This window comes from Achroia grisella, unplaced genomic scaffold (genome assembly GCF_030625045.1).
Source record: "Achroia grisella isolate CSIRO2021 unplaced genomic scaffold, CSIRO_AGI_Agris_v1 utg874, whole genome shotgun sequence".
Taxonomy (NCBI): Eukaryota; Metazoa; Arthropoda; class Insecta; order Lepidoptera; family Pyralidae; genus Achroia; species Achroia grisella.
Window position 1 is genome coordinate 2,774,079 of NW_026713051.1, and position 72,089 is coordinate 2,846,167.

Here is a 72,089-nt window from a genome sequence, read left to right on the forward strand (position 1 = left end):
CATCTATATCCAAATTAAGCCAGCTAAAGCTCGTTATATTAACATCACGTATGTAGTCTCAATGTATACTTCACTCCATACTTCGCTGTATGTAGGTGCTTACAGTGGCTTAGAATTGTATTTCTTTTCTTGAAAGTATTTTGCAGCTTTTCAATGAACTTTCAGCTAGTTTGTCAGTTAAACTATCGTTACATAGTACCTGTTATAATAGGTACTATATTTAGTTTATACTACATGTATGAAAGGGATGAGAGGAAGACAAAACATATGACATCACCCCTAAATAAATGGCATAAGGAAGAAGCAGATGATGATTTAGTTTTCGCTACGTAGCACCGTATACAAACTTTTACTTTCATTATACTCTGTTTCACCTTATCGATTCAGCTGCGTATAGCTATTATAAGAGTATGTTATCTGGAAGTGCATTGCAGACATCTATTATTTTATGAAATCCTGATTCCGATCTTCCCGCAATTGCATATGTGCATAGTGTTATGGTACTTTTAATTTCGTCTATGAATTTTTTGTGTGCATATGGTCTTTATTTGAATGATGTCTTAGATTTTTTGTCAAGATATGTTATTTATATTATTAACTAGGATTAATTATAATACTCGTATTATGTCAAACACTGCTTCCTCAATAAAACTGTTTACTTTTTGGTTGATAAATAATGCCATGTAAGATTTTTTTTTAATTATTGATATTTTTTAATAGTATCAAATAATATTGTATATTTTACGTGTTGTTACGAACTGACGTTACTGAATGACGGAGTAGTATGAAATTTCGCTCATTTATATTTTACTAACTGTACACGCGGCTTCGTCCGCGTAATCTAACCTAGTACAAAAGTTTCATCGTTCTTACTTCAAAAATGAAAATTTTCATACAGAATTTTAAACAACTCAATCAACAGCCTAAAAATAAGTTTCAAACTTCAAGCTTTAAAAATGGGAAGACGATGTTCAAAATGCTTATATTTCTTATTAATTATCCATTAAAAATACACTAAATAAGAAATATGTGTGTCAAATTACTTAAGTATTTGACACACACGCATATATACTCTTTTGTTTATTGTTAAAGTCTTTGTTTAAATTGAGACTACTGAGTAACACGTGTATGTATTAAAGTTTCTATCATCAGTCATTTTCATTTACTAGATATTTTACGTAGCCATCGTACCATAATAGGTACCTGAAAGTGCAACGCATATCTCTGTTATTTGATGAAGTCCTAGTGCTACCTTTTCACAGAACACCATCGCTTTCAAAGATAAAAGATGCTACATGTATGAATGAAACTCATTGATAAAACCTATTCTGCATATCTCTATCAAGTGATGTTATCCTAGTTACAAGGGTACACGGAAGTGTATATATGGTGTATGTTATGTAATATGTAATTGGAATTACTAACGAACTGAGGTGCAACATCAGCCATCCTTCTCCTTCCTTCCATGAAGTGTGATGCATGGAAGAGAAGGAAGAGGCTGATGTTGCTTAATTACTTTTTAGTCATTGTTGTACAGGGTTGTTTAATTTAAACAAAACCCTAAAGGGTTTTGCTAATTCATAATACGTAGTATCGATGACCTTGGGCCCTTGTTTGTAATACTACAAGTTTTTTGCGATTTATATTAAGAGCTAAGTACCTACACTTAAAGTTTCGGTCATAAAAAGTTTTTATTTCTTATTTTGTTGTTCAATTTTATGCAATTCTCTATACAAAACAAAAAATAAATACCATATGTTTTCGTAAATGCAATGTATAGGTACCTCTTTTATTTGATGAAATCCTGATGTCAAAGATTCATGAAAAAGCATCGATGTACTTGCGTATATATCAAAACTGAATTAAAAAATGAACACACACATTCTTAAGGTTTTTTTCAATAATTTGAGGAGACCTTTGAAGAGATACCTTTTCACTTTTTTTCTTGTAATGAACGATTTTTAAAACTATACTATATAATATATAAAACATTATCAAAAAAATTAATAGTACTATGTCCTTACTAACAATTTTGTTTCCTTTCAGGATTCTTCCCATTTTCATCTTTTGTTGACATGTTACGTAGATACCTTATGTTATTATTGCACATTCAGATAAATAGATCAATATTGTTAATGTGCATAATAACAAACAAACAATTAATGCAATGTAAGATACATTGCTAATTTATGAAATCCTGGTATAAAAGGTTGAATGTAATGTCAAGCGCAATGCTTAGTCAACTAGATTAACTGTGTTAATTACGCTCTATGCCTTTAATAAACACCTAATCAACTAATCTTGTCTTTTTGTAGCTACTACAATCATTTATTTCCGATTGAAAACTTGATTTTTGCATAGATCAGATTTGTGGCCAAATTAATGATCAAATTATCCCAGAATACCTGGGCATTTATTTTTTTATTCTTCTGTTAGATTGTCAATTATTAAAAGAACAACTCATAAATAAAACTTTACAGATCTTACAATCAGAAATTCATGTTATCGGAGATAATAATTATTTTTTCTAATTCCGGAACACGGTTTGTATGTTTTTTGAGTAGGTAACATCGTTTATTTTTATCGTTTCTAGCGCTATCATGTGTTCTGAGGTACCCTCATGTTTATAATGTTATACCTACCTGTATTTTTATTCGTGAGATTATGAGCCAAATACTTAAAGAATCTTTAATTATTCGGAAAGTATTTCACATCTTCTCTTGCTGGTAAATCTACTTGATAAATACCTGTTGTAAAATAATCACTATTTCGCACACACTATCACTAAAATTACATTTTTTAGAAAATCCACTCTAATGGTTTAACATTAAAGTCAAATTCCATAAATTTGATATTTTTGAGTTGATCCATTATTCCATCAGGTATGCGATATGCTACATGAAAGTGCAACGTATACCTCTGCTATTTGATGAAATCCTGGTGTCAGTTGTTTACGGAAAAGACACTATAAATTAAAATTTATATATATATTATTTTATACTATAATATAATAATAATACTTTGGGCACTTCGGAATGCCCATATGTTTTTCAATCCAAAAACTATCTTCTATGCTTTTTTTAGGCTTTTGAAGCTTTGAAGTACGCTAACTTTCTAGATATAGTTTATATCAGAACTTTTTATTATAATTTGATAAGTTGATAATATTTATATGCCACATTTCGTAAATATTATTGATTTATTATAATAAAATATTTATTTGTAACAACAGTTTATTTGCTTGTAATGACAAAGTTGATTAAACATTTTTCTATTGTAACACATCAGCAATGTGGCAAAGGTTAGGATTGCAATTCTGGAGTCTATTGTTATTTGCAAAATACCTACTACTGGTACACAATATTCAACACGTGTGTCCTAAATAGTCGTTGTTAACAAGAAATTAATATCACTGCTCTTGCGTCTCTTTATTCCTTCTCAATTGAAAATAAGAAAGTTAAAATTAAATAAGTTCACAACATAAATTGGTAAGTGGTTGATATTTACTCAGATGAGTCACAAAAACTATTCACATACTGTTTCTCTATGACTAATTGATTAGTAATGTTTTAACATAATCTAAAAATTAATATTTAAATCTTTTATCATTTATAATCCAGTAATCGCCATACCCTTAAACCGCCAGGCGTGCAATTAAGTAATTTTATGTTTCCATGGCTAGATTAACTTCAGCTTTATTTGTAACAATCAACTTACAAAAATCGTATGAGAAGTTTTTTTCTTTATACATAGTATATATACGAATTGTATTATTAGATGTTTTGAAATTCAAATTACATGTTTATATTTATAAAGTCTTTGTAATTATAATATTTTCCTAGTTTATTTACGTTTATCTAAATATTGAAAACATGATCTAAAAAACATCTTTAGTAAATCTATCTCGTCAGTCATGTCAAAACGATTTAAAGCGAAGTTCTTATCGCACTTCTGTTGCCAGATGGCGCTTCACTGTGACTTGAGACTACGACACTACACACTCCAAAAGATAAGGTAATTGTCTAAGGTGCGCAAGTGTTGAAATTAAAAAAAATCTGTCTGCACGGAAGCTAGTCCTCGTTTACAACCGTAATTTTTTTATGTTGAAAAGTCGTGACAACAAACATGTTTCGCTGATACAGAGATAATACTATTATTAGTTTTTGGAGGTCCAAGGGAATAACAGTTTGTTCCCATGTACTCTAAAATACACACAGTGGTCATATTTTCATAAAAATCCTCTGCCATGAATATTCTGGTTTCTGTAAATGAGAGGATCATTATCTCGGGATGGATTGGATCAGAGGATCAGATCTTCATCCTCCATTAATAATCGCGAAATGAAGAAGACTACGCTACCAGGTAGACTGTGCGCAATGTACTTTAATTTATAACTATGTCGATAAGATATAATAAAATACAGCAATAAATAAAAGATAATTTATTTAAAACAGCTTATAAAGTAAGTAATATTTAGGACCTAAACGAAAATAAATTGTAATTGAAGTACCTATTAGAATAATAATTATCTTAATGATTATAATTGATAGATACCTTTTTATATTACAATTTTCGCTATAGTATCTATTCTATTCCTATTAATTACCCAATACTGTAGTATTTATTACCTATTAAATACTAAGTTCAATCAATAGTCCAGAGTTATAAAAAGGTAGGATATTATAAAAAGAAATATTTAAAACAATTGTGCCACTAACTTATCCATTCTGAATGACATACGTATAGTTATCTTAGTTGTCCCCCTGACTACATTTCGACCTATGTGTTAAATAATTTATAAACTTGGAATTAGATAGAAAATATTAGGTATATTAATTTAAATTTGTTATTTCGAGGTACTAACCAACTTGTAGGTACGTGGTACCTATTCTGTCTATGGAATATACAAATATTAAAACTAAGAATTAATGCCATAATTTTGGAAAACAGTGTTTTGGTTTTTATGACTAAAAATAGTTACACATATTACTTAAGTTAGTCATATTCTTTGGCAAGTAGTTCACAGTGAGAATGGGTTCACTGACCGGAGGATTCTGCGATGACTCACTCGTAAACTGAAAATCTACTTTAATCTTTGGATATTGGATTTGGAATCCCTTAAATTCTATTTAGCTTATATTCACAGGGCACAACAGAAAAGGTAAAATAAATCAACTTAACCTATTAGACATTTAACAAAGACATACCTAATGAATACCTAAGAATGTGAACACCTTTTCCAGAATGTTCAACGGCTAGGATATAAACATAATTATTTTTTTAAATTATACTGTCTCAAAATAGATATAAGTAGCTATTGAAAGATGTGAACACTTTTCACACTGCGGTACCAAACCTACAGATTATTCCGACTACATACTGTTATGTATGTAAAAATGGCGTGCAATAACGTGGAAAATCGGATATATTTACCCATTTAGTTACCTTGTTTTACTGTATTAGAACGGGGAGATGGGTATTGTTAGTAATGTGGACTCGTGACCCAATATATGGTACATTGAGTCAGGAGTCCACATTACTAGTCAGGTTGATCTCCACGCGGTTCCTCCTGGAAACCATCATAATAAATTATTTGTGAATTTGTCACGATGGGCTAATTGACCTGACCTTCATATTCATCTTATCATCCTCCACTGGTGCCCCGCCAGCGTAAACCATTAACGCAGTCGGATGCATCATTCCATTATCATCCATAAAAAAAACTGTATTAGAACTCTATATAAAGAATTCTCTATTCTTTATGCACCAGATTTCTTACTGTAAGCTAATGTCACATAGTTATACGATGCATAATAATTTATACAAAATAGATAATAATTTTTCATATTTCTAATTTTAAACTGAGGAATAAAATATTTACTAACGTATTACTTAATGTTAAAGGCCTCAGTATTAAATTCTGTTCCTCTTCTATATTTTGGTTTGTAGATTAGGTTAAATATATAAATGGTAAACATATAATATAAATATATTTTTTATGTCTACTTAAAGTCAATCTACATTCTAAACTAATTGATCTGCCTTTTATGAAAACGTTAATAGGTTACGAAGCAGGTACAGAGAATTTCTTGTCATTAATAAAAAATGAGACAAAAGAGATATTATGTTTAGTATAGCAGAGCCCAGTGACAGAAGTGTACATAAAAACAATAGTCTAGAAGAAAAGGCTTCTATTTAAAAAAGATATAAAAAAATACATAAACTGCCAGTGAATCCCAAACCTAAAGGTCTACCCTATTTATTTGAAATTAACACATTAAGAAAAGCACTAGTTTAAAATAAGACTAAATATTTGTTTTTTTTATACAAAATATAAATAGAAAACTAGTACTAAAACACTTCGTGATTGTACGAAGATAACGAAAAAAAGGTTAATTTTATTAGGTAATTCGTAGTAGTAGGTATGTAAACTAAAGCCAATACCATTCTCTCGTAATATGAACATATTGCGCCGACCTCATACAAATGGGATAAGGAAGAAGATGATTAGTAGCATTTACTTCTTAACTGCTTCCTATATTCTGTTGTTTCGATTCTGTAAAGGCGCATGTTCAAAAATACATTTCATCCTATATATTTCCACAAGAATCTCTATACTCTATTACAGCCTCTAACCTATATCATGACAACCTATAACAATTTATGGCTTGTCACTCCAAAAAATACGACTAACTGAAAGTTTTTTTTGTAATTAATAATTGATTATACGAAAAAACAAAAAAATAAATTTTACTCAATTTAGGAACCTCATGACAATGTCATCATCGACAGATTGGAAGAATGTTTTTGAAACTCATAACATATTCTAAATTCTTAAAAGCGTCTGCACACGGCCCTAAAATCAGATCCTTTCTCAAATCATCTCGTGTGTAGACAATCCGTAATCACATTGTTATAACTCTACTTGAGGATTACCCCTACCTATGCTAATACAGACAAGATATACGTAAAATGTAGCAATGTAATAATTATTTATATTGTTTCACGATTTCAATATGCAAATATAGAATTTAGTAACATCAACACCTTGTGAATCAATTAGGTTCTAAATTACAATGACAAAAGCGCGATAGAGGCTACAAAACAAAGAAGGAGAACTGTATTATAACTCTGTAACGCCTGATCATTTCTGGTAGGGAGAAACTCTCTATGATAAGATATTCGTACCCAGCAGCACGTGGACATGTATCGATTATACACTTGTATAACCAATTCTTTGGCTCCTAATATTTCATATGATCATAATAACTGTGAACAGATGCGGATGTTGTAGATGGTACTGGTGTAGTTGTGAGGGATGCTGGCGATGGTAACGTCGGCAGCGGGGTGGGTGGTGGCGTGGTGTACACCTTGCGCTCCGGTGGCAGCGTTGAGAGCGATGAAGACAGACTAAAGCTCCCAAGGCCGCTGATGGACGATCCACCCAACGCACTCCCGGAGAGCATTTGACCATGCACACCCCGCATACCCGCGAACATAGGCGCAGTACCTGGAATAAGTCGATTAAATAAATTAAATTTATTTTTGTCGTGGAAAACTACGCAATACTCGACTTCTCATCGCTATTTAATTCATTTAATTTCAGTATTTAATTTCTACAGTTTTGGGAGTGGTATCTGAATTCTAAAGGAAATAGAACCCATAAAAATAAAATGACGGTCCTGAGTATCTAATAATTATTATGGATAGCTATCGGAATTCGGGTACATTTATAATTTGCAATATTTAATAAACAATCCTGTATTTTTTAAACTTTAATGTTAATAATGCTTTATTTCTAATAATATAAAATATAATTTAATAAAACTTCAATTTTCTTAAAATGTAAATGATACATTTTTAACGAACATTATATACCAAATTTAAAATTACTTCCAAAACATTTAAAATTAATCAATCGGTTTAAAATTAATATGAAATGAACAAAACTATTAAACTTAAAACTTAAATTCAATTCAACAAAGGAATTATTCAAATGTACATACATATAATTGTAGAATCTTACTAACTAAAGATATAATACAGATACAAGAATACTCGCAAACCTCCTTCTATTTGAAGTCAGATGAAAATTATCATTATGTTACTCCTCTAAGATCCTCGATATTCAATATACGCTGTAACGATCGTAATAATGTAGCCGGCTAACCAGTAATCGCTCCAGATAAAATTGTAATTTGTTAGGCTATAATTGCACGCTAGTTCCCATCGATCTGCTCGCCTGCTGATTGTCTGTTGTCGACCACATGCACGCTCTGGTACCTAATAGCTTTAATTTAAACAAACCTCACAAATGCTCCCATTCGGGCGGTTTTAGGAATAAAATTCTGTTGCCAGTTTCTATTTTCTAAGAATTTAACACATGTTACCGTGCTAGATACAGCTCACTGTTTGTGTTTTCGCGCTTCTTCTTATGTACCTACTTAGTGCATAAGACGTTGTAAATAGTGAACATATGGTTGTCTTCACTTTAATATTCGCTATTATTCCAACACTGAATTATTGGTAGTCATGTTTTAAATATTAACAATTTATAATCCCATGTATTACAGTGTAATCTTATTGATCATGGTAGCGTGAATGTAATTCACTCTTCAATAACTGCAGTGTACATGGGCTATTATTTATCCAAGGTTTACATTCAAACAAATATCCGACTCATAGTAATTAAGTTTAGCATTTTTAATAAAACTCAATACAGCTAAGTCGAATAACAAATTTATTTCAAAAATGTGCACTTGTGATACCTGTATTATAACTACAAAAAAATAATATTATTTATAACTAATTTTCCTTAGTTATCTAATCACTCGTGTCTTATATCTAATGACATAACTGAAAATCCACATGGTGGTATATACATTTGATATGCTACGTATATGTACTGAGAGCGAGTCACTTACGTTGTACCATGGTAGATTTTAGTTTAGTAATTGGGCCTGACAAAAATATAGTATCTATTCTTAAACCTATATACAAAGTAATGCTAAATAAATTCTTATATTCTTATAAAATTTAAGTAGGTACGTACATAACGGCTTAGATTCTTATTGCATTGGTTCACTATATTGGAGCACTCTCAAACTATCATTAATATATTATCTAATTCATTAATAAGTTGTCTATGGGACTCGCTTCGAACTGGTATAGTACAATATATTGTTTCTATGCATGTTTAGGTACTGTAGTACAATCTGTTGTCAGTTAGGGAGTCAGCATTTTGTAACAAACATTTTACGAACATTGCTACCAGTGCTTTATAAATGGTATAGAATATATACCAACCCACTACCTATATGTTCAGTGGTTCACAGTAAAATCTTGATCTCTAATAGAGTACAAAATAAAAATACTCTGGTGTCTGTGAACTCTCCGTACGCGTTTCATAAGCCATACTCTTGCGGTTGTCATCACTTCTCACAGCTCGTAGATCACGCGTACGGCTCGCCGTCGATGGGATAAATTGCTCTCAAGTTGTACCGCGACGAGAGACATGCGCCGGCGCAGCGGTGCTGTTACCAAATTACTTTAACCATTCAACTATTGATTTATTGGTATTTAAGTGGCTCAGGTATTATAGAAGGCACTTATACAGCTTACGGTCACTCAGTTAGAACACAAACGTTAAGGAGAAAAAGGGATTGTTAGTAATGTGGACTGATGATCTTAATGCTAGCAATGTCCTCCTCCACGCGGTTCCCCCTGGAAACCACCGTGATAAATTCTTGGTGAATTTGTCACGATCCAGCCTGGTGGAGGGTGCACCATTCCATTCTCATCCATAAAAAAAACACAAACGTTATGTCATCTATATGGCATTCGCAGAAATCGCGCAGCAAATTGGATACAATAATTATTACACATAGACCTGTGAATTATGTGAATCCTGAATGCCGGAAATTTGCGGTGCGTTTTGTAATAAAAACATTTTTATGTCACTGCGGCAGTAAATTTGTATCATTCGTTTTATATTCGGTAACTGTGCGGTACTGTTTACCTAATAATATTAATTTACGATGTCCATATGTATTTAATGAAATAAAATTGGAATTCGGAACTTTTTATTGCTTAATTAAGTTATTTAAATTATGCGGTGGGTGGGACTGTGCATTAAGGATTCACGAGGACGCAATACAACGAACTGGCTGAACAGTTTTATAGAATATATTTATATATAAAATGACAACATCAAAAACAATATGAATAAAGTTCGCATAATTGCCTCTTTATTAATTTTAATATTAAATCGGCTTTGCAAAATAATTGTAAATATTTTTTTATTAAATTCGCGGTAGGCATCAAATTATTGAAATTTAATACCTAATCTTCAGGTAGCGATGTTGACCTTTTCAACTCACAAAAGGCATATGAGAACGTTGATATTCTGGTATTGCGCCTCCGATCCTCCCTAAATGAAGCAAAATGTAATTATTTAATGAAACCAAAATAAGTTATCGAATTTTAAGGTTTTGTATTTAATAGTACATATAAATTAAAAAAATAAACTACTTACGTAAGGGAAATAAGTCATAATCTAAAATATACATATATATTATATAGTACTAATATTATTATAATATAAATAACTACTAACCGAACCGCGCTACTTCGTCTGTATTATACTTACTGAACATTGAACATTACTGAATATTTCGCCAAATTATATAATTAAAATCTTTGTAAATTGCAGCCTATGTGTTATTCCGATGTATAAGTTATATAAAGTCTCGTCTAAATCCGTTCCGTAGGAACGTTTTTGCGTGAAAGAGTTACAAACATCCATACTTGTGCGTTTATAATATTACTAAGATTAATAAGAAGTAAGATTATAATATTACTAAGATAAATTTATACTGGACGATTTAGAATTACTTAATTTTCAAACCAAAAATAGTTGTTTCTATCTATGAAGGGTGACAAAGTTATCTATAGATTCAAGTACGCTATATTGATTATTTATTTATTATATATATTACTATAAAATATTTATTAGTAACAGCAGTTTATTAGATACAGAGTTCTGATATCATCAGTCACTGTTCCTAAGAAGCTAATGTCAGTTGACAGAGAAAAATGAATAAATATTTTTACACTGAATTAAAAAAAAATCCTACAATTTGACAGCAGTTAGAGAGTTTTTCCATTTCAGAAAAATTTCGTTTATTTATAATAACTAAATTGTAAAATGGTCTTCTAATTCTATAATGTTATTTTTTTATAGTTTCCTAATAATACTACGTTTTAGTTAGATGTAATTCCAATTATCTAAATCTGATTATTTAGTGATTGAACAAAGTGATGTCGATCACGTAATGTTTCATTTAACAATGCAATGAAAACCCCTAATACTTAGTCAAGTCGATTATTTTTAAGACAACTGCTATTTTAATAAACTTATCAATAAATTGTGAACATATTTTTATCTTCTGCGTGCGTTTTAAATTATATGTCAATAATACAATATTCGTACTACATACGGTAGCTATTTAAAGTTACGCTTTGTCAGCCATTGTGTTTTGCTGGATGTATCAAATAACCTAGCTAGCTATACAAATACTAAGTCAAAGTGCAACGGAAACCTCCTTTATTTTATAATACCTTGGTGCTGGACGATCACGTAATCGCACAGTTGCTAGCTGCGTGTTTACAAAAATAAAAAAGGTCAAAGTGTATGGGAAACCTTCGTTATTTTATGAAATCGTGGTGCAAGACGATCAACAAATCGCACCGTAGCTACCGCTAATGTATGATGCACATATTTTTCGTCGGTAACGCGGTATCATTTTTGAAGAATTTAAACAACTAGTCTAGTTTTTTTGTAGCAAACTTTACTTTTACTACAATAATTTGGTTTTTGCATAGATCAGATTTGTAGTCTCCTTAATATTTTGTAAGTACAAACCAGAAGAAATGTAAAACTAATTATCTAAATTTCAAAATTAGTTTCTGGATATTTATTTAGTTTTTCATTTGTTTGACCATTATCAAAAAATTAACTCATACATGGGCCTTTTGAAAACTTCCAACTAGATATTTACATTAACTGAAATAATTATAAATTCTCCTCATTTCGGAAAGATACCTCCTCTGGTAACACGTGCTTTATATGTTTCTTGAGTAGGTAAGGTGGTTTTTATCATCACAATGTATTCTATAGTATTCAGGGATATCTTTTAATATCTATGGGCAATGTACGATGTCCATGGCCTCGTGTTCACAATACTATACCTGTATTTAGTTAGATTCGTGAGACTGTGAGTCATGTACTTAGTTTCACTTCCTGAAAGCTTTTTCTCTTCTTCACTTATATACTTACCAAATGAAACAAATAGCTATTTGTCAAGTAGTCACGAAATTGCACACACACCTAATGCAGTACTGGATGACACATAAGTTACAAATTGTGGACAATCGACTCTAATTGTTTAAATTTAAAGTTCAATTTCACAATTTTTATATTGTTGAGTTAATCCAGTATTGCATTAGGTGGCAATATGTTACACGAAAGTGCAGCCTATCTCTCTCTCTCTAGCAGTATACCTCTCTTATTTTATGATTTCCTGGTGCCAGAGGTTACGTAAAGGACGTTAAATTATACATTTAATACCAGCTGACCCGTTCAACTTGGTCTGCGTCACACTTACTTGAGACATTTATCATTTCGGCCAATGATATCTTTAAAATAGTATGTTTTTAAACTATAGTCTATGAATTATTTTGAGATATAAGCTATATTTACTACTATATGGTTTCATCAAAATCCGTTCAGTAGTTTTTGCGTGAACAGTAACAATCATCCATCCATGCTCACAAACTTTCGCGTTTATAATATTAATTCGAAATGGTAGAAGGTCTTAATGAATAACAGTCATTATAACAAACTTAAATATTTAAGTAATGTTGGCGGAACTAAAAAAATAAAAAATAATAGTCACAGTATACGTTTTTATATTTGGAAGTTCACACATTTTTTATAATGCACACCGAGTTAAATTTAAAAAAAGTTAAGCAAACAAGGGTCAACGATTGGCATCTGAAAGGGTGAAGTTTTTTGTGTTGTTCCGGCTAAGACGCTGATATAGATTGCATTAATGTTTTTTTTTTTTCAAAACAGTGTACCAGAGTTTTTTTATAAAACACTATTCTGAATTTACCGCATGCGGACCCCACACATCGACTGAGCCGATCCCAGTGTCAATTACTACGGCTGTCTATAACTAGTTTAAAATGGATCGTCTTCTATATCGGTATCGAAGTTTCAGTTGCTGATGTAATGTGTTAATGCATTATCTAAAATATTGGTCTTAACGCAAGGCATTAGAATAATGCTATATTAGAAAGCCGAAATACTGAGTAAACAAAAGTTTCAGTTGTGTAAATGGAATAATACAATTTTAAATAATTGTAGAGGTATTTGTATTAATGTGGATTAAATTAATTACAAGATTTGTATATTCATGAACTTATATTGACATACACAAATAACAACTATTAGGTATATGTGTATGAGGGGGAGGCCTACGTCCAGTAGTGGACGTCTTCCGGGCTGCGATATATGTATGTATGTATATACTCGTAAGTAAAAAGATTAGGTAGGAAGGATGAGGTCTCCTTTATATGTATCCCTCCCGGATATATAACGGAGACTTATCCCGTCATTAGTAATGTAGTGTAGCAGTATGTAGCCTCCTTGCTTGTTAACTCTTTGTGAATTTGCTACTAGGAACTAGGTTCATAGTAGCAAATTCACAAAGAGTTAACAAGAGATGGATGAATGACTCAGGTTATATAAGAACCTGAGCCATTCATCCATCTGTAGTACCCCTCATTTACACAATTCTAACTATTTATCTTTTCAATTTCATTTTATCGCTCCATCTCAATGAAGCTTATGGCAATTATTGCAGGATCGTGAATATCTAAGAATCTCATTATAAAGAATATGTAAAGAGATCAGCAGCCTACATAAATAACCGGTGCATTTCAATTTTACTGACTGAATTAAAAAAAAATCAAACAGACGTCAGTTAACTCAAAAAATGTTCATAAACGGAGCACCTATAGCCGAGAATAAACAGAGCATCAAGGTTGTCGTTCTTAAAAATCATTCTCCATTTTTTTATTAAAGCGAACGTGAAGTTCCGTCGACGATATTCCTGAAAATACCTATTGCATTTATAAAGATCAAACGCGATGAACAAACGGGCGTTCATGTAAACATATCATACCTAGAGCGTAGTGTTCACGGCAAGGCACGGGGCGCGGGCCGACGCGGACGGCGCGGGCGACGGCGCGCGCGCTTTACACAGAACACACTAACATACGCCATTATCTGTATGTAAACTGAAATACATCATGCTTTCGTGCTAGTACTTGCTTATATTTTCGTTTAAGAGCTTTTTGGAGATACGATCTACAGATTCTACATATTTAACAAAAAGTAAATGGTAGAAATTCAGCATACAGATACCGTTATGAAATAATTTCTCTGACATACCTATTCTCGACATTCAAATGGAAGAAAGTAACAGTAATGTTTTATAAATGACTATCAAACGTCGTGCTCAAGGACTAACAACAGACATTTCTCTGAATACGTTTATAATGTGACTCGTAATAATCTTTCTGGCTTCGACTGTACGCTTTGAAATAATATTTTTTTATACATACACTGCAGAAAAATAGCACACCTCGTTTGCGGATGGTCTGATAGAAATCGGTCAACACTTAGAGACTTGAATGATTTAGGTCAGAGGCAGGACAGGTCTTCAAAGGTCTAAAGCTAAAGTATCATACACCGCATGTATGACAGTGTAATTGGCTGCTTATTGTTTTTATTATAGGTGTAGACTCGATCGAGTACCAAAAGAGGCGTAGTAAAAGTGCCTCGCCTAAGGATAGGCGGGCAGTGAGGTCTATTCTCTTATTCTCTTCTTCTAACAGACTTAATAGCATAGATTGTTTTTCACCTCGCTTCACAAAGAACCGTGAATCAAGTAAACAAAAAAAAATTACTCTTAACTGTTATTGTTTAATTAATTTTTTTTTATTTCCATTTTAACACATAAGATTCTTGCTCATTCTTCTTGTAATGAGTCTGCGTTCCGAATGAGTGGTAGAATTAAAAAAATATGACTATTCAAAAGCGCTTGTATTGAGTTTATTTGAATAAAGGTTATTTATATTTCTATTTCCAAAATAAATTACTAGCGATAAATATGTAGACTTGGTACAATGAGATTCTGTATGATACGTTTAATAATATAAATAAATTATAGCTAATATTATATTAGTAAATTGTAACATCTTTTCGTTCGTGACCTATTTTATTAATGTAGTATTCATTCCTACTACAGTATACTAATCATATTATCTCTATTTAGGTTACATACAATACGTAACGCATATAAAATTAATTATCATGAGTAATAACGTGTTAATTGACCATAAAAATGTTTCTCATAATCATTATGTTTGTTCTATGGTTCATTGCGGGAAAATAGTATTCCAGCATATTAAGTGCAAGGTATACGAGTATCATTAGAAGTTTATAAGTAGGGGTGATCTTACTTCTTTTTTAACATCAAGTCGTTTCAAGGGAGCCACCAAATATAAACTTGAAATATTTTTTTTTAATTTGTATAATACATTTTTTTTTGTATAATAAAAAATTGAAATATCTACCAGCGCGATTATATTTACAGTGAAATAATTGTATGGTGAACTGCGAAACAAACGTTAGTTCCGGCATCAGTAAATCTTCTTTCAACACAACAGAGACATGAAGCCATAAAAAGAGCGAGAAATAAGTGGAACAGAGAGGAATGAGTAATTGAATATTTTCTTAATATTTTGGCTGCAGATGTCTATAAAAAAATACACGCAATTCAAGTTGAATGATAAAGTTATTATAACCTAAACCTCATCTTAATTAAATATACGAATAAAGTGGCTCAGAGTGCTTTGATTGTACCAAATTATCCAGTTATTATAATTTATATTGGAAACATATGTAATTATATTTCTTATACATCTAGAGAGGTCATTGCCCACATCCTGACAACAGAGAGAGTTCTTTTATTAGTCAATGATTCTGCGAATAAGTCTATATAAATAGACTTAATATATATTAATATGTTTATTTATTTTTATTCATGTTCACACCATTCTTCTCATTAACTACTCACAACCTCTTTACCTTCTTACGTAAATTATGTACATTTATCGTGCAACAATGAGTTATTAAAATCTTAAATTATATTATTATTTTATTTTAGCACAAATCAGACCATACATACACAAGAAATAATATTTAACCAATTGTTAATCAAAAAGACCAAACAACGGCTTAGAAACTTAATAACAATTAAAACACAATAAACAAATAATAATTAATTATTGCATAACTTGTTCATAAGATATAAATATGTAAATCTGAGTATAAAGTCTCAATAATACTGTTTAATGCCGTTTGATTGTTTCAATCGCTTTCAGAAGATGGTACACATCACGCCTCTTTCAAGGCCCAACTTCCAAACAGAGTGAGGCATCACAAGAGAACAGCAGGCCGATGCAGGCACTGGCACTGCCATTGCACATGTTACCACAGGTTTTACGACGTCGTGAGGGAGTGTTCGAGCTTCTCAGAAACGCGTTGCGCACACGCACATGGGCGGCTATAAACTCAGATTATCCGGCCCTGCTCGCCGATCAGTATTTATTATCTCTATAGACTACGACTTTTCAAGCATTCGCGAGTTATTTGGAAACGAGGACAAGATGCAGCATTTGATTTTTTTTAAATAATTTATCAAAACTATGGTGAATAGATATGTTCTGGGTAACCGCGCTACATCCTAGGTGATCATTTCCCATCAGATGATATAAAACCAAGCGAAAACCCATTATTAATAAAAACAAATATTAGGATAATTCACACATTGCCGTCTAGACCCAAGTTAAGCAAGCTAAAGCTTTTGTTACGGGTACTAGATGACTGATATCAGATACATAGTTATATTTTTTTCGTAAATATATACATACATATTATTCATAGGAAACACCCACACGGATACAAATAATTATACTCATAAATACGACTGTACTGGTACCGTGCGAGGAATCGAATCCGCGACTATCGCAAGTAAAACGATCTGCTAAACTGCTGGACCACAGTGGCCGTCGTTGTTTAATTAAAAAAAAAAGTATAAGTTTATGTGTACTATAAAAATGTAGTTTATTAGAATAAAATATTGCGCGTTATGTTAATTAGTCTCCCAAAAGGAATTAGTGCTTAAAGAGGATAACTTGCATTTTATCCCATACTTTTATAATTTTAAAAAGAACAATTAAACTTTATAATAGCTTTCAAATTCAGGTATTGAGATCGGAAGTTCGTTAAAGTTATAATAGTGTTCTTAAACTAATGTAAATAGAACAATATGTTAAATTTGTGTCGTAATAAATCCGTGATATCAATGAATAAAATCATCTGTTCGAAGTGTAGGTATGTATTATTATTATACTTTTTAAAAGTTGACCCTTTGCTTAGGGGTTCGAGTTTAAACACACTACGGACATTACAAAATACACACATTGACGCCGAAACACTCCGCCCCTACCGGTCTGTTCATTAATTACATCTCTGTAGACCTATGATACTGGGATACTAAATGATCTGAATTACTAGGATAGCAGAAGCTTGTTTTGCCTAGACTAGACAAAATCGCGCTAGATCGAAATTTCCGTAGTTTTGCTTGACTACTAACTAGACTTTTCACTAACTAATTGTTAACTTTCTGCCTGTTAGTACTACTCCTGTGATAACTATCGGCACTATTAAAATGTTAGTTTAGGTTTCCTAGACTGAAATCTAGGCATTTCTCATATTTTACAGACTTTAACTAGTTTCTGTTACTAGGAGCGCATAACTACAAAGAGGTAGCGTAGAATGCACCCCATTCGTCATATGCGTATTTATCGTGTTAGGTATTATTTGATATGACCTGACTAGATGAGACTGGATAAGATTTTGTAACATTTACTTTTCCTCTATGGAATTAAATATTAATGCATGAATTTGGATATTTATAAAATGAAAATATTGTCGTCACACATAACAGATATTTAGGATTTCTATTAAATTTTTTTCATAAACCTATACTGTTGTATCACATTCTAGGTAACCGATCTAGATTACCTTGAATAAAATGTCATATTATATGCAGAGAAAAGTAGTGAAATTATGGGATAAGAGGTATGGTTACTTAGTTCTTTGGAATTAGACCATGTGCGTTGTATAATTTGTTGTGAAAACCATTGTCCTGTTAATTTATATAGGTGACCTTTATCGCTTACATTCAGGAGGGTTAGCGCTCATCGTCAGCTTATTTGCTATTATAATTCACTTTGCACTTCTCTTATATCTCAAACGTGACTTATTTTATTAGTATATACAACAATCAAAATGAAAACAGGAATATGAACTTTTTGAATTCAAAATTAAAGCGGGATGGATTTTGAACTCATAATTATCAAACTCTATACCTCCAATTACGATGGATACTCTGCCTAAAGTATCATATCATATACTAGTGTTGTATATCATATATTTTACAAGACAAATTGTATAGTTCTGCTGCATTTTATTCACCCTCGTATAAATATATAACAGTGAATTAAAAAAAATTAAATAATATCTAGCGCTTCTAGAAAACAAGTATTAATGATTGGGGCGGAAACCTAGCGTCACCATGGAAGCACTGGGAAATGGAAACTGCGCAGTGGATCGTTGAAAAGCGAAAGTACACATCGCCTGCAACTTTATGCACTCCTGGTACAACGTGTGCAATAAATTTAAGGCCTAACCAGTCTGTGACAATTTTTTTTGTAAATCAAAAGAGTTTTTTAAATTTTATTTTACTAAACAGTGAATTTGTAGATTTGTCAATTTCAATACACTCATGATTTTTTTATCTTAGTAATTCCCACGAAATGGAAACAGCAAGTATAAATAGTTCTATTATACAACACGATTACGAATATTAAAAAAACGAATACGCAAGTCATCAATGTAAAGACTACATAGTAGAAACTATCATATCTATTGATATCCGGTTAACATGTCAAAAATTGCATTAATATAATTATCGCCGAAATATGACCAATATTAAAGCGAAAAAGATTTAAAATAGTGTCAACAAAATAAACAAGAATAATAAAATGCAGGTAAAAACAGTTATATCCAAAATGCGCTTATAAAATGGTTCAAAATTAACAAAAGTTATTAACATGAATTGGGAATTGTGTGATATTTCGATAATTTATAAAAATCCTAGAATCTAATCAAAGAATATAAAAATCCTAAATCAAAGAATATTTAATGTAAGTAATCTTATTTACTTATTGTCTAATAAGAACTTAAATTTGATGTTGTTCTTATCGACTGTAACAATATATCATTATCATAATTTCAGGACTCTCGGACGTCCGGACGTCCACTGCTAAACAAAAGCCTCGCCCAAAAATCTCCACGATGATCGGTCCGGGCCTGCTTGCAAACAACGCCTTCCAGCGATCTTGACCAGAGCGTCAGTCGACAACGGTAACAATATATATGTTTCCGAAAAATTGTGTGGTTATATCCTGAGTTCAATTTAATAAAGTTAGTAAAAAAACTCGTTCGTCTTGAACTATTTTTATAATTTTTTGTGTATGTTTTGACATACTCCTAAGTAATAAGGGTGGTTCAGTCGATTTTCAGTGTTTTAATCATGTTTCGGCATTAAAAATACATACAACCCTAAATTTACATGTTCCAACCCCTATTTTTTATAGCGACATTAGGGTGCTTTAATTTATAAGGCAAAAGAGCGTTACCTTGGCCTGCTGGTATACTTTAAAATAATATCATAAAAATCTACCATAATTTTCTTGAATGCAGGGAAAAATAATATTTTCATCACAACTATGAATAGTTGTGATGAAAATAATAGTTGTGATGAAAATATTATTTTTCCCTAAAATTATTCTTGCGTCACCAGAAGTACATGAAATTACAGAGGTAGGTATGCGTTGCACCTTCCCTTAATATAACTATAATTTGTACATGATTAGGTATCACGGTTTCATTGAGAGAGGTAAAATGCAAAATCGGTCTTAAGGACGAACTAAAAGTGTACCTATACAATTCCTAGAACCTGTATCACCAGGATTTCATCAAATGACAGATATATGCGGTGATCTTTCATTTAATATATAAACTAAAACTATTATAAATATAAAATAAATAAATATACGGGAGGTGCAGGAATCGATTTGGAAAAGAACTGAAAGTACATAGGTCATCTGGATTTCATCAAGTGACACACACAAGTGAACACATATTTGATTCATTGATAGGTCAAAATCGATCTGAAGACGAACTAAAAGTGTACACCGATGGAATTCCACGAACCTGTGTCGCCAGGATATCATCAAGTGACAGAGATATGCGTTTCACATCAATTTAATATAACTACTATAATTATACGATAGCTTGATTCATTGAATGATGCAAAATCGATCTGAAAGCGATCGGTGTACACCGATAAAGTTCCATGAACCTGTGTGACCAGGATTTCATCATATGACATGATGCACTTCCTTTTATTTATTTTTGTTTATCGAGAGGTGCAGATATTGATTTGAACTGAAAGTGTTTCAGCAGGATTTCATAAAATGACAGAGACACTTTCCCCACTTTCCACTATAAATAATTTGTAAACGACATTTGTTTCATTGAGTGGTGCAAAATCGATCCGAATAACCTGAAGAAAGTGTACGCCTATAGATTTTCTAGAACCTGTATCACCAGGATTGCATAAAATAATAGATATATACTTTGCACTTTCATTCATCAAAAACTACTTACTACTAACAAACATCAAACGATAAGAAAACGAACTGAAAGTTGTCAGCAGGATTTCATAAAATTACAGAGATATGCGGTGTACTTTCCTTTAATATAGTTGTACAGGATAGCTATCTGTTTCATTGAGAGGTGCAAAATCGATCCGAACGAACTGAAAGTGTATGCCTATAGATTTCCTAGAACCTGTATCACCAGGATTGCATCAAATAATAGATATTATTATGCTTTGCACTTTCATTCGATAAAAACTAATACGGGCCCAGCCCCGGCCCGCGCCTTCAATCAATAAGAAAACGAACTGAAAGTGTATCAGCAGGATTTCATAAAATTACAGAGATATGTGGTGCACTTTCCTTTCATTGAGAGGTGCAAAATCGATCCCGAACGAACTGAAATTGTACGCCTATATAATTCGTAGAACCTGTGTCACCAGGATTGCATGAAATAATAGATGTATGTTCCCTTTCATAACTACTAAGTAGTGCAAAATCGTTCTGAAGACGAACTGTAAGTGTTCACCGATACAATCTGACGAACCTGTACCACCAGGATTTCATCATATGATATATACGTTGCACTTTCATTTCATATATAAAAAAAACTATCAAATGTGTAGAAAATCGATTTGAAAAGTGTGAAAAGTGAAAGTGTTTCACCAGGATTTCATCAAATTACAGAGATATGCATTGCATTTTCATTTAATATAATGATGTCCATAATAATAGCTGTGCGAAGGTAAACTGAACAAAACTTTAATCAGCTATGTTATTTATGAATCTGAATATAAATATTATCCATACTGTTTTTGTATGTATTCAATAAGAGATAATTTCCTTCGATAGAGATCATCTGGTAGTAATTTTTCTGAACTGTTTTTTTTATATATTGTAAAATTTCTATTACTATATTTTTAGTAATTTCTATTTTTTATAGTCTCTGGACAACACATAATAAATCGATTAGTAACACTAATACATTTTACTATATTATTTAAATAACAAAAGTTGATAGATATATACATTTTGCCCATATATCATTTTTTTTCGGACATTCTAATGCTGTTAACTGCAACTGGCCTTTGCAGTTTCACCGGATGATAGAGGCGAGTGCAGATGGCAATCCAAACCCGCGAAGGGACTTATGAAGAGGCTGAACCATACGTCAGATATCTGATTCATCTAGTTAAATACAACAAAATAATTAATGACTTATAAAACAGAAAGAGACATGATAGTGACACTATAAATACCTATGTAATTTGAGTATATTTATAATCAAAACATTTTTCGGTATAATTGAATGGCACGAAAGTGAGAATGCATGAAAAGTAAAAATAAAAAATTACTTATAGAGTATAACTAATTTTTCTCTTTGTGTAAATTTCAATATAGGACTCTTATAGATACAGAGACGAGTCCTATATTGAAACTTACACAATTTTTTATATGTAGTTTGCTTGTTAATGTAATCGCATTGGCAAATATTCACATTATTCTTCTTAGATACTTTAAAAAAATGTGCTACAAATTGTCAAAGTATTCAGCGGAATTTGCATTTTTTACAGCTGCATACTTATAGTTTAGGTAGTTGGATGTATCCCTGTAAAGCTAAGCTAATAGTGATGAAATTATTATAAATATTAACATTCAACTAAATCCAGCGTGTTATTGTTACATAATGATTATTTAAAAATTCCTCAAAATTTAATTTTGTGTTGCAAACACAAACAAATGTCCACCTTTTTTAATTTGTCATTTTAATAACGAAAATTAAACCCAACTGATACTGTAACTAGTGCCCCGATGCATTTCCATAAATCTCTGGAACCAGGGATTCATCAATCAACAGAGTTGTATGCTGCACTTTCACATTATACCAATATTTTATAATATGGCGTAAATTATTGATTAACAGACAAGGAAGGTAGAGCAACAGGCAGCTTTCCGAGAGGGAAATTTTAAATATGTATCCTGGCATACAGTATAGTATAAACTATATGTGCACTGTAGGTTCTGCAGATGTGTGTGTACTACAGTACATTATGTAGTTGTGAGTGTGACTAGAAAGTAGTAAACATTCCTAAGATATATATATATATATATATATATATATAGCCTTCGATATCACATTAGAAAGGGGAACGTAGGTCTTAATGGACGAAGATGATGTTATCTATTCTGAAACCATTGCAACTTGCCACATCCCTTCAAATACCAGAAGTCTACAAACAATATCCAGCTCCTAATAATTGGATTTTCTAAACAAATTAAATAAGGTATACCTTATTCAACATACATACATACCTAGGTATGTTGCCGAATTCATTTTTAATTCGTTTGTACTCAACAAATGAGTTGTAATTAAAAATGAATCCTAATAATATTTCGTATATTTGATATTAGGATATGTATAAAATCTGTTGCTTTGATTTATTTTGCAATTAGAATGACAGATACAACAATAATTACTGCCATTGGGTACTACAAAAATATCTACCATGAATGATTTCCACCAAACTTTATCAACGAAATTTACCAATGGCAAGTCATCAAATGCCTTTAGCATTTATTATTTAGATCAATAACCAAACATTTTCCACACATGTTTCGAGCTATCATTACGTAATTGATGTAAATTTACCATACAATTAAAATTTGTTATATAATTAAATGTACCCCGGTACGTAATCTTAAAAAATCACGATTTCTAAAAAAAAACCTGTATAGAATTGTAGAACCGTTTATGAACTCGTAGAGTAAATAATAAATGCCATTTATGTTGGATATTAAAAACAGTACTTATCTCTCTCTTTCTCTCTCTAGAGAGAGCTCTCTCTCTCTCTCTCTATATGTAGCTGCACTGATGCAATTCCGTGATTGTCTAGTACCAGGATTGCATATAATTACAGAAGTGAACACTATTTACGACAGTTGATGCAATGCAATAAAGAGCTCGATTAATTGAAAACAAAAAGAGTACCTACTCAAAGTGAAACCTGAGTACGTAGTAATTTGAACCCGAATTCTGAAGAATGTGTTAATAATATTATAAAACATTAACACTTTCTAGGAAGTTATAAAATATTCGTTGTAATTTTAAATCCACTATATTTTAAAATGTCTATATGCTATTTTTTTAACCCTAGGTTATAGATTTAAGAGTTTGAGTTAATTTTAGATATTCGCCCCAAGAGGCTGTCAATCCAGTTACCAGGGGGTTGTGGCCGCCGGTGTTGATGTCAGTTGGACAAAGGGGCTCGCCCCGAGGCCCCCAACCTTCAACAACCTCCCCCCACCCCCCTCCCCTAGGAGGGTGACCAGTATCAATTATATTTTTAGTTTTAAGTAATTGAAATAACAAGTATCTGAACAATAAAAAAATACTACATTTTGAGGTATTACTTTGTCATTCCTGATATTGCTTACATAATATAAATAATTATTTAATGACAACTAATTATACATAATACATTAATACAAAGAATCACTGTAATCCAACGCGGCACATCGAGGCAGCGTACCCAAGATACTGGCAGGGTTGCCTCTTTGTATGGCCATACTTAGCCTTTGGACAAAGTAGCTACCAGCTCTTGGGTAACCTCGATGAGCCGCGCTGAAATATATGTCAAAAACCAATTGTCATTATTATATAAATTATAAATTATACACATATAAATATTATTATAATACATATTTAATGATAGATTAACTGAAGCCTATTATTTAAACAAAAAACAGAATCTGCACATAATTAACAATACTGTCCCGTGACACTGACAAAATTATGTTCAGGTTACACATAAAAGGCAACAAATTAAAGCTTAGCTATATATACAATGTATATGTATATATCACACATTATATACAGTGGGTTGCCAAATTAATAGGGACAGTCACATTTTTTATAATTTTTGTTCTTCAAGTGGTCTTGACTACGTTTTTAAGTGGTAAAAGTTTTTTGCTGATATGTTTTTATGTTCACCTTGTCTCTATAACTCAAATTCAAAGTGAATTTCAAGTGCTGAGAGATTTGTTTATTTTGGAAATATATTTTAATGACGGGAGAGACACACAGTCGTTCACACGTGTAAAAGTGAAACACGTAAATTATTCTTTTAAACAGTTCTTTAGTGGTTTTGTGAAATAATCAATACCTGCAGGTAAGTAATATTTTACTATAATTAAAATTAAAGTATTTTGGAGCGGATTCTAGAACAATTTTAATTTATTTTTATATTTTCAGCTTTGGCTATGGGTCGAGGGGTAGATTTGACTCCGAGAAAAAAATCCGAGGTTAAAACCCTTCTCCTACACACAAATCACTCTCAGAGGATGATAGCACAACTGGCCGGGATATCGAAATCTGCCGTCAATAAAATAAAAATAAATTTAGATCAAAATCAGCCACTTTCGCCCAAAAGAAAAGGCAAATGTGGCAGAAAACGTATCACAACAACACGTTCCGATAGGAAAATTCGAGATATCTGCTTGCAAAACAGAAAGAAAAGTGCTGGATTTTTAACTCAGATAGTACAGGAATCTGGAATACGTGTTTCAAAAAGAACTGTACAGCGAAGGTTGGCAGAGGAAGGCCTGACAGGTCATCGTCCAGTTAAGAAACCCCGATTAACAGAGGCGATGAAAAAGAAAAGGCTTGCTTGGGCTCGTGAGCACCGCCTGAAAACTGTTGAAGACTGGAATAAGGTCAGTTCTATGGTTAATTTTATTTGTGTTATATGAAATCGTATTTACAAAAATTATAAATAGTTTCTATATTTTTTTAGGTATGTTTCTCAGACGAGTCAACTTTTGAAATTCTGGCCAACAAAAGTAACTTCGTGAGGCGGCGCCCAGGCGAGAAATTTCATCCTGATTGCATAGTGGAACGAATTAAACACCCTGTAAAAATAATGGTATGGTCTGTCATCAGCGCAAAAGGAGTTGGGCGCCTCTATATCGTCCAGGGAACCATGAGACAGGACCAATACAAGCAAGTATTAGAAACTCGCCTGTTGCCGCAACTTCAGGAATGGTTCCCGAATGGGGAGGAATTCGTGTTTATGCACGATTCAGCTCCATGTCATAAAGCGAGGAGTGTAACCAAATGTTTGGAAGACCACAACATTCCAGTTTTACCTTGGCCTGGCAATTCTCCTGATATGAATCCCATAGAAAACTTGTGGGAAATTACCAAGGCGGAAATTGCTAGGAAATCATAACTACCAAAGTAAAACTAATTGAAATATTAATAAATGTATGGTTTCACAATCCCAAAATAAAAGAAAGTGCTAAACAGTGTATTGAAAGTATGCCGAGGCGGATTCAAGCACTGATAGAAGCAAAAGGAAATGTGACAAAATACTAATAATTTCCCATCATCATTTTTATTATACTTGTTTATATTTTCTAGTTGTTCAAATATTAAATTATTATAGTCTAAATTCATTATAAGATATGTGTCTGATATTATTAAATATAATTATAGCCTAAAGTGACGTTTTTAATTAATTATAGACCAATGTTTTATAAAAAACGAATATTTCGTGACTGTCCCTATTAATTTGGCAACCCACTGTATATGGAACTAGGATTTCATGACATGACAGAGAAATGCAGAATATGGGTTAACGAGTTAGGTATATAGTATATTTTACTGTTTCAAAGAGAACATGCAGTTGCGTTAAAAGGTAACACTAGAATTTCATCAAATAATAGAGGTATACGATGCACTTTCAGGTAAAACATATATGTTGATATATATAACGAGCAGAGAATAATGGGTACGTCTTAAAAGAACTTAAAAATAAAATATTGAATCTTACTTTCTCCAAGTAACGTTTAAAAAAAGTCTTTTATTTTCTTTAGGTCTTTTATGGGAATGGGTATAAAAATTTAGAAAGATACCAAAGAATATACTGGAATTATCCTTAATTAAATTCAAAACATCTGTTAAATCATATTTACTGAACAATTAAACGATTACTTGAATGACGAAATTAATTGAATTTGTATACAGAATTAATTTGTATGGAAAAAAATAATATAAAACTTTTACGTTCATAAGCGGCTAAAATGTCCTACATGAAAATCATTATTGAATTTGAATTTAAAATCACTTATAAAAGATTTAAACTGAAAGAAATACATTTGAGTATGAATCCAAATTTAGTATTATTAACAGTTTTATGAAATTAAAAAAAAATAAACCTATTCGTAAACTGTTCGTAATATTCAAACCCTAATTTTGAAAGTCTGTCAATTTCTCAATCTGATACCATCTTTCACGACATGCAAAATTCATCTGAAAAAAGACGAATTTGCCGGTAACTGGTTAAGCCTATACATAAATGCAAAATCGCAGCACTAGGGTTTCATTAGATCACAGAGATGTGCAATGCACTTTTAGATATTATATACCTATTAATGTACCACAACTATGTCACGTCTACGTCACCACGATCAATAAGATGAAAACAGGGAGAATCCTGAGAGAGAAACAGTAAATACCCTGTACATAGTACTAAAGTGAATGTAGTGTTTATGAGTACTTTTATCTATATAACTTGAATGGGGGAAATATCACTCATCTATGGAGAATGCAAACGTTAGGTCATTCATTCTTGAATTTTTGACAAAATCTTATCCATACTATTATTATAAATGCAAATGTCTGTCTGTTTGTCTCTGTTTGCTCCATACCGCTGAACGAATACAATGAAATTTGAATTGAAGTTTTGTGTATTGTGTATAACGAATCGAATACTTAGATTAAGCGATGCTTGTATAATCAATTTCTTGTAAAGATAGCAAGCACTAAAATTTTATAAAATAAAAGACGTAAGTAATAATAAAAACAGTAAGCTTGTTCTGCATCGTGGTTCCGTGGTGCAAAAATTGTACGAGATGGGTATGTACATAAAAAAAGTATTCCTGACCTAGTTGACACTGCGAGATTCACCTTAAAATTCATTCGATTCAACATTATTTCGAATTAACCCTCATAAATAATACGATTTCCAATATAGTAGTATTTTCAACGCTTATCAATATATGAGAATATAAAAGAAGCGACATTATATATACTTATACTTTATATATATAATAAAAACAAATATCCCATATCCCTTTCTTTATTTGATAATAAACGCAAAAGAATTTGACCCAAACTTATAGACATTATAAATGTTGTTTATTACTTTTCATCAACATAACGTCTGAAGATATAATGAAAATCATACACACAAGGTGTGTGAGGAAATATGACGGATGTTCTGCGTTTTATTCAAGTTTATCGGCGCCGCGTTTAGAAAAACATTTGTTATACTAGACCAACGAGGCCTATGGAATTTATAGAAAAGGTAGCACTAGGATTTCATGAAATACGAGAAGTACTCAATGCACTTTCACTTAATATACATTTATTGTACAATACTCTGAGCATTTCGAATCACGAGCTGGGATGTTCAACTTTATACCTGCGTACGTATACATGGTAGAAATGCGACAAAAAAATTCATATTATTAACAGTTTTTACTACTAAATAAACGATCATCAAAGTGTCGAAGCTTGGGTGCATTTAAAGTTTTGTTGCTGCTTACTTAATCTATAGTAATAGTTAAATGATCTAAAGCTTTGTCTCGCTACAAAAAATACGATGATAGAGAAGAATTAATTTACCACATTGTTTTTATATCATAAAACTCGATAATTTGACTCCACACATATGTAATATTGACAGTATCATATTAATAACATTTAAACTGCGACTATTTAGCAAATATAAATGAAAGTAAAATTTTACTCTCATATCTCATCGACTCGAGTATAAAATAACCCTAGCTTTAGTAGGCAATTGACATGTAATAAAATAGGTACCCATTCTGCTCAAAATAGGAATAATTAATTAGGAATGCGTCTTTATTTAACTGAATGAAACTATCTACATAACACAGACGATTTTCCATGAAACTCAAGCACCAGGATTTCATCAAGTAACAGAGGCAGGCGATGCACTTTCATACAGGATAACTTCAATTTTTACAACTTATACAAGATAATTTCAATTTTTTAAAATATGAGTTAATGTATACTTAGAATATCAACACTTTTATCTATATAGGAAGATCTAAAAGCAGCATTATCCATACTTACGCTTAATAATAAGATGTTGATATAATATCCCACATCCATTTCTTTATTTAATAATTAACGCAAAAGAAATCTTAACCATACTAAGAGATATTATAAATATTGTATATTCATTGTCATGACCATAACGTCTGAACATAGGAACATTTAAATATGAATACTGCTCAAAATGTATAGATGATATAATATCGTAAATTAATCAATTTAATCATGTTGCTTTTTATTAACAGAATGAAAGAAAATTTAGCTATACGACGCTTTTCCGCGAAAATCTAGCACCAGGATTTCATCAAGTAACAGAGGTATGCGATGCACTTTCATGTGTCATATCGAACATCGGGTATAACACGGCATTAACTCAAACAATTCAAATTATTGAAATGAGACTTTAAAGTTAATAGAATAGAGTGGATTTTTGAGATAACCTAGTATTGGACTAGATGTGCAATATGATATATTTATTACTTCCACATAGAAAAGATAAATAAACTGACCAACAGGAAGAGAACCAAAGCTTTCTGAAACTTTAAATACCTAACTCATGAAAGTCTATTTTCGATCTTGTTATCTCTGTTGATCTCTAAAGTTTGTACCGATCTGGGTGTTTTCTAAGTATATTATGTACGTATTTACAAAAAAAATACATATTTATATTTTTAAATTATTTAAGATGCATAACACAAGCCCTGCTTAGCTAGGGACTCGATGGCACTGTGTTAATTGTCCTGAAATATTATTCTTATTATTTTAAAATACCTTACTTGGCATGAAATTTTCTGCTTTTTAAGTATCATAAACATGTTTCGTTTTCCAAACTCATATTTAAATATAGACTATTAATTATCTCAGCTTAACCCCTTCCCAGTTACTAAAAAGGGAGAGGTTCTTTGTAAGGGAGGAACTTCCTTATGTTGTCCTAAACAATAAAATAAATCCTATTTATTTAATTGTAACCGTTTCCCTTAAGGAGTCATAGATATTACAGTCTGTTTCGAAAACGTTGAACACATATATTGTGTCCAATCCATTACTGTAAAAATGTTGTCGGTATTTACGTCTGACAGTTTAACGTAAATTTTGTTGCAAATGTGCAGAGATTGTTTGTTTTTTAATTTTCATTATAAACCAGGATGCCTATTATACTTACATACTACAAAAAAAAAACACAATATGGCGATGTATTTGACTCGTTATTGCGTTTATATAGCACGCATCCTTATTTTATTAACTTTTGAGGTGAAATATATGCAACTATGCAATTTCTTGCAAAGATATCACCAAGACTTCATCAAATATCAGAGATATATGAACTATGAATACACATACAATATAATATTATAATATGCAGAGAATTAAATACAGGTACAGATAGATGCATTTCCGTGAGATTCTATCACCAACATTTCATAAAATAACAGAGGTATGTCATGCACATGCAGGTAATTGAGTTGGTGGTAGTAAACAAATACATCTACACATTTTCATTCATAAATTTAAGAGCTGCGCTCTTTAAATACGTCTACTACGAATCAATAAATGCAATGCTGTGAAAATGTAGCACCAGGATTTTATCAATGAATACAGTTGTGTGTGTACTTTCAGGTAGCATGTCATATACGTACTTGATGTAGGGTGTCTATAGAATGGTATGTAGTTTTGTGAGAATGTGGGACTAGGATTTCATCAAACAACAAGGGTTTACAAAAATATTAGTTTAAATTATAAGTTTGAACAGCAGCACAGATTGATTCGCTGATTTGACAATTAACAATATTGACATTATTTCACAATGGCGTTTTGTTATCAGTCGTGTAATACTACACTACTACTATAGTGTGAGTAATGTTTATTTATTATATAATTTTAAAAAAATATTAGCAAAAAAAAATCTAAGTATTTATATCAGTTGTTTACATGCACCATTGTCCAGGGTTATTAAAGGTGTTTACGCACACCTTTAATAACCCTGGACAATTACACAGCGCCGTCTAATCCCACATTAAGTAAAACTTGTGATATAGGTACTAGACAACTGATATAAATACTTAGATTTTTTTTTAAATATATACATAATATACATAAAAAACACCCATACCGATACAAACAATTATACTCATGAGTACAAATGTTGGCACGTTGCGAGGAATCGAATCCGCGACCGTCGGAAAAAAAGACAAATGCTATACCGCTAAACCACTGAGGCCGTCCTTTTTTCATATACATATATATTGCAATTAGATAGTTTGCATTCGGGCTATACAATAATGTGCTGACAGTAATGTTTAAAAATCCGTAATTTGCAAGAAGCTGTCAGATTACTTAGAAGAGACAAGGAATTTATTACAACAACCTCTCAAACATGCTTTATTAATCAAATTATAACACGCGATATCAGTCAAATCCAATAGTAATGCAGATCGTGCAGTTGTCATAGTAAGCCTACGAATTACGTCAAAGTATATATGGCGAACAATTTAAAGGCATTATTAATATCAAAGATATGGGATTTCCGAAATTGAGAAAAGTGAAAGGAAAATTGAGGCGATTAAACTAGCTTATACTGTGTCAACAAGCGAAGTCAGGAAGTTATCAGTTCTCGCAAGTAAGTTAAGTACCTAAGTTAATATTTTTTACCGATGTCGGTTATGTAAACCAAATAAAATATGAACACACAATACCCTACAATATTAGCATATTTCCGTAACCAGGATTCCATCAAACGACAGAGGTTGGTGGTAAATGCGGAAAATATAGAAGAAAACTAACTATAGGCCAATGAAATTCGTTGAAATTCTAGCACTAGGAATTCATAAACTAACAGAGACTCGAGATTCACTCATTCAATTCACCTGTCTCTTTTCCGCAGTTACTTGAAACGTGCAAATACTATGAATTGAAAATCTGCTATATACCTCTGATATTTGATGAAGTCTTGGTGCTATCTTTTCAAGAAATTGCTTAGTTGCAGCTTCACCTTTAAATAAATATAAATAGTATTGAAAGTCGAAGGTTGAGAGAAATCGTGGAAAACTTACATTTTATCAGATAATAATAAAAATAAACCCGGATAATTCACTCAGTGCCATCTAAGCGCTATGCACAGTTTGTGTCATGGGTACCTACTAGATCATTAATGAAATAATTCAGTATTTTTTTTTTTGTTATATTCACAGAAAACAAATCAATACAAACAATCATACACATGAATACAATAGTTTGCAACAATTTGTAAACACCGAAAGTAAAACCGCTTGACCACCGAGGCCATCAAATACAAGTTCAAAATGTGGAGGTAAGTTTTCTGAATTAGTCTGCACCAAAAGTTTTTTTCATTATTATGTACTTAATTGGAATAACATTAGATTGTATTTACATATTATTCATTAATCAATTAGACAAAATTTGGTGTTCTGTTGTTATTTTTTATATAGTTTCAATTTTATTTGTAGAGTATAGCTGTAACTACTATCGATAAGATAGCACTGATTTCATGAAATATTAGAGTTTTGATGCATGCACTTATTATTTATTCTTTCTTTGGAATAACGAATGCATCCCCGATATTTTATGACGAGGATTTACAGGAGATACATTAAAATCTATTTTATTAGGAGTTACCTACAAAAGTACAAATAAATCAATTGAGAAAGTTCTGTGAAATATATATAACACCGGGATTTCATCAACGAACAGATATGTGCGTTTTACTTTTCGAATAATAATTGTTAAATATTTATTTAATATATGTATCTATGAAAACAGAATATTTTTTTATTGACAGCACAAAAATAGATAGGGGTGTTTGCCTGGTTGCTTTATAATTTGAATAAATGTACAATACATTGTAGGTAACTTGAAAGGTAAAATGAAAGCTCCAAGGAAAGATGTAAACGTTGCCCATGTCGTTGTTATCATATAGGACACTATGCGCCACTAATGGTTGTCAGGATTTCTTATCACTATCACTACTGTTCAGTTTTGCAAGTATTTTATAAGTGGGTACGTTTTATTCAACATCTATAATGAGGGTTGTTTTTTTATGTTGGTGGAACGGTAATAAGATTTGTTCTGAGTACTGTTCATAGGTACTACCACAGATAATATATGGTACTACTAAAAAATACCTCCAATTTCGCAAAGCATTGGGCGGATTTAAAGTTTTATTATTCCTGCCTACTTACAGTAAGTATGTTAATAAATTCATAATAATTAAAAAAACATATTAATAAATTTTACTGTCAAATATCTTTACGAGAGTAAAAAGCTAATTTCTACGTGCACCTATAAATTTCAAAGTTTAGCTTTCATCAAACATTAGAGGTATACCTTGTTAACTTCACGTAAAATACACCTTTTATATTTTTTTTATCTAGAATAATATAATAATTTGACCAAAAGAAAGCGCTTGGAAGCTTAATCTTGCAATTGATCACTCTAACGTGAATCTGAATCCAGATGTAAAACTATTTTATGAATACTAACTACGTAAAAAAGTTAATGATTCTCTGAAAGCAGTAAATGTACTTGAACGAATAGTACCATAGTATACTGTGCAATTAATACTGCGTGGCATCGTAGACGGGGACTGCATATCGTAGGACTTGTCCTGAATCAATAAATGTACTTATTATAAATAATTTTAATTACAAGATCAGGATACATATATTAACATCGATGCAAGTCCATGAAAATTTAGCACTAGGATTTCATAAAATCACGGAGACGCGGAATAGCTACTTGATAAACAAAAAAAAATACATTCATTGATTGACGGGATACAAACGGGAAATATCCTGAAAGTGAAACTTTACACATCCGCGTACTACTGAAGAGAGAGAGGAACCCAGCCAGCCTACCTCTTTTTCCAATTTTATCTATCTATAGAGATAGAAAAACATATCTGCGAATATGCTATTTCTAGAAAAGATAGCACCAAGACTTCATCAAACATTAGAGGTATCATGAACTATAAGTTAAGTTTATTTTGAATTTATATAAACTGTATAGATGCACTTCCATCATTATCTATTACCAGGATATAATGAAATAACAGGGTATGTGATGCATTTCCAGATAATATATGACACAGAGGAAAAGTGTGAAATGTAGCACCAGGATTTCATCAATTAAGACAGATGTGTGTTGCACTTTCAGAAAATCTTATTAAAAATGAAAACTACACATAATTGCAAGATCAATAGATATTGTGTAGTGTGAAATGTAGCACTAGGAATTCATCAATTAAGACAGATATGTGTTGCACTTTCAAAATATTTAGATGTGTCAAGAAGAAAATAGAAAGCGTCCAGAAAATTTTATAACTGCCTGTGTATAAATACAGGTAAAACTTACATAGTTGTCTATTAAATTGCAATGCAAATAATTTAAAGGTTCATGGACGTGGACACATGTATATGTGTCCACGTCCATGCACTGCACATACACTGCACTGCGTATGCAGTGTCGAGGATATTACTGAATATTTTAACGTTGCAGGCAAGAACCCTATTCCCTAATCTATGAGGACTGTGCTCTCTACGTTATAAGTGTACACCTACAACGGTCATCCTAAATCCTCAATGCAAGAACGAAACAAAACCGGTGTTATCTATTCAAGAAACAAAAAAACTTACTACAATATTGCGAAATACCAGAGATTTATTGAAGAATGAGGAATTTTTAAAATTATATCAATATATTATTAAATACCAGAAGACCACAAAGTCTAAGTTGCTAAAGTTTTCTGTATTTGTATGGATTTAAATTTGAAAAACTTCTCGAACTCTGTCTAAACTTGCGTAAACGTTACGCTGAAATGATATATTTAGACTAGCTGACCTCGCAAATGTTGTTATGTCATATAAATTGAAATCACATTGAAAATATAGGGGTTAGTGGTAGAAGTTTTAGGGTTGTGTATTTATGTAATTTTAATACCATATAGAAAATATAGTCATAAAATTAAAGAAAAAGTGGGGTGGCCACTTAGGGGTATAAAAATTTTATATAAACCTGTTTTCTGACCTACAATATATACATATAAAATATCATCAAAAAAATTTTGCCTTTTGGGAGGAGTAACGGAACCTGTGACAAGAGAATTTTATATATTAGATGTTCAGTGTACTTATGGAATGCGATTCAGACACACCTGTGGTGATCAAAGCAATTAGAACTTTTTCTATGCAAAGGGAATTCAGGGATGGTATATTATTTCAAAAAAATATTTATGTCAACACCCGTTAATGTCACTTAATATAGCGATTATTCCAAATTGTCCCGAATGGAGTAGTCAGAAACATTGCTTCAACGTCTTGTTGAACTACGCTCTTTATATTTAAATCTAACGTGGTAGGGGGCTATCCTACCTCAATCGCTGGGATTAATATATTTATTATCAGTGTTTCCTATTACAGAAGAGTTTATAACTAGCCTTCTAGTTTGAAGTCACTACTTGGGCCTCGGCAACATATGTTAGCTGCAACGATGCAATTCCTTGCATATCTAGCACTAGGATTTCATGAAATACCAGAGATTGTAAATGCGTTTTCAGGCAATACATACCTATCACAGTGCTACAGTTACCTGATGCATTAAGAGCAATGACATAAAATGAAAATCGATAAAATGAAAGAGAAAGCATTCTGACAGTGAAACTCACTTCCTACGTTCTATGTAGTATGTAGTTTCACACAGATGCACTTTTAGAGAAGGCCAGACAGCATCATCTACTCTATTCTATCATATACTGCGGAAACAGGCCAGATGCAGTTATGCTATCATATATGCAACGATGAAATTTTGTGAAAATCGAGCACCAGGAGTTCATCAAATAACAAAGATGTAATTTGCACTTGCATGTCATGATTATTCGGTATGCGTTTGTTTCTTCATATAAGTAAGTGTAATAAATTATTCAACATGAAGAAAAATAGTAAGTATACTGAAAATTAAACATAAACATACTATATTGTAATAATCTATAATTATGTGTTTTAGATTTGTGGTTCGGATCTACACCTACTGGATAAGATCTGAATCGATGGAGACGTGCTAACGTTTCAAGAGACATGGAAACTTAGTATATATTATGAAATTGGAAGGAATGTGCAATTTTTATAACTATATAGACTCTAGTACATGTTTTAGTTTTATTTCTTTTTTTTTCAGGACTATTTATTCAGCGCCATCTAGACCCAAGTAAAGCTTGTATTATAGGTACTAAATAATTGATACAAATATACATAGATATTTTTTTTCGTAATTACATACATATTATACATAGAAAAACACCTAGACCAAAACAAACAATCATACTCATGAATACAAATGTTTGTGCCGTGCGAAAAATCGAACCCGTGACAATCGGACGTAAAGCGGTGTACTTACCGCTAGACCACCGGGGTCAAAAAGAGAGATGTTTTCTGTGTAATGACAGTCAGACAAAATAACTAAATCTCCATGAACTATTAGACACTGCCATAGTATAAGATTAAGAAGTAAGTAATGTTTACCATTGCAACAAGACTAGACTAGTTGGTTAGATTTTTAAAGCAAGGTTAACCTAATATAATTTACGACTTTAATGAATTGGGCTTATTTTTAATTTGATGTTCACTTATTTAAATCGTTTAGACATCGATACATTTTAGTGAAACTTTTACACCAGAATTTCATCATTGAACACAGTTATGATGCAATTCACTTTCAGATAATAGGTATCAGGTGACCCGTCTAATTCAGACGGGTATCGAAAATACGAGAATCGTACCCCCCGTAGAAAGTCGTAGATATCCGTCAGGCAGGAGTTGGCAGTCAGCCGCTACATAAGTCCTTTCATAGTCTGGAGTGTCATCTGCACTCGCGCCCTATCGTCTGGTGAAACTGTAAAGGTCAGTTACAGACAAGAACAAAAGAGCGGTCGGAAAAAATCAATAATGCGATAATGTTAAAATTAGATTATTACTATTTAAAATTAGTTGTATACATTTTATATATATATTCTTTATTGCAGTTTTAAATACAGTAGTAAAACTAAATATATACAGAGTGAGGAAAGGTGGACTTATCTCTAAAAGAGATAATTTTTAAGATATCCTGTAGAGAAAATCTGCTGTCTACTAGAATATCCAATTTTCCAATCAATAAATAAAATAATCACGATTTAACATACAAAAAAACAATACATTGCAATAAATGCGGGAAAGATAACCCCGCTATAAAGGCTTTGGATTTCGAACGATCACCAAGAGGTATTATTCTTTACATATTCTATAACCGATGTCGAAAGACATCGGCTTAAGATTTTTGTGCCTGTGTACACTTAACAATTACACTCGTATATGCGAAGCACGAATAGATTCTTATCATAATTTAATTAAAATGTATCTTATTCGTACTAAAATTAAAATACGTAAGTCTAACTGTTTGGTAACTGCTTGATCCCATTATGTACAACAAAGCCACAAACAAATGCTATTTTATCTAAAAAATAGAGTAAGAGTTACAGAGACACTTGATAATCCGCCTCAAATAAGTCGCATTTATACATCGATTAAATTCCGTGAAAATTTAGACTAGGATTTCATCAGATAAAAGTGGTACTCGATGCACTTTGATTTATTTCTAAAGTTTAAATATTGTACAGAGTATAGGTACTTGAACATATACATCGATAAAGTTCCGTGAAAATTTAGACTAGGATTTCATCAGATAAAAGTGGTACTCGATGCACTTTGATTTCTAAAGTTTCAGAGTAGGTATTTGAACATATACATCGATTAAGTTCCGTGAAAATTAAGACTAGGATTTCATCAGACAAAAGAGGTAGATGATTCACCTCGATTTCTAAATGAAATATTATACAGAGTAGCTACTTGAACAAAGTCTATCGAAAATAAAATGGAAACAGGAAGCATTCTGAAAGAACAAAAATTTAAATACCCAAAATACAGATACTTTTTTCCTTTCACAGAATTGCATATTCGAATGCAATTCTGTGAAAGGATAGCACAAGGATTTCATAATATAACTGATGTTCGGGATACTCTTTCATTCAATAAGATAGCTATTGTGGAATAATATTATTGTACAATAGCTATTTGAGCATTTATTATTAACTCGAAGGCCTCGGTCGTCTAGCGGTTTAGTACACCGCCGTTTGTCGCAAATAATACATACTGTATCAACCCTAAGATTACGTATATTAGATATAAGTATACATATATATATATATATATGAGTCGGCAAATAAAAACTTCATTAGGTATACACCAATACATGTCCGTTTCCGTAGACTATTACAATTAATTTTTCCAATAAAAGTCAATTCATGACAGAGAAAAGCAGCAGACAGGGTAGATTGTATCTATCACAAACGAGTACGTGCACAGGGCTGCCTTTTATCTTTGCAATTCCGTGAAAAGGTAGCACCAGGGTTTCATAAAATAACAGAGCAAAACGATGCACATTCAGGTAATACAGAAAGCAACTCACATTTGGCATGTTTACTATTAAGAAACACTAACACGGACATACCCATATATCATCACGTTCAAATATGAATTAAATATAATATTTAAGTAAAGTACTATTTTAGTTAGATTGGTATAGGTTTAAAAACCAATATCGTGAAACTCGAGAAAAGTTTTACCGATGACGGAACAATAATAATCATTGTTATTTTGGTACTAATAAAAAATTAAACATTACGAGAAGAAGAAAAATTATCAGGAACTATAAACGTGACATCAATAACCTTTTTCAAGCAAAAAGTAGTTTTAATACGAAAATGTACATTTTAAGCTAATAATAATAATATTAGTTAATGATATAAATAATATAACTCTAAGATTGTAATGTCCAAGTAAAGATAAATTGAAATAATGTCACAAAATACACACGGCACAAATAAAGCGCGGCATAAACAACTATTGCACCGATAGAATTTCGTAAACATCCAGTACCAGGGTTTCATAAAATAACAGACGTCTGCTGTGCACTTTCAGGTGACACACACATATGCAGTTGTTACGACAGGGTGAAATGAAAGTAAAAGTTTCAATATGTCGCTACGTATCTAGTATAAACGAAATATTGCGCTATCAACTTTTTCTATAGTTTAACTAGTAAATTATCTGAAAGTCCGCGAGAAGCATTTAACGTTGTGAAGAAATAAAAGAAAAGCGAAACGATTAAAATAAATTATATATATAAAATTCTCGTGTCACAATAATAGTTACCATACTCTTCCCAAATGGCTTGATCGATTTTTATGAGATTTTATATGCATAATCAGTAGGTCTGAGAATCGGCTACTATCTATTTTTCATACCTCTAAGTGGTAAGGGATATTCAGCCCTAAATATATTTTTTTTTTGGTCATAGTATTTTATTTAATTTTATTATTATTTAGGATTGAAAAATACATACAACCCAAAACTTTCACCCTTCTATCATCATCCCCTATTTTTGAATAGCCATTTTAATTTATATGCCAAAACAACGTTTGTTGGGTCAGCTAGTATAATATAATCTTATGCGACTATGTAAGGCATATACTACTAAGTTCGAGCGAGTACTTCAAACAGAGTTTCCTGTTCTAAGCAGACTTTGTGTTACGGGTTAAAAATTAAATACATATTTCTAAATACGTATGAGTACTAGATCAATAACAACATTCAAATCGTAGAGTGAACTATCTGCCGAGGTTTTCTTCCGAAATTACAGCATGGGGTTTATCAAAAAAAGTGCACGTGAAGCCCCTGGTGTTTCAGACTACGGTAACCATTTACCATTTCAGATAGGCCGTATATGACTGTTGGCCACCATCGTAGCATAAAAAAAGGTTATAGAACTCACTTCTCTCTGATTCGACACACTAATACGCTAGCTTCGAAGTATTAGTCAAATCCTTTTTCTTTATATTAAACTTATATTTTTCCTTTTCCTTTCCCTATTTTTTTTTTCAATGTATCTATGATTTTGCCCAGTTTAAAATAGACAAAGCTTATAAGGGGTCAGCAAGAAGTCTTGTCAAAAACAGTATTGCAAATCTACATACACATAATCCAGAAGCGAAAATTTTAATAGTAACCCCGTAAACACCTATGTACCGATGCATTTCCGTAGTCATCCAATACCAGGATTGCATCAAATGACAGAGGTGTGTGTGTTATTCACATTCAGGTAACATACAGCTGCAGGATATACCTAATAAACTGAAGTAAAAGTTTTAATATGTTGCTACGTAGTTTAGTCTTGGCGCTCTCGGTAGTCCAACGAATTAGCACACCGCCTCATTTCCGATGGTCGCGGATTCTATGTCTCATACGTTATAAACATTTGTATTCATGACTATGATTGTTTTTATTTTTCTATCAGTATTCTATGTATGTATTTACAAGAAATCTAATTATTGTGTTATTAACTGTTATATAGTATGAATGGAAAACTAGCTAAAAGTCCATGGAAAGTGATCACACTATAAAGAAATACATATAAAACGTCTGAAAAAACTATACCTATTATATAGATTACATAGGTATAGTTATACTACTGAAAGTCCTTCTTACAGTACGTGAATAAAACCACTCATGTTTCAAGCAAAACAATGACGTTTAATCAGAAGAAAGTACTGTTTATGTTACAATACGAGTAAATAATATTTGTTAATGACATAACAATTATAACTTAATAAGAAGTAATATGACTTATTCATTCAAGTGGAAAGGTCTGCTGATCGTCGGGGCCTTTAAGACTGTCATCGATACGAATTAAAACGAGATATTGTCTAATAATGGAATATATTGTTAATATGGTCTGAGTCAATCGTATTTATTGTATCAGTCTATAGTGAAATATTATCCCGTCTAGCGGGCAGCAAGTAGTCTTGTCAAAAAAAGTACAGCAAATCCACACATAATGTACAGGTGAATTTAACAGTAACCCCGAAACACTATGCACCAATGCAATTCCTGGATATCCAGCACCAGGATTACATAAAATAACAGACGTGTGTCACATTCAGGTCACACACAGAGCTCTAGAATAGTATTTTTGAGAACCCCGTAAACGCTATGCAGTAATGCAACTCCGTGGATATCCAGCACCAGGGTTACATAAAATTACAGACGTCTGCGTTTCACATTCAGGTAACATTCACCTATTATAGTATAATACATCTACACAAATCCTGAGTAACGTATAAACACTATGCACTAATGCAATTCCTCGGAAATTTCATTAAATTCGTACGTCTGTGTTTCACTCTCAGATAACATACACCTAGTATTATATAATAAATATTATACATAGATACTCATAATGAATTCCAATAATTGACAGATAGGCTGAGGAATCAAAGCATACTGAAAGTAGAATTTTAATATATTGATTAGTAGTAAAATCTAAATATTGTTTTATTAACATTTTCTGAATAGTTTGAATTAGAAACTAGTTGAAAGTTCATAGAATGTAAATAACTACTGTCAAAACATAAAATAAAATACACAAATTCTACGTAGTCTCCGAAATTTTGGAGACATTACTAAGAAACAGGAAACTTATTATGTTGTGAAATACGAAAGCCAGGTGTACAACCACAAGCCAAAACAAGCCCGTTGATATATCTACATTAATTATTGCGAGTCCTCTGCATAGGTTTTTTATTGAGTCCCTTGATCTTATTAATCCTACATTTTTTTGCTAATCATGATGTGTTACTCCCTATTGTACTAATACAATGGTCGAGCGGTGGTTTGAAGGTTTGGCGGTTTTATTTAATTTTTTTATGCTCTGGCAATTGAATTGCAACAGTCAATGGAAAAAACAAATATTATAATAGTAATATACCTGTACTATTATAATATTTGTTTCTTCAATTGACTCTTATAACTTCCCTGAGATTAAGAGAATTATTACAGTGTATTTATTACTAAGTGTTTAAATATTTTATGGAAGGCTGACTAAATGATGACCTATGGCACTAAAACTTTTGGATTTATAGATTTTATGACTTATTACGCTTATATATAAATTATTGTGGTTATTAAAAGACTGCTTACTGATGATGTTCACTTTCCATTTTCAATTTCCATTCCTCAACATATATATAGCTATACTGAAGTTATTTCGGTAACCGGTCCATTGCTTCCGATTGTTAATAAAATATATAGGTACTACAGGCTTGCAATACATATATATCTACATTGGAGCCTATAATCGCGTGAAATTGTAATACTAGGGTTGTATAAAATATCGAAGCTGATATTACGCACACACTTAAAATGAGTAAAACTACTGATAAGGAGATCCGTAAGCTTTCACACAGGAGCAAGATGGTGCAATTAGTACAGACAATAGCCTATTTATGACTTCTCCTTTCCGTGACTCTAAGCTGACCGTCATGTTATTAATATTCCTATACGCTACATATTATTTAAGATAAATTTTGACGGGCTTGGTGGTCTAGTGGATTAGCATACCGCCTTACTTCTGATGGTCGCGGCTTCGATTCATAGCTTGGTACAAACATTTATATTCATGAGTATAAATGTTTGTATCGATCTGGGTGTTTTCTATATACAATGTGTACGTAAAATCTATATATTTTTATCAGTTAGTACCTACAACACAAGATTTAGGTGACTTAACTTGGATCTAGATGGCGCTGTGTGAATTGTCCTGAGATTATTATTACTTCTATATATTAGGGGATCGTATGGGATATATTATTATATATTACAATTATTTACATCCTCTTATAATATGTAGGTGTATATATATATATATTAAATATTGGGAAAATATCAAGTAAACATTATTATTTCGTCTGTTTTATTTCCGTTGTTTAAAGCAGAGATGCAACAGGCATGCAAATAACCTATAACTATATTGGAGCTATCCCGTGAATTTGTACTAGGGTTGCATAAAATACTTGATATTCATTGCACAATTGCACACATATATAAAGACAGTTTTCAACATTGCACACATTTAACTTGTCGGACGAGATCGTTAGTACTCAGTATCGCCGTATCTACAGTTCAAATTGTCTCATGCTGGCGTACGACTTGTATGTTGTTAGAAGTAGCTAAAAAATAATAGTAGATTTATTGTTATTTATATTTCAATCCCGTGTAACGTCAGAAAAAGGTTTATAATCATAATTAATAAAACATTAATTGTTGTAAATTAAAAACTACATTTTACTTATATTAATTAAAGTGAAATAATTTTATGGTAATGCCTTTTCACATAAAATTATTCGTGTTAAGACCCGGGTAACAATATCAACAATGTATACAGATTATTTATATTATTATCCATAATATACATAACAATTTTTTAAAACAACAAAGTTTAAAAAATCAATGTCAATTAATGTGTAAAAAAATCAATTAATGTGTACCGTAATTATGTTACTTGTAGCATACTAAAAGTCAATTAAAACTAAATGATTGGTACTTTACTATGAAATATTTTTTATTATTTATTCATAGTAAAGTACCAATGAACGGAAATAGTTCCAATAGACTTTCAGTATGCCACTTGAGAAAAGTGACGCAAGTCAGAATTTCAAGGTGTCAACAGTGAAGTCATCGGGGTTCAAGTGGTTCGCCATGAAATATAGCACTAAACTATTAATCTTTATTAAATACTTAGTAGTGGCCACGGCTTCACCCGCGTGAAATTTATATTTTATTTTGTTGTATAAGCTATAACTCTAAAGTTTCATCAAAATCCATTCAATAGTTTTTGCATGTAAGAGTAACAAATTCCATCCATACTCACAAACTTTCGCTTTTATAATAGTTCTAGCTGTACCCGCAGTTTCACCCACGTTTCACCCACTGTAGGTTATTCTGATGTATAAGCTATATTACTGTAAACTTTCATCAAAATCGGTTCAGTAGTTTTTGCATGAAAAAGTAACAAACATCCATACTCACAAACTTTCGAGTTTAGGTATAATAAGATTAAGATAAGATTGTCCACACACATAGGAAAAAAGCAGTGATACAATAAATGTAATGTACAGGAAACGATCTAATTAGAGATTATTTTCAGCAAACTTAGAAAATATCAATCAGTGTGTTAACTAGATCAGCTATAGGTACTACGTGTAAGAAAAAGAGGAGATATTAAGATCTTTATTAATTTCCTGTGGTATCAAAACTAGTTAAAATCGAAATATTTTTATAAGTACCGTAATTATTTATAAAATAATTAATTTAATGTGTACAGATAAATAACTACTGACACGTTGTTACCGACATGTTAGTTAATAACAACTATTTTTATTTATAATATACCTACCTAGACATATGCCCAATTAGTAAGTGTTTTTAATCGCATAACAGTTAGCAGTCGTTAACCTAAATTAAACATCTGAAATCATATAAACGTGGCTCATCGAGGACTTGTGACCAGAGAGCTACTTTTCCTAGAGGCTAAGTAAAGTATGACCATTCAAAGAAGTAATTCTACCAGTATCTTGGGTACGTTGCCTCAATGTGTCAGCGATTACAATGATTGTTTGTTTTTGTGAATGTTTACATATGTAATTGTTCGTGTTTATTATAATCATAAAAGTTATTAAGTTATCTATGGAGAGATTTGGTTTGTAATGTAAATTAGATATTCCCATTATATCCCATTGCTAACACTAACAGGTAGACCTTACACGTGAACCTCTTGCACTAGGCTTTCATAAAGTTACAGAGGTATGCACTGCACTTTCAGCTGACATATGGTAATGAATGGGCCTTACATGTAGAGAGGTCAAGAATATTGATTAATAGAAGGAGAACCAAACAGCTTACTGAATGTGAAATAGCTCATATGAATGAATCTAAATACAAATGTAGTATTATGTACATCAAACAATGCACAGTAAACGTTACCTATAGACTTGTACAAGAGGCCTGGATACCAAAGAACACATTCTTACGGTGAAGACGATGTTATAATACTCAATGAATATACAAACATGTTGAAAAATGCAAGAATCTTTGAGGAATAAGATTTGTTATAATTGTCTCCGATATAAAATATCTAATATTTTTTTTTAAATGGGTAAGTATGATTGTAAGTTTTTATCAAAATCAAATTTAAAATTGTAATCATACAATTATTAAAAAGGCTACACTAAATGGTGAGCTTGTTTATAAACATTACAAAGAGAGTATCGCGTTAAGGCGTAGTGATACCTAAAAACATCGATGCATTTCCGCGAAACGTTTACACTAGGACTTCATCAACTAACAGAGATATAAAATGCACACTATGAAATGCATTCAGATATTATAAATACTATTGTAACACATAGACACAACAACACAGACACACAAGTAACAGGAAGCAGGAAGAATGAAACGGGAAGACTTCTAGAAGAGAATTCTTAATTCATATCGACTTACCAAGGAGAAACTATTGCAAGATGAGCTATAAAAAATTCGACCGGTATGAAGTCTATCGCATGGATTGTTTTTAAGGTATGTCAGCACTGCACTAATTTGGTTCAAATAAAAACTCAAGCTTACTGTCGAAAAAACTCAATTTAATGTTTTTCTTCAAAGACATATGGCAAACAACAAAAATTTATACGAACTAACATCTTCATCTGGGTATTACTATTAGACATTCCGCCCACCAAGAACTAGTTCTTATATAATAATAGAAAATTAACCAAAGTTTAAAATTATACAATAATATGATGGCCGCCCACCGTAACAAAGTAAGAAAACAAATATAAACAAACTATTAACTAAAATATGCAAGTTTACATAGCAAATAAAATAACTAAAATAAACGCTAACATAAAAATAAACTAAATATCCATATCATTGAGTATCTCAGATTTAGGCAGGAAACATAGTTTATTGCACGGTCTTTTGAGATAACCATTTTTTGTTTTTACTGTAACAACACGAGTAATGTTGTCTTTCCCTGTGTGCTTCTCGACAATTACACCAAGTAGCCACTTGGCTGGTGGTAGATTCTGATCTTTAATTATAACAACATCACCATTCTCCGGTTCACTTCTTTTCATAGTCCACTTAAATCGTTGATTTAATGTTACAAGGTATTCGTCAGACCATCTCTTCCAAAAATCATTTAACATTTTTTGAATCAATTTCCAACGTTGAAGGCCCGTGACATGCTTTTTAGAGTAATCTTCATCTGGAATAAGGGTCAGGGGTTCTCCAACCAGGAAATGACCGGGAGTAAGTGGTAAAGGATCGTCTGGACTATCACTCAATTGAGACAGTGGTCGAGAGTTCAGACATGCCTCTATTTGTGTAAGTACGGTAGATAGCTCCTCGTATGTCAGTGTAGTCTCTCCTATAACTCGTTTTAGGTGCCCCTTTGTGGAGCGCACGCCGGCCTCCCAAAGCCCCCCAAAATTAGGAGCTTGGGGTGGTATATAGTGCCACGTGGTCCCTTCATTGGCCAATAACGAGGAAACTTCTTTTGGAAAATCTGATACTGCTTTATTAAACATTGCTCTTAATTCCTTATCGGCACCAATAAAGTTGGTGCCATTGTCACTGTATAAATCCTTACAGTAACCTCTTCTAGATACAAATCTTCTAAAAGCTGCTATAAAGCCTTCAGCTGATAAATTAGAAACTGCTTCTAAATGAATTGCGCGTGTAACCATACAAATAAAAATACAAATATAGCCTTTATATGACTTTAAACCGCGACCTGGGGCACATCTGATTTTTATATATCCTGTAAAATCTACACCTGTAGATTTAAATGCTCTTTCAGGTTTCAGTCTTACTGACGGGAGTTGGCCCATAAAGATATTTCTTTGCTGTCGCGAATATCTAATACATACAGTACAATTTCTGTAGCTCTTCTTAACGTGTTCTCTCGCTCTTAATATCCAGAACTTTGATCTTAAATAATGAAGCATCGATAATGGTCCTCCGTGCAATGTTTTTATATGTGCATCCAAAATTATTAGTTTTGTGAGATGACTTGTAGCGGGCAATATCATAGAATGTTTTTTATCAAAACTTTCTTGAGAATGCATGATGCGACCACCGACTCTGAGAATACCATTTTCGTCAAAAATGGGACAAAGAGTATGCAATTTGCTGGATTTAGATGTAGATCCTTTTAATTTTAGCTGTTGAATATCGTCCTTAAAATATATATTTTGCGTTTCCTTTACACATAATTCTAAAATCTTTTCCATTTCTTCTGATGTTATACATTCTGGAATTACCCTTAATTCTTTTGGTATTTTCCATAATGATACTCTTTTGCAATAAGATAATACTCTCAACATTTTCTGTAAACTTGAAAATCTTGTACACAAAAAATCTTCCTCTACTCTCACTTCAATAGTCATAGCTTTAATAGGCCTTTGTTCCTCTGTAGTTACAAAATCTTCTGGCTTACTTATTTTATACTCCTTTATCTCCTTTAGCCAATCTGGCCCATACCACCATAATTTGTGATTGCTTAATTCCTTTGCTGAAAGTCCTCTTGAGGCACAGTCAGCAGGGTTGTGCTTAGTATTGACATAGTTCCATTTGTCTCGATCTAGCATAGTCAATATCTCTGATACTCTATTGCTCACAAACGTCGTCCAACGACTTGGCTCACCACGAATCCACGCTAGAGTCACAGTAGAATCCGACCAAGCGTATAAATTTTCCCTTGCAATACTCATAACTTGTGATACTTCAAACATTAATTGCGTAGCAAGAAGTGCTGCGCACAACTCTAGTCTTGGTATTGATACTTCCTTCTCTACGGGCGCAACTCTTGTCTTCGCTGTTATCAAATGTACTATAGCATAGCCTGATTCGTTTTTAATTTTGATATATATAGCAGCAGCAAATGCTGTTTGTGAAGCATCTGAGAATGCGTGTAATTCTACTTCATCCGTTCTTTTTACTTGCAGCCATCTTGGGATAGTTATAGCTTTAACGTTGATTAAATCCCTTCGAAAGTCGAGCCACATTTTCAACAATTCAGGTGAGAGATCATCATCCCAAGCCAAGCCAGATTTCCATAATTGTTGAATATATATTTTAGCAGTAATAATCACTGGCGCGATCCATCCCAAGGGATCATACAATCTGGCTATATCAGATAATACTTTTCGCTTTGTAATCGGCATTTCTGATACTGGCAACTCAAGTGTATATTCAAAATTATCAGTATCTTTATTCCAACAGATCCCTAGTACTTTTATCATGTTATTTTCTTTAAATACCACTGACTGATCTGATCTCTGTTTGTCAGTTTTAATATGATTTAGCAATTTCTCACTATTAGTACACCATTTTTGTAAATGAAATCCTCCAGCCAACATCAATTCTTTTAATTGTTCATAAATTTCAATACTTTCCTTTTCTGTTTCACTACCAGACAGTAAATCATCCATATAAAAATCGTGTAATGTTATCTTCGCTGCTATTGGATACTTAGACTGCTCATCAATAGCTAATTGTTGTAGACATTTTACAGCAAGGTATGGTGCGCAAGCAGTGCCAAAGGTAAGTCTTACTAGTTTATAACATTTTATTGGCTGATTTGAATTTGATCTCCATAAAATTCTTTGACAGTCTGTATCATCATTATGCACACGAATCTGTCGGTACATTTGTACAATGTCAGCTACAATACAGTAAGTATGTTTTCTCCACCTCATTAAAATATGCCTCAAGTCTTGTTGTAGTTTAGGACCTATCAAAAAACAATCATTCAGAGAAACATTATTGCTTCCCTTGCAGGATGCATCAAAAACGCATCGTACTTTGGTTGTCTCTTTATCCTCCCTTACAACTGCATGATGGGGGAGATAAACTGCTTTAGAACTATTCTTTTGTTCAGTAATTTCTACCATATGACCTTGTATAATATAATCTTCGATGACGTTTACATATTTTTCATACAAGTCTGGATCCCTTTTCAATTTCTTTTCTAATAGTTGAAATCTCCGTAATGCAATGTTTCTAGTTTCACCTTTAAAACATTGTGGATTTTCTTCTTTAAAAGGTAGTTTTACCATATACCGTCCGTTATGGTCTCTGGTTGTCGTTTTTTCAAAAAAGTCTTCACATGACCTTTCTTCTTTTGTAATTTTCTTTTCTATACTTTCTGGCCCTCTCTCTATTTCCCAGAACTTGGCTAAGAGTTGATCTTCCTTCACTTGTAGATGAAGATTGATAATTCTAGGATTTGATTGATTAATATTATTAATTCTTCCCGATAGTATCCAGCCTAATTGCGTATTTTGTGCAATTAGACTACGTTCACCTGGATGTTTTTTAAGACCATTTAAAATTATTTTAGTTAGTATGTCAACACCCAAAATAATGTCTATTTTGCTAGGTACTCCAAACTGAGGATCTGCCAGTGATAAATTCTCAAGTTCTGGCCAGTCCGTGATCAAAGTTGAATTATTAGGTAGAAAAGATGTCAATGTACTCAAAACATATGCGTTAACAGGTATGGAAAGTGAATTAAAGCGTGATCCTAGTACGAATGACACCATACTTTTCGTGCGAGTCTTTCCATCACCCACTCCACTTATAAGACCGTTTACGGCAGATCTTTTAAGGCCCAAAGCTTGCACTGTAGCTTCGTTCACGAATGATGCCTCGGAACCTTGATCAATTAGCGCTCGTACAATTTGACAATATCCATTGCTTGATTTAATCTTCACTAGAGCTGTTGCTAATAATATTTCGCCTTGTGTTTCTTGTGCAAAATGAGTTGATATTTTAGTTTCCTTTTCATTAGTAACTTGCTCATTTGGCTCCTTGCTTTCGTTAGGAGTTGATTCTATTTTTCTCTCAAGGTGCAACAAGGAATGATGTCGTCTGCCGCAACGTCGACAGCAAGTTGATTGACGGCAAAACTTAACAGAATGATTATGTGCCAAACAGTTGAAACACAGTCTCTTTGATTGTACAAACTCTGTCCTTTCTTCAGGAGACTGGTTGCCAAATTGTTTGCACTGATATAACATGTGTGGTCTGGAACACATAGTGCAGATACTATTACGTGTATTGGTTGCTACATTTTCAATTGCAGAATGAAAAGATTTTTGTTTGATTATTTGTTTATGTGGAGCAATCATTTCTAATGTCCTGAAGCGTGTTTCTAAAAATTTGGTTAGATCTGACCAAGTTGGCAATGTATCAGAATCAGATTGGCTTACATATACTTCCCACTGCTTCCGTGATTCTTGATCAAGTTTAGAGACAATTAGATAATTGATGATGACATCCCAGTTTTCAATTTTTATGCCTAAATTATTTAAGGACTTCAGACACGAGTTGGTTGTATCCAATAATTGTTTTAAACCAGTTGCCGACTCGGTCAGTATATTTCTTTGTGTAAATAGTTTCTTCATTATCTCATTTGTATTATATCTTAAATTGTTATATCTTGTAATTAATTGCTTCCATGCTTCTGTATAATTGTTCTCTGTGGTTGACAAATTTTTAAGCAGACTAGCTGGCTCTCCGGATAGGCTGCTCTTTAAATAATGCAGCTTTTGTACAGCACTTAGATTTCCATTTTCATGAATGAGAGAGACGAACATGTCATGATAGGCCTGCCAGTCTTCGTATCCGCCTGAGAATAAGGGCAAATTGATTTGGGGTAGCCTCACCTCACACGATGATGTAGTGGGCTGAGTAACTGTACTATTACTCTGCTTTGATGCCACAGAGGTTGTTGGTAGAATTCGCTTAAGATCGTCCATCAATTTAACCTTGTATTCCAAATAAACATCTTCAAAATCATCGAACATTTCATTTCTAAAATACAGTAGTCTTTGTTTATCTTCGGCTGTAATCTTGGCAATAATTTCTGTATGTTGATTAAAGAAGACTGTATATAATTTCTCTAAATGATCCATTCTAGCTTCAATAAACGATTGTGTAATTCTCTCTTTAGGTGATTTTTTGTAATTTCTGAATGCTTTTTTCAAATGTTCTAATTGATCTTCTTGTTTCAAACAATTTGACTCCATTTTGAAAACTTAGTATCGAATAATGCACTTGAACACGAATAATGCACTTGAGTTATTATTAAGCGATCTTTATTTTTAATTGTTCATGTGTTTTAATAATCGTTAACAAAGTCTTAGTATGATAATCACTGCTAGAAACAACATTAAATTTCTCTAAGATATAGTTCAGCAATTTTCAAAGTCAAAGATAGAAGACATCAAATTTTACCAAGTGTCTAAAATTGTTCACTATTTACTAAGTTCAAAGTTTCAAACTACACAGAAATTTTCTAAGTGTTTTTTAGTGCAAATTATTCTGTGTTTTTTACACTGTAATTTTTCTAAGTGTTTTATTTTTCACTGAAATTTTCTAAGTGTTTTTTAACGAAAATTATTCTAAGTGTAATTTTAATCCAAATTTTTCTAAGTCTTTATCACTGATCACAACACTTTCTTTTTTACACTGATTGTTCACTTTACTCACTATTTTCTAAGTTCTTAAAACTGTTTTTCCCGGGTTTCGGCACCAGATGTCAGCACTGCACTAATTTGGTTCAAATAAAAACTCAAGCTTACTGTCGAAAAAACTCAATTTAATGTTTTTCTTCAAAGACATATGGCAAACAACAAAAACGAAAAGGTAGCGAGAACTAATTTTCTCTGTGGCGCCATCTAGTTTAATTTATACGAACTAACATCTTCATCTGGGTATTACTATTAGACAAGGTATAAACCTCAGAAAGAAATAACAGAATTCTGACATATTTGTCGGGAAGGCATAGAGGACATAGATTTAGAATATTAAACTTCAGGAAAGAAGCGAAAAAAACTGCGAGACTAATTGAAACTACAAAGACAGGATAAATCACTGTTTTTTGTTATGTACTAAGAAAATATCAACAACTTGACGACTTATAATCTCAGACTACTGTACGTATACCTAATAAAGTATATAAATGTGACCGTGGCAGATGTGAAATCATACCGTTTTTCTAGCAAAGAGTGAGTTAATCTAGAACAAATTAAACATTTAACTTTGTGTTTGCAACAATATAGCAATAACTTAGTCATATTATAATATTTCTATTATTATTATCTAATAATATAATATTAAATCTAATCATATAAAATTCTCGTGTCGCTGTGTTTGTTGCCAAACTCCTTCGAAACGGCTTTATCCATTTTTGTGTACATATTGGGTAGGTCCGAGAATCGACCAACATCTATTTTTCATACTAATCAATTATAAACACGTAGTAATTTTGTTTATATATTGAACAATTTTTTTTTTACTTCCGGTATTAAATTGATACATATACATGTAATCCTAAATTTCCACTTTTCTACCATTAACCTCTATTTGTTAATAGCGGTTTTAATTTGTACAACAAAACAAGGAGTGATGGGCCAGCTAATTAATAATAATACTACTATTGCACATTATTATTTATAATTAATAATTATATTATAAATAATCATGTGCAATAGTCCGTCGCTTCCTAAATGCCGCGTACGGAATAAAAATCACTATCCACAAAATAAGTTAACGAGAGACTTGGCATAAGGGGGTAAAAATAATTAAAATCGAAATATGTGGGGGATAACAATAATTAATATAAAATTTAGACAAATTTAAAGTAAGTAAATTCAATAGCCAACGCTATGCACCAACACAATTCCATGAAAATCCAGCACCAGGATTTCATCAAATAACAGACGTCCGCGATGCACTTTCAGGAAACACATATGTATTATGAGAGCTACATGCAGCTGAAATGATAGAATGAAACAGAGCATACTGAAAGTAAGAGTTCAGTGTGTTACGTAGTACGTACTAAATATTGTTATATCCATCCCTTTCTCAATCCATCTCTTTTCTCTTTGAAAGCAAACTATCTAAAGTCCATGGAATATGGTAAATACTGCAAAAATATACGGGCTACGATTACCTCAAAACAAAAATGTATAACTTTATAGTACTGTAAGTAACTACTCAGAGTGCATGATATATGCCACAGGTGTAGGTTTTTCCAATAAAAAATAGCATTTTTAATCGGGAGGAAAATACTATTAAGTAACAAATAATTATATTATAAATAATATTATTTGATAGCATAAATTATATCACTTAATTAGAAGTATTTGAGCTAAGATTTAAGTAAAGACTAAATCAAAACAACATGCATGACGACGCTGTAAACGCTATGCACCGATGCATTTCCTTGGAGGCTAAACACCAGGATTTCATCAAATAAAAAAGGTCTACGATGCACTCGAAGATACACCTTTTATTGCACAATAGTTATAAACAGGTTTTCATGTTACTTCGTATTCTAATCTAAGTATTGTGCTGTCAACTTTCTTCTATATAAATACCTACTTTGAATGGAAAACTAGCTGAGAAAAGGTTGTATATGTGTAATGTAATGTGTTAGTCTTAATTAAAATTACTTTAAATAATATATTACTACAGACATAGCCTATGGACGCTGGACCCATAGAGGAATTGTGTGGACTAAAACAGATTGTATGACGCAATTACGTAATAAATTAATTTCTAAAGATAATTCAAATGTTTAAATTAATAAAATTCAAAACTACACAGTATAAAATATAAGGAGTTAATATCACTGCTGGTACAACTTAAGGGAAACTGCATTTTTAGGTCATAGAGTAGTCGATGCATAAAGCGTTCCGTAAGCGTCACACAGTTATAAGAACTGAAGTGCAATCAGTCAGGCAACATTCATACAGTCTATAATGATATATATCAAATCTCAATCATAGATATCTTCTACATTTATTATATACTAGCTACTCGCCCTAGCTTCGCACGGGTGTACCTACATATATTATATATATAAACCTTCCTCTTGAATCATTCTATCTATTAAAAAGCGCTAAAAATCCGTTGCGTAGTTTTAAAATTTTAAGCATACATAGGGGCAGACAGCGATAGCGACTTTGTTTTATACTATGTAATAATGATTGTTTTTATATAATTGGAATGACAAACAACATGAAATTATGACATTACATTAATTTATTATTAGTTTATTATCAGATATTACACGATAATAATCTTTAATTTGATTGCCTAATCGCACCCTACAGCTCAAATACAGCGCACAAAAGCTGCTGAAATAAACCAGAGATAATATTGGTACATCGGAATCCAAGATGCACTGGGCGAGTCTTATTATATTACTGCATATTTATTCGTAAGATTATATAAACACCTAATACTATATATAGGATTAAACATTATTATTTGAAGGCTACATGATTTTGACCTGACACTCGGTACAATATGATATTACTTTAAAAAAAAATAGCATTACAGAATCTCGTTATTAATAACGAAAATAAATATATTATTACAATCGTTATTTGATACATCCAGTGAAATTATATATTAAACAAAACACACCTGGTTAAAGTTTCACCTACAGGATGTGTTTTGTTTTCAATCTAATCTAATGAATACCTACCTCTATAGTATATACTCACTTTTCGGAATAAGTTGAAACTTTCAAAAATACAGACCATTAAATAATGGGATCTGTGAATGTAAACCCAATATTTAAAAGTCTGCAAATATGATTACATGAAAGGTTTGATGCATCAGTTATTATTAGAATCGCAGATATATTAGATAGATTGTTTTGCCTGATCACACAAAATCTAATCTTTTCAAAAGTGTAAAACTATAAGAGTCTAAAAATATAAATAGATTATTAAGATGAAAATTTCTTACGTATCGTATCATAAAGACAAATAGAGAACGCTTCCATTTTTAGTTTGATAATTTTATTCTAAACCGAAAGGATTCAATACTACGAAGTTGCCGTTGCCTAGTGTATCTATGTACCTTTGGTACCAGGATAACATCAAATAACGGAGGTTATACTTTGCATCTAACATATGGTTACAATAATTATTTGTTACACGAGTTAGATTGATCAACAATAAGAAGAGCAAAAGCATTCTAAAAGTGAAACTGTAGGTACAGCTAGTTAAGCAGTGACCTACAGTTTCACTCTAAAAAAATATATGATATTACTTTTTTAAAAATAAACTAATAGCTTTTTTAATGTTTCAAATCTGGTTATTAATATCCAAATTAAGTTCAGCAAAACCAATTAGAAAAACTATTCAGTAAATTAACAAATTATATACACAAGTAACCAACAAACAGTGCACACAAATTGTAATAAATAAATTAATGTAAACAGTTAAACCAAATAATTAACAGACAAAGATAATATATATATATTATAGCTATTATCGCTTATGTTCCTATATTTGTCTTTTTTTTTTGCTAGTTTTAAAAGTAATCATTAGAATTGACTACAGAGACATCAAATGTTCTGTTCCTTTATATGTAATAAAATAGTAAAATCATAACAAGGCAAAAACTATTTCTTTCTCTGATTTTATGATAAAGAAATTATAATAATATCAAACAAAGAAACAGATTTTGTATGGTTATTATATTAGTAAAATAACAAAAACATTAACGACATAGGTATATATGTTACAGCTGTGCTGGAGTAAACCTCAATCAAATTTATTATTTTGATCTATAGCTATTTAAACTATAAAGTTCCATTAAAACCCGTTCAGTAGTTTTTGCGCGAAAGTATAACAAACATCGATTCATCCATACGCACAAACTGTCGCGTTCATAATACTAGTAAGAAGTAAATTTTTCATTTATCATAAGATTATTATATAATTATAGAAAAAAGTTGACTGGTAAAGAATGCCTGAAGCATTAAGTCCGCCTTTTGTACCACAATTTATTGGATATTACATTTTATATAAATAAATAAGGGGATGTCGTCTATAAATAAAATAACACCTTCTACCTGCGGTTACCAACTGTATATACCTACCTCTAGAGAAATATGATTGATCGAATATGCGTATTATGCTTTATAAAAAAAAACTTGTATCTAAACGCAGTTTCTTACTCGGACACACAACTTGTATACAAATATATTTAATTTTAAAATGATAATATGTAGATAAGGCCCGTTATTATTTGAATAACATTAAAATTATCAGTCATATAGGTATGGTACATGTCTCACTGTAAGACCATCGCCTAAATATCAACCTCTGATGATGATAAAAAGGGTGTTAGTAAAAAAGTCTCAGTGCATTATTATTTATGTCCAGATAGATTGCCAGCAATATCATTTGTTAGATCCAAAAACCGTAGTAAATTCACCACAATGTTCTAAGTAACTCGATTTTGACCTTTCACTAATTTTTCGTCAGTGTACAACGTTACCGTTAAAGTAATTTCGTGATTATAAATTAAAAAAGTATGCCTAGTAGAAAAGAAAATCTAATAAGAATTTAGAAACTTACCATGGTCATTAGCGACGGCGTACTGGTAATTGGGTATCAGTTCAGACAAGTCGTGATGTGAAGGCGGCGACGAGGGCGGCGGCCGATAACCAGGTTCTACGCCACCATATGGAGGTGGCCAATCGCGGTCGCTCATAGATGCGTAATTACAATATTCTGTTCCATATGCCAATTGTTGGCCCGCCGAGCTGGTGTGCGTATATGCACATGCCCCGTAATCGATCGACGAGCCGCCGCTGCCGCCGGCACTGCTGCCGCTAGCCAGGTCGTAACCAGTCGGCTGAGTTGGTGGTAGCGCTGGTACTCCACCTCCGTACAAGTATCCGCCACCCCCGAATTGGGGCTTCAACGCCTGGCACTTGCGACGGAACCCGCGCGGTCGTCGTCTCGAAGACCCCTCCTCGAACATGAATTCCGATGACGGGTCGATTGTCCAATAATGGCCCTTTCCTGGCCGCCCGAGACCTTTCGGCAGCTTCACGAAACATTCGTTCAGGCTCAAATTGTGCCGTACCGAGTTTTTCCAGCCCTGATAGGAGCTACGGAAAAACGGGAACTGTTGTTGCAGGAAGGCATATATTTCGCTTAATGTTAGCCGTTTATTAGGCGAGTGTCGTATGGCCATCACTATGAGAGCTATGTACGAGTAGGGTGGTTTCTCTTGGCGCCTGGTGGCGGGCGCGCGCCGCGCCGCCTCCTCAGTGGTTTGGTCCTCGGTCTTCATGCGTGCGCGTGCGTGCGCGTGCGCGTCTATTCGCGTGTCGAGCTTCAGTGCGCTGCGCGCGCCGCCCACCGAGACGCCGCGCCGCGCGCCGCCCAGCGCCCCGCCACCACCGACTCACATCCACGCCCGCCTCCACTCCCGTGCTTATTGGCAAACCGACACTCCATACCGTATCTATACATTTATTAGATACAAATGCGTTCAGGACTTATTATGTGTACACCTCTGTATGCCTCTCAGTGCGATTTGGTATGAATACTGGATGTGATAGGTAGGTGTTATTTCAAGATATTACGAAGCGATACTTCAGTGAGTACCTAACTGACCTGAATCCGAAACAAATAGTTTCTTCGCGCTATGATATTATACGGTCCATTGTAATAGTGCTATGATGGTGGTTACTTATTATTGTGATATGTTGCGATGCTCATAAAATAGAGATGCAAATTTCTTAAAATCATCGATCCGGCATAGCATATAGGTGGAGGTCGTTGCACTGGCGAACCCCCAGCCCGACTCATACCAAGAGGAAAACCCGCTTAGACAATAATATTTACCCGTCGCAAGGACGGCTGTCGAACGCCCGCTCTTGACCTAGCACAATTAAACCAAACATTTTACTAGATCTATAAAACAGTTATACGACGTACACCAAATATTTACCATAAAGCGTAAACCAAAAGTTTTGCATTAAACTTGCCGGATTTATTTACTCGCTCTCGTATAAACGAAAGAAAACATGCGATAAAGAACTCTGTGGCTATGACGTTAAAGTTGATATGTGTTATGAAGTCATAAAACTGAAATCATTGATGTTGTTGGTGTGGTTCCCTCTATTAGATACAAAAGCAAACGTAACAAGGAGGATCACGTAAGGCTACATCATATCCATGAATTTCCCAAAAACTTTGTAAACATATATAAATAAAATATATATCACTATTTCAATACCTTAATTATCCATTTATTCAATTTAGGTATATGTAATTAATTTGAATTAATCACTTATTGTATATATTTTTAAGCCATTCGAAATACATTTAATTTGTACGTACCTATTACGAGTACCTAACGGTACCTAACAAAACGTTGAATGTGGTAAAAATTCAATTTTTCATTGTTACAAGTATTTATGAAACATCTACTCTTATATAAATTAATTAAAGATAAAGCAATTAATTGATTTCTAAATTAAAAATTATATATCTGATACAATAGTGCAGGTAGTTAATTCCATAAAAAGACAAATTATTTAAAAACATGCGAAAGAATTTTCTCAGAAACGGTCAATGCTATAGTTTCTTTTAGTTTTTAATCAGCGACATAACTAACTATTTAGAAATTTATAAGACATTTTGGGCCTATGTAGTCATAAATAAATAAGTCATTCATTATTATCGAACGAGGCTATAAATACGAAGCCGCCGCGACGGGAAGCGCCCGCGCAACTCGGCCGGGTTGCTGATCTCAGTTATAAACATTTCGCTTCTGTAGTAAACATTATAATACTATCACTATTATATTTAATTTTAAAGCATCTTTTACTTCAAACCACAATAAGTATCACAACAGCTCTTATATGTATTTTATCTTTTCCAAATTTGTACCGATCTAGCCAGTAGTTATCTGAGCGATAAGTAGTTACGGAAAATATTGCCTATTTTAAATAGATAAAAAAATGAGTACATATTTATAAAATAGCATAACGTAACACGACAAGATTTTAACCTACTTAATAAAAAAAATGGAAACATTTGTCTCTTTCTAACTACGAAGTTTGAGAGAAACAGATCACTTCAAAAAGGAGATCTGTGTGTTCGGAACATTAGCTCCGCCCACAAAATGGCGCGCGCACCCGACAGGATGCGCAAGCGTAGATCATTGCCTGATCTTGAACCTTCCATTCATCACCGTTTACGAGCTCGACTGTATTTGCTTTGAGGTTTTACGGTTTCGCCTTAATTTTAATTTCTAATTAGACATTTCGTTGCTGGAATTTAAAATAAAGGGAATCGACAATTTAATGTTTAAACGAAGGTAAAATGATTGTAATGTAGTACCTACCAAACATATTTAGATTGGAATGACTACACTGTAGTAGTATTTATCGTCAATTATATCCGCCTTTCCACTACGACGTACTTACTATACTACCATACCTAATTCACTTGTAGAACATACTATTTTTTTTTCAGACTACTCTTGGCCGCAGCTGGCTCTTACAGCATCACCGGACGTTAGGCGGCGATTGCAGATGGCACTCCAAACCCGCGGAAGAACTTATGGAGCGGTTGAAGGCCAGCTCCTGCCTGACGGATATGACTTTAGTCTGAGGCCACCACTAGAACGAACCTCGGCTCAGGCCGTCGTAACTTCGATCCCCATTTGAATTGGATGGGGGATCGATCGGAGGGGTAACATACTATAGTAGAAAAGAGATTATTTCCCAAAATAAGTACGTATAATGCAGATATTCACGATAGAAACTTAACATAGAAGTTATCGTGACTATTACATATTTTTTATGTATTATATAGTATATATAGTGTATTTTTTATGAAACTGTTAAATTCCAGTTAACTTACTTTACAGTTCTAGGTAATTGTAGGAATAATTACCATTAGTCATTAGGTATATAAACGATATAGATTGTTACTGAAATGGTAGAATAATCTGACAGCTACCTGATCTGTCACACTAGGCTAATTGACCTAACCTCTCATGCTCATCTTATCGTCTTCCACTGATGCCCCGCCAGCGTAAACCGTTGGCGCAGGCGGGTGCACCATTCCATTATCATCTATATAAAAAAACTGTATGTAGGCTGTACTTACATTAACAGCTCCATGAGCAGCACGTTATTATGTGACGTCTGCCATTTTGCCTTTTCCGTCTAAGCTATTATGGCTACCTTCCAAATAATTACAGTGCCACGGATATTTAAATCTTCAAGCGACACATAGCTTAGGTACAAAGCAAGACGACTGGCGGCTGAAATTTTTGAGACAGAAGTGACCTACGCCGGTGATCATACAAAGTCTCCCTCGGCCAAAAATTATCTGGAGATAATCTGGGATAAATAAATTGATGGTTTCTAGAGATGGGAAGAGCTTCAGACATAGGATTCAACATAACACCTCATAACCCACTTTTGTATGTATTACAGTACCAGTAGTAGAAGGCATTAATTCACTCTATCGTTTCGCTCATAAGTTCGTGCTCTATATAGCTAACCTATTTTGAATAGATATATTTTTATTAATATTAAAGAAGGATATTACGCGATTGATCCCATTGTTTCTTTCATTATTCGTTTTTTATTCATTATTAATGAGAAATACTTACTGAATAAAGCCTATATAGATAAATCCTCTATAAATTATTATTTGGGACAGGACATTGTAAGGCGTTAGTGTTAAGGCGAAAATCCCTCTGTGAACGATTTTTTTAGACCCTGAGAATTATTTGATGTTAAGGCTGGATTGCTTGGAATTGAAAGGGTATATGAAAGATTGTATGGAAGTATGGTCATTTATAAAGGTTATTTGTATGCTGTTGATTAAATATAAATAAAGAAAAAGTACCTATAACATAAGTATCAACCTAAATTACTTATTTCTATCTATTATATAAAAATAATAGATACATTTTTTCTACTCTAAGGTTGCGTTTCCGACTAAAAATTTAAAAACCCAGTATTTGAAGTACTGCTAATCTTTCCGCGTTTTGCACTTCTGAACTACGTTCTGTTGTTAAACTGACTTGTTTTACTAGTTAGTTGTAAAATTCAGTTTAAAAACAGAACTCAGTAATAGAGTTGCAGTAGTTAAATTAATATGTAATGAAGATAGATGTATTGAAAGTCAACTAATTCGAATTATTACATTTAATAAAAGAAACTAAACTTCCTAAAACCGACGACCTAGGATACTACTAAAACTAGAACATGTCCTGGGAAAAAAGGAGGGTTAGCACCTGTATTCTATGGCCATCTTTAAATAAGCACTATTCTGTAATATGTTTTACGGTAGAAGCTATCAGTCTAGACTAAATAGACACAGAAATAAACTGACCGCATAACATTAGGGATCTGGGTGTCTAAGTCTCTTAAATAATGTGACATCCAGGAACTAGCAGAAAGATTCGCAGATAGCGTCTGAGACCTGATTCATTGGACCACCCTCATAAAATTAAAGAAGTACAGATTTAAGTGTTATCAGATTAGACTATTGTATGAAAGAAACAGATTGCCAATTAGCAGACTTCGAAAAGAAAAAAACTATATTGAACAAATGTCATCAGACATAATCAACTTACTGGATCACATAATTAATTTAACTAAAATATACATAATATATTTTTATACTATGTGATAATAATGCACCCGCCTGCGCTAACGGTTTATACTGGCGGGGTACCAGTGGTGGATGATAAGATGAGAATTAGAAGTCAGTTGGCCCATCGTGATAAATTCACTCGGAATTTATCAAGATGATTTCCAAGGAGAACCGCGTGGAGGTCAACCTGACGTGGTACATTGCTAGTAATGTGGTTATTAGTCTACATTAGTAACAATCCCCTTATAACGTACCTATTTTTTAAAACATTTTATGTTTCTCATCAGCGTACAAAAATTCACCTTCCAAGAAGCAATATATATTATAATATATGTAATAATATTTCAATAAAGAGAGTTCTTTATTAAGAAGTTTCAAGTAACATCTAATAACAAACAATATAGACAGTAACAATGTTTTTCGTTTTGACAATCAGCATACTCTGTACAGTTTCCGTTGAAACAGAATAGGACCTATGGTCATAACAACAACCGCTCGGCGTTGCTGGCGGCACTTTTGACGTATTATCACTCGCCGGACATAGTAACATTGTGTGTCGTATATCATTATAGTTTATAGCATCTGTCGATCCTCCTCCGACGGGACAGGCAATGGTCTTAGTGGTTAGACCATTATACCTGTTCGAAGCTGTTTTGAACAAGTTCCAAAACGTAATTCATCAGACTGTGTACGTCTGAATACATGAACAAGATTTTGGGCATAACAAAATATGTTGTGATATAAGAATGAAAAAAATAAAATATTAGATCCCTCTATCCTGAAATTTCACTGCCTTTGAAAGGGGAAGCCGCCTTGGAAAGCAAACTGCAGGCGACGGAAATAGCTGAGACAGAGAGGGAACTGCGTAGGTATGTTAGCTTCAGGGGCAGATCTTCCTGAGGGCTTTTTGGGCTGCAGCCCAGGGCCCGGAGCAGACAAAGGGCCTCAAGTCCACACTGAAACGATATTTAGAATATAAAAAAATATGTAAAATGTTAAGAAACCTATCATAAGGTTGTCAATCAACCCATGCAAGTGCGCGTCTATCGAAAGGAGCGGAGAATTTCTGTCGGTGTACTTTTTTAATTGAGTAATATAATTAGGTAGGTACGGCAGGTAAGCCCCTAAGTAGATTTAGCTCAGGGCCCCACAAATTCACGATCCGCCCCTGGTTAGCTGTCTAGCTAGCCTGAGTAGCTACCAATTTTGTATGTCTCTGATGCTTATTTTCTAAACAGCTAAAATATTTTAACTTATAAATACACAGTAAGTAATACATATATCAGTTACATGTGTAAAGTTATAAAATTAATTGAAAGTTTATTACATTTTATTATAAAACGACTACTTTTTTCTCTTAATAGAATACGAATGGGTTATACAAATAATCTATTCACTAGATAGCTCACTAGTTTCACGGAAAAAAGAAGCAAATCTTTATTGATTGCCTCTAGATTTCCATGCATAAAGCACTTATGTTCATAATAGAGAATAAACCTTGCATACTTGCATTGCTGGTTTACCACTGGTAAACTGTACTTAGGCATCTATGCAAAAACCCTACCAAATGGATACATTATTGTTATCGCAATATTAAGTCGAGCCAGCTAACATGTTCTGTGTTCCTAGTAACTGTAGTTTCAATTTTAGGTTATACTCGTAGTCTAAGTCTAGGTCTCTTACGGTAGGAACACGCATGCGCTAGTGCTTAAGTACCTCCAGTCTGTTATGAATTCCTAGTAACAAAGAAGAAATTATATGCTATTACGGTAGAACGCTGTCTGTGCAGAAGGGACCAAAGCACTAATAAAAACCGATTTAAGATTGGTTTCCTAACAATTCTGATAGAAATATTATAAAATATTAATTATTTTATTATATCATTTTAAAAGGTGAGGTATAGCAGTAATTATTACCAGCTAGAATACGTTTTTAACTAAAATATTGTTGTTAACAAGATTGGAAAGCCTGACCTCATGATGCCTTTAGTGTTTCAAACATTTAGTGATCTTCAGTAGTCGACTTCTTTCTACATCTGGCTAATAGTTCCTTATCTGATGTATAGAAAAAATAATATACAGTTATAAAAATGTTTGGAGATATTGACTTTGCCTTGAGGTATTAAAAGGTATTATTATTATTAGTACCCTGTCGATATTAATTTAAACATAAAACAAATGCACATTATTTGTACATAGTTTAAAAATGCTACGATATTACATATATTTCTACGATTTATGAAAGTTGAAATAATATCTTTCTAGGTATCAGATATCAGGATTCCTTGCATATTCTGTATAGAAAAAATACGAGTAATATACATTTATAAAAATCTTTGGAGATATTTTTTTTATTTTACTTTGAGATACTACTAAACTTTTAGTAAAATGTAAATAAATGCACATTATTATCTGTACGTGGTTTAAGTAAGTTAAAGTTCTTACAATAGTTGAAATTGTTAAAACGGGACAAATGCTAGGTTATTTCTTTACAAAGAGAGCTATACATCTAACTTCATAAGGTAAAACAACAATCATGTTTTATTTATTTTGGTTTTTATTTGAAGTTAACAAACCAGTTGGTTACCACCAAAATTCTGATATATTTATAATTGAAATTTTCTCAGTGTGTGGAAATTAAATGTACAGCAGTTATATATTCGTTTGGTGGTAGCCAGCCAGCTTCACGTCCAAAGTTGAAATAATATCGGAGAGCAGAAAGATACGATGAAGGCGGCAGTAAATTACGTTTTATGACGGCAAGCGGCCGGCCATGTGCTCCCCGTCCGTCGTCAGCGAATGCGCCGGCGCGGCACAGAGCGGAGCGCCTGTGAGATTGGAGATTCGCGACGTATGACGCAGCGCACGGCTATAATATGAAACAGACTCCAGGAAACCAGAGTCAGAGAGATACATTTTCAATGCAAGAAGAATAAGTGCAAGTGAGGGTTATAGACATAGGTAGAGATAGATAATACAAATCACTCTCATTTATATGATAAACTAGCTGTTCCCGCGACTTCGTCCGCGTGTAATTTAACTTTATTTTTCTAAAATAAAAGTAGTCTAAGTAACTCCTTATTACATTAGCTACCTGTCAAAAAAAATCCCGTCAAAATCGGTCCGGCCATTTCAGAGATTAGCCTTAACAGACAGACATACAAAAATTGTACATGTTATTTTGTGTATATACCGTATTTATATTCATTTGCATGTAGTAAAAAACGGTTATGTCAATATTATAAAACAGACACTCCAATTTTATTTATATGTATAGATAAACATGTATTTTGAAATTGCATCCACTTTATTATATTCATGTCTATGGATTCCCCGCAAGTAACAAGTGCTATTCTGTTTATCATGCGCTCGCAGAGTTAAGCCTTGTTTAAAACTATTGTTTATGTATAGGTAGGTATAATTCACGTGGGCAGTGCCACCTGATCTGCTTATTATGCTTCTATAATGCAGCAAAGACTTCGCCGTTGTGTATCGGTTTGAAATAAAAGGCATTATTCGCCTATTAATTTCATTCAAATTCTCAGCTTAACATACAGACAGAAATTGAGCTTTAATATTAAATACATAAGACTGTCAATATTATAAATAAATAAAAATAAAACTCTACCTGTCAATTTTTGTGTTTATTAATAATACAATAAGTGAATATAGATTGTCAATATTATAAATAAATAAACATAAAACTCTACATCAATTTTTGTGTTTATTAATAATACAATAAGTGACAGGTCCTGGCTTCGCACGGTTTTATTACAAATCTTTGAATCTGAGATTTTTCTATACTAAAACACGCATGTATTGTACCTATAAACCTTCCTCTTGATTCACGCTACTCCTTCCTATTGCTGAAACTGCATTAAATAAAATCCGTTGCCTAATTTAAAAGATGTAAGCGAACATAGAGCGGTGCTTCGTTTTATACTATGTAAACATATAACTGCCTGTACGAGTATCTTAGACGCAAGAAGATATAAAGGAGTCGTCGTAGAAAAATATTAAAATATCGCACAAAATAATTCACCCCCTAGATGCACTAATTTAGTACTGGTACTATATTATTATTATAAATATCCGTTATACATATTTAATCTTTTAAGAAATATTGTAGAAATAATGTAATAGTAAACACCTAGATATACATAAACATCGCAGATACACCTACAATAAAGTGAACGTTAATAAATTAATTCCTGACACTCGCTTTCCACGACAGCAAAATGGGGTACATCTCGGCATCAGTCCAAAAAAAATATATCGATGAATTGTATCGATAACACAATCGATAGTCAGTTCTATTTACATCGGAGCGCGCGTTTTTCGTGTGATTATGATAGATACTTTGTTATATTAGTAACCGACTTCTAAAATGTAAAATGTTTTCAATTTGACTACATTTACAGACGGCCTCGTTGGTCTAGCGGTTTAGCACACTGCTTTACTTCCGATAGTCGCGGGTTCGGTTACTCGCACGGTGCAATTGTTTATTCAGGATTTTTGTTTGTCGGTCTGGGTGTTTTGTATGTATGTTATGTATGGATATAGAATAAACAAATATAAGTATTATATCAATTGTCTAGTACCCATAATACAAGTTCTGCTTACTTAATTATCCAGAGTTATTTATTTTTTATTATTATTTTATGACTATATATTATGCATTTGTTACCTGAGTTTATCTCATATATAATTTTCTCTAATCTCATAAGTAATTTTTTAATTATGATGATTTTGAACCCGTGATCATTGGGAGGAAAGGGGATGTAATGTATTTAATGGGCTATCAGGCCCATCCTGCGATCTTCCAGCGGTGATTCGCCAGCGAAACCGTCGGCATAACGGCTGCACTATTCCATAATCATCCATATAAAAATCATTGAAAAAAGAGATAGGTAGGATTTTGATTGTAGTTCGGTTTATAGCTAGCTAGCTAAATCTAGCTTTAATCTGATAACTTCAATTCAAGTCCGAAAATCATGTATTCATGTAGTATATTTTAGTCGCTTATGAACGTAATTTTTTTATTTATAATTTTTCCCTACCACCCAGTTAGAATAAGAAACTGAATAAAATTACTTTTGTTTTAAAAGCCTTTATTTATATAAATGTCTATGTCTAAGAACAGTAGTTAAAATAGTCTAATAATATCTAGTAATTATATAACATATAATTTGTAAGTTTTTATACAAAAATACGATACCTACCAAAATATATAAAATCATATTATTACATACCTATATTTAAATTTAGACAAGTAGATACCTACTAAGTACACATGTTACTAGTTTTACTGTAAAAACTATATACACTTGGCTAGTTCCCAAATCTACTAGAGAGACGATATACCAACTCTTAGGTATTTACAATTTTCTTTCACCTTCATACCACGTTGGAATTTACAGTACATACATTACATGGGGCGACGTGAAAGAATGTTCACGTCAATAAAAGTCGAAATCGGACTAGTAACTACAAGATTCTTTCAAATTAAAAATATTAGACGTAGGTAACTCTGTTTCTGTATTATCTACGCGTACATTTGCATGGCGCAGCGTCCATTAACAGACGGCAAATGTAAACAATACCATTTCGACGGCGGCTTAAAAGGAATTGTAGTAGGTATCTATATAAATCTTTAAAATGTTTTCTGTTAGCTCACTCATTATACTGTCTTCAAATTACTAGCTATCACGCCGGCGGTTTGTACTCAACAAATAAATTCTGGGAAATATATCAAAGTTAGATAAGACACAATTCATCACAGACAACGTACGAGAATCGAACCCGCTACTATCTTCAGTGGTATTTGCGGGCTGAACCGATAGACCACCGAGAAAATCAATTTATAAAAATTCCTATTAATTAGATATATAGATACATTAAAATGCTCACTGAATCAGGAAGTGTCTGTAAGACAATCAACAATTATTTTGAATTTGATATTTAAAATAAAGGTAATACAAGATGGTTCTATTAGTATTTTTATATCTTGCCCACTTGGTTTTTTTTTATTAAATAACTAACTAACTAGCCTTGAACAATCCACACTGCGCCATCTAACCAACTCTGCCAACTAAAACATCGTGATAAAATGCCATTTGCCAAAATAGGCTAATTAACCTGACTTTATGCTCATTTCATCGTCCTCCACTGGTGCACCGCTAGCGTAATCGTTAGCGCCGGCGGATTATTATTATTATTATCAACCATAAAAAAGTAAAATTACAGTGCATGAATGCAGTTACACCTAACAGTGTAAATTAACAAAGGTATCCTATCCTACACATCCTAAGCTACAATGCGGTATTTCTATTTGACAATTTAAAATATCTACAACGATAGGTTGATAGGATTAGGTAGGATAGGATACATGTAGATTTTTTATAGGTATCCTTGGATTATGAAGATAAAATGAAAAGCAGTCATTTAAGCATCTATAGCGACTGCAGATAAACGGCCAAAACAAAACCCAATTTTTGTTATCTACAATTCGGGCGTCCGATCATAGTTCCCTATACTACACCTTATTTATATGCTTTGCTATAGTTTTATACCTTATGCTTATAATTATTAAAATTCATGCTACTCCTGAATACTAAAAATAGATCACTAACAAAGAAAATAAATAGACAGTGCTTTTACGTAGCAATATAATAGTATATATATTTTCAATAAAAACTAGAAAGAAGACCATTCGACCCAGAAAATCTATATTAAAAACTTTAAAAAGGCCGGTTGAAGAACTGAACTTTTTGTCATTTACGGGACCAACCCTTGCACATAGGTAATGTTTAACCCTCGCGCGGCGGATGTAAACAAATGTAAATCACGCGTGGCTTCACAACACATGTGCGCTGTCGAGGTTAAAAAACATAAGTTCACGTATCAAATAGTGGCTGAGAAAAAAAGATGGACGTTTTACAACATGCCAGCCTGGATGAGATAACATGACGATAAAAAAAAATATTAATCCATATATTCTAAACTAGATACTAAAAAGAGATAATGTAACTGCAATTATACAAAATTTTATTATACAACGTGCTATATGTATAACCGGAAATCACTGTCCTCACTTTTAGGTGCTTAGTTGCCAGGCAAAGCGAGATGTTTAAGAAGTAGGTATTAAAACTTCTTAAACATCTCGCTTTGCCTGGCAACTAAGCACCTAAAAGTGAGGACAGTGATTTCCGATTATTGCTAAGATACACATTATGTGTAATGGCTTAATGTAAGGTTTCATTCCCTCAAAATCAACAATGTAGCAGCTGTCGTAATCTCTACATGATACAAGTCATATGCTAATGGACAATTAATAAACACGAGCACTTTATGAGGTGCATATATCTCAAAGGTCAAACGAGACAAAAGGATCGAGTTCAGGATGCAGCCATCAGCCGGCCCTTTGTTTTCTTTAAGCTCTAACAAAATAAATATACACAAGACCAAATTGTAACCACAGCGCGGCCACACGCGGGCCTTGTTTGGACGACTCGTCATTGTTCAAATAACATAGTCGAAATACTGCTTAGTCTAAATTCAAGGTACATATTAAAGTTTCCGCAATTAGTTTTGCAGCGCAACATTTTATTGTCTTTGTAATGGGACGACGCTGCATCATTACTTTTATATGTATCACAGATAACATAATATTATAATATGTAGATACTAACCTAAACAAACAAATCATCAAAATTCTTCGTACTGGACAATACTGCGCAAGCTAATATGAAATAACATGACTTATTGCAAAAAGATTTACACTTTTTAATACAGAAACACAAGTGCAAAAAGTGAAATATTTTGGTAAAATTACATCCTATGTAAATTATTATATAGGAAGACGATCCAAGTATATCGCTATGACATAGTTGCGATAATTACAAAATATATAAATTCCTCCTTCTTCTAGTTGTTTATTCATGTTTTTCATGTTCTTGTAGTTTATTGCATATTAAAGAAATATTAAGTTCATGAAAAATTTATATATTATTATGAAAAGAGGATTTAAAATTTGAGCAATTTAATTAAAACACTAACCCTTATTCTTAATATAATGGTTTAATATACAGAGCTATAATATGAATGGACTGAGCTGGAATGGACTTAAAAAAACACCTATACACAATTTATGCTACAGACAGTTCCCTTTGTCGGGGCTGCTTTGAAGCTGAAGAAACGGCGGCTCACGTGAAGTGAAGTGCGCGGCAGTGGCCCCACAACGAAAACAAATCCTCGAAACAGTGAAGTCACTCCGTGAAGCCTGTAAAGACACCAGGAGTCTTCTGCGCTTTTGGGAGGAGCTTGGCTGGCTACTTTAGTAGTCTGGCTCTGCACGCACAATGGCCCGAATGAGAGGCTAATTGCGGAGACTGGATCCAATATACAATACAATGAATGGACTGAGGGATCACAATTCATAATAGTTTCCATGGGGTTTGCTGAAAGTCTAACTTATTGGGTATGTCAGTGTCAGACATTGTTATGAGAGCACGTTTCTAATTTCAAATATATAAGTTATTTTAACAATTATTACGATTCCATCAAAATTTTAAATCATTTAACTCCTTGCAACTAAATACCAAAATTAATAAAAATCAAACAAACTTTGAAATTGCTGCTCCATGAAAATCTCCTCTATGCACCGAACAGAACATATACATACATAGACAATACTTACTTACTACCTATGATGACGTTTCAAAACAATGTACATCTAGTACTGTACAGAGCTTCAAGCCGTTCAATACTGTGCGAGTAGGAAGACATGCAGGAAATGCAACTATCTGAAACGGGATGCATTTATATCGAGTTTCTCCTCACTAGTCCTGGTCTCCTGGTAGATAGCATACGATTCTCTTTATATGTATATATTACACCTATGTTTATGCATTTATTGTAAAACTTTAGATTGATATGAAACTGAACTGAAATATTTGGCCGACTTACAATTAATGTCTAAAGGTATTCTATGTATGTATTATACTTGTCTCCGTTCATACTTATTTATTTTAAGAAGTATAATTAAATAAATAATATCCATTGACAATTAACACAACGCCATCTAGTTCCACGGTAAGCAGAGCTTGTGCTTGTAAATACTTAGATATTTTGTTTTTGTAATTACATGCATAATATACATAAAAAAACACTCAGACCGATTATACTCAGGAATACAAATGTTTGCACCGTGCGAGAATCCAACCTACGACTATCGAAAATAAAGCGATTTACTGAACCGCTACGCCACCGACGCCATCAGTATTATTTATTTTATAAAAATACAATTCTGTTTAATTATACTACTGACTTTCTGAAAGTAATCTTATTACTTAAAAGTTCCCAAAAATAAGTACTTGCATTTAATTTTAACCAAATTTATGTAAATTTGGTTAAAATTAAATGTTACCAAGTTAATTTATTAATTTCAGACTTACTGCCACAAAAAAGACTAATATTTCACCAAGAAACGCAAACAGCATGCACAAAAAATACAGTGGAATTTAACCTCCTGTTTAAAATCAATTCGTATACACTAAACTCTAACACCGATAAATGGAATTACAAATGAATTGCTATCCTCTTGAATATGTAAAAAAATCATCAGTGATATTTTTTGTTTTCTATGTACTAAAAGGTAATGGGGTTTTGTAGATTTGTCAGTGTATCCATTTGTTTTTATTAGTAGCACATATTTATATCAATCATGTAAAAAGACACTAAATTATATTAGGTTATATTTCATGTTTAATTGTACTGAAGTTAACCTACCAAATTATTTGTCAGTTAAAACAGTAGCCCCGCTGGTATGTGTAAGACTGCATTTAAGTGCAGTGCCACATAATCTATATCTCCGTGTTGCATTTTTTCCATTGTTAGTTTAAAAAAAAGCAAATACTACTGGCTATACGTACATAGAGTCTATTAAACATCGCTATCAGTGTTGTTTTAAATGTCTTAATAATATTTCAGTGGATATTTCGGACAAATGAATATAGGGATATTTGGTCGAAATAGACATTTCAACAGACTTCTCTGTTCTAGGGAAATATTAAATAATTAAAATAAACGATACGTGCCTTCGGTGTGATCTTGTATGTTTGTATCTAATATAACGTGTCTAGATAGTACATTTTAGTATTATCGTAGAGACATTGAAATACTGAATGCGGCGCAGTATAAATGATTTCATACCTAAATAATCATATTATAATATAATATATTATAATCCTCCAAGCGAAAAAAAATTTATTTATTTTTTAATCCGAATATCTATCTGTCCGGAAAAGCAGCATCACATACCGTATAGATTTTTTTAATTTGTCTATGAACCCATTGGATTATACACACACAATTTCATCGATCTAGCCGTTTAGGAGGAGTTAGGTTACAAACACAAGCACAGAATAATACCTGTATAGAGATATCATTTTCCAATAGAGAGTTAATTGATAGTAGTGTATAAAAAGTATATTTTTAATATACAACAAATGTATTCTTATACTAGTATTACTAATAACTAGAACATGCGAAGACGTGAACCGGTTTACAATGACAGAAC

At 32.5% G+C, this 72,089-nt stretch overlaps 1 protein-coding gene and 1 pseudogene across 2 annotated transcripts in view; both read right to left on the bottom strand.

Annotated features, from left to right (window-relative positions):
- Positions 1-4,457: 4,457 nt before the first annotated feature.
- Positions 4,458-57,356, bottom strand: LOC131852980 (forkhead box protein F1-B-like; annotated as a pseudogene).
- Positions 57,357-72,063: 14,707 nt separating this feature from the next.
- Positions 72,064-72,089, bottom strand: part of LOC131852963 (zinc finger protein 568-like) — a 4,538-nt gene continuing 4,512 nt past the window's right edge. For both annotated transcript variants that reach the window (XM_059203720.1, XM_059203719.1), the window contains exon 4: positions 72,064-72,089. This exon is cut by the window's right edge and continues 838 nt beyond it. In XM_059203720.1, the coding sequence (XP_059059703.1) occupies positions 72,075-72,089 (15 nt within the window). In that variant the 3' untranslated portion in view covers positions 72,064-72,074.